At 39.4% G+C, this 72,089-nt stretch overlaps 1 protein-coding gene across 1 annotated transcript; it reads right to left on the bottom strand.

Annotated features, from left to right (window-relative positions):
- Nucleotides 1-379: 379 nt before the first annotated feature.
- On the bottom strand, nucleotides 380-59,936 carry LOC125914924 (beta-galactosidase-1-like protein 3). The gene is given in 21 exon segments (XM_049620627.1): nucleotides 380-753; nucleotides 891-1,007; nucleotides 14,498-14,609; nucleotides 14,896-14,983; nucleotides 15,417-15,495; nucleotides 16,128-16,199; nucleotides 16,526-16,666; nucleotides 17,517-17,623; nucleotides 18,294-18,374; nucleotides 18,983-19,120; nucleotides 20,681-20,765; nucleotides 38,586-38,650; nucleotides 40,033-40,114; nucleotides 41,552-41,644; nucleotides 51,076-51,184; nucleotides 52,367-52,462; nucleotides 53,034-53,102; nucleotides 58,428-58,643; nucleotides 58,790-58,921; nucleotides 59,733-59,763; nucleotides 59,766-59,936. Coding segments are annotated over 21 exon segments (2,013 nt in total). The 5' UTR covers nucleotides 59,800-59,936; the 3' UTR covers nucleotides 380-687.
- Between the last annotated feature and the right edge of the window lie 12,153 nt (nucleotides 59,937-72,089).

Below are 72,089 nucleotides of genomic sequence, written 5' to 3' on the forward strand. Positions count from 1 at the left end.
TGTTCACTATCAGTAAGAGGTTTGACTATATACATATAGCTGAGGAATAAAAAGACACAGAGTACTCAGTTCCAGGCTTTGCTGTCATACCCATCAGTACCCAGCAACCAAATTGCTATACCTTCTCTGGTTGGGTGTGATCTACCATATCACCTTGGAGACACACAGGGTGTAGGGAAATGCCTGAAGACATTGTTCCTGGTGCCTTGTATTCCTCCCACCTACATGCACACATGCACACACACACACACACACACACATCAGGAATTTGCCCATCAGCATATACAGTACTTTCTCTGACATAGAGCAGTAATCCTTATTCTCTCTTAGGCCAGAGACTCTTTTTTTTCCCTCCCACCTGAGTAGGAACAAACATAAATAAAATTTGGTGCTATTTTATTCATATATGCCTAAAAGCACACTTGATTAGAGAATAAGAATATGCTAAGGATTAGGCATCTAACTGGGTAAATCAGTCATTGAAGATGTTGAAGACTTGTTAAAGCCTAAAATAGGCATGACATGGATATAGTATAATACTTATAACAATTTCCCTGTTGAGTTTTTAGGTTCTTTTTACATTTCTGCTATTGTAGGCAACACTGATTTTCTCAACATAAATCTTCCTACAAAAAAACTGCTTGTAGATGAGTTCCAACAATCTAAGAAATGTGTCATAACACAGTATTACAGCTTGGGTTCATCTATAGTTTGGATGTATGAACCACTCTTCCTTTTCTCAAACAGGATGATCTATGAAGAAAAGAAATGTTGACAGTAAGAAAGGGTAAGCCTATTCAGTACAGAATGGAAAAAAACCCTGAATTGCATTCTGGGCATGAAGGCAGATTTTAATGTTTATAAAACATAGAAGGGATGGGAGGACTCACCTCATTGTCTCTTGGATGAAGCCAGGTACCAGGGAGGTAAAGTGTTTCCTGAGGTCCAATAATTGAATATCGCCCAAGGTTACGTCCATTGATGAACACAAACCCATAATTCCAGTTCTGAAAAGGATGGAATCTTGAGACATAGGAACAGATTCACACAGGCAAGGGAAAACCTAAGGCACTTTTGGGAGCGAGAGCAAGACTTAATGTTTTGTGGCACTGAAAGTGGAAGTGAGTTTAGACTGGGATATGTTCTACCAAGCTGTAACTAGTTTAGGGACGACAGAGAAAAACACGAACCAACCCTTTAATGCCCCATGATATATTTTGCTGCAGTTTTTTTTTTTAAGCTGTTGTTCTGTTTCCAGAGGTAACTACTAGGTCGTAAAGATGAATACTAATGCTAAGAACAGTTATAAAAGCTACACATTTTTTTTTAAAAATCGGCTTGCAATACAATGATGAATGACAGAACTAACATCTAGGAAAAGAAAACTGAGAGACAAGAAGATATTGAGACAATTTTTCCACTAGAGGCATCTGCTTATTTAGAAAGAGGTGGCTGAGAAGCTGAGCAGAACCTTTCACAGCCTCATAAGTTTAGGGGAACAAAAGCTAGATACCATGGAATCTTACTAAGTAATTTACACTCTGGGTTGTGATCCTGAGGGGCTACACCTGAGGAGAAGAATAAACAAGAAATAGTTCAGCCATTTGATGGAAGCCTTGATTCAAATCATTTCAGTCCTCATAATTGTAGTAAGGTGATTACTAGTGTAACTAATCAATACAGAGGTGGATGTAAACCCTCTAACATCATTTTAGGCTTTGAATTATTTTTAGCATTTTTCATATATAATTTCTGGAACTCAACAAAAAATAATCAAGCAGGTGATGTGGGGAAGACAACAAAATAAAATAAAATAAAATAAAATACTATAAATACAACACAATACAATACAAAAGAGGAACAAAAGACAATAAGAATAGATGCACAGGTGATGCAGATAATGGATTTACAAGTCACAGGCTTTAAAATAATTATGCTTATTAAATTAGTATTTTCATAGAGTTCAAAGAAACGACCTAGAATTTTGTAAAAAAAAAAAAAAAGGAAGCTATAAAAAACATCTAAAATTATATAATGAAAATTCTAGAACTAAAAATTATAATAATTAAAATTAAGGATTTAACAAACGTTTTGAATAGATTAGATACAATAAATAGACAATATAGCTAAATATAGAATTACTAAACTGAATAATAGGAGAGAAAGTTTTCAAAATTAAGCTGAGAGGAAAGAAGAATGAGAAGCACACAAGACAAGAAGAGACAAAAGGTATATGGCAAAATGGTCCAACATATAAAATTAGGGCCTCCGAAATGCTCCAGTTAAAAAAATTAAAATTTCTGGACTGCATGTTAAATAAAGCAGTTATATGATATTTATAAGAAAACAATCTATAAAGACATCAAACAAAATAAAAGAAAGAACATAAAAAGATAGAATAGATAAACCATAAGCAAAATGAAGTTGCTATGTCAGAAAATGTTGACGTTTAAGGTAAGGAGCACTACTAGAGGTAAAGTGAAACACCTCCTGATGATAAAAATCTTAATCTACTCTGAATGATAATGATATATTAAGAAAGTAAAAGTATAGATTCAGAATATATAAGCAAAATTGATGAAATAACAGGAGAAATAAAATTCACAACCATAGTCTAAAACATTCACACAATGTTTCAATAGCTAATAATAGGTAAAGTACACAGGAATCAATAAAGACACAATATTTAAAATAAGGTGATTAATAAAGTTGAACTAATTGACACATGTAGAAAATTGATCTAAAATACATGCAGAATATACCTGTTCTTTCAAGTATACATAATAATCTTTATAAATTTTACCCCATGGTGGACTAAACAAGTGTTGTATTTTAAAGTTCTCAGACCACAATGCAAAAAAAACAATTGATAACAAAAAATAGTATAAAGTAGCCAAATATTTGGAAATTATGAAACATGTACACTTCTAAGTAACCCAGAGGCCAAAGCAAAAATCATGAGGGAAATTAGAACATATTTGAATTCATTGGTGTTGAAAATAAAACATATAAAAACTTAAAGCATATATATCCAGAATAGACAAATCCATTGACACAAGGAGATTATTGTTTTTCAGGGGCTGAGGGGAGGGGAAGATGGGGAAGTAACTGCTTAATGGGTACAGGGTTTCCTTTTAGGGTTATAAAAGTGTTTTGGAACTAGATGAGGAATGGTTCCATTCATTGTAAATGTACTAAATGCCTCTGAATTGTTCACTTTAAAATGGTTAATTTTAGGGGCACCTGGTTGGCTCAGTTGGTTGTCTGACTCTTGATTTTGGCTCAGGTCATGATCTCATGGCTTGTGAGTTCAATCTCTGCATCAGGCTCTGCACTGACAGTGTGGAGCCTGCTTGGGATTCTCTCTAACCCTCTCTCCTTGCCCCTCCCCTGCTTACACACATGCACTCATTTATCTATCTCTGAAAATAAATAAACTTAAAATAACTTTTAAAATGGTTAATTTTATGTTAATGTGAATTTCACGTCAATAAATGTTTTAAACTTATGGGATACAGCCAAATTCATATTTAAATGAAAATATAATTTCAATTCATATGTTAAAAAAGAATAAAAAGAAAGAAGATAACTACTAAGATAAAAAGTAGAACAAACAAAACACTTTACACTTTCAGAATGGCTATTATCAAAAAATTTTAAAAACAAATAAACAATACATAGCAAGTGTTGCCAAGGATGTGGATAAAACAAAACCCTCATGCACTGTTGGCGGGAATGTAAATTGGTATAGCTACTCTGGAAATCAGTATGGAGTTTCCTCCAAAAATTTAAAATGGAGGGGCACCTGGGTGGCTCAGTGGGTTAAGCACACAGCTCTCGATATTTGCTCAGGTCATGATCTCACACTTTGTGGGTATAAGTCCCCTGTCTGGTTCAGTGCTGGCAGTATGGAACCTGCTTAGGATTCTCTCTCTTCCCTCTCTCTCTCTGCCCCTCTCCCACTTGCACTGTCTGTCTCTCTCAAAATAAATAAATAAACTTTTTAAAAAAAGATTTAAAATAGAATTACTATATGATCCAGTAATTGCACTACTAGGTATTTACCCAAAGAAAACAAAACATTAATTTTAAAAATATATATATATGCATCTCTATGTTTATTACAGCATTATTTATAATAGCCAAGATATGATAGCAACCCAAGTACCCATGGATAGGTGAATGGATAAGGAAGTTGAGTGAATGGAATATTACTCAGCCATAAAAAAGAATGAGATCTTACAATTTGCATCAACATGGATGCAATACCTAGAAGGTATTAATGCTAAGTGAAATAAGTCATACAGAAAGATACCATATGATGTCGTTCATATGTGAAATTTAAATAACAAAACAAATTAACAAAGAAAAATAGATACAAGTGAGAAAACAGACTCTTACATACAGAGAACAAACTAGTGGTTGCCAGAAGGAAGGTGAGTGGAGGAATGGGTGAAATAGGTGATGGGGACTGAGAGTACTCTCATCTTCATGAGCACTGAGAAATGTATCTAATTGGTGAATCATTATATTGAACATCTAAAACTAACATAACACTGGATGTTAATTATACTTGAATAAAAATCTTTAAAAAGCAAAACAATAGAACTAGGTGATGGGAAATTATTAGTATTTAGAATTTGGACCATTAAAGTAATATATGTTAGAAAAATATTTTAAATGCTTAATATTTTATTTTATTTTATTTTAAGGTTTATTTATTTTTATCATGTGAGTGGGGGAGAGGCAGAGTGAGAGGGGGACAGAGGATCCAAAGTGGGCTCTGTGTTGACAGCAGACATCCTGACATGGGGCTTGAACCCATGAACTGCAAGATCATGACATTAGCCGAAGTCAGATGCTTAACTGACTGAGCCACCTAGATGCCCCAATATATTTTTATTTTAAAATAGTTTCAGATTGGTTGCCTGGGTGGCTCCATCGGTTAAATGTCTGACTTTGGCTCAGGTCATGACCTCATGGTTCGTGAGTTTGAGCCCCACATTAGGCTCTGTGCTGACAGCTCAGAGCCTGAAGCCTGCTTCAGATTCTGTGTCTTCCTCTCTGCTCTTCCACCACTCATGCTCTGTCTGTCTCTCTCTCTCTCAAAAATAAATAAACATTAACAAAAATTAAAAAATTTTTAAAATTAAAAAATTAAATAGTTTCAGATCTACAAGAAATTTGCAAAGATAATACAGGATTTCACAAAAGAACAAAATAATAATAATAATAATAATAATAATAATGGCAATGGCAGAAATGAAACAGAAAAGAACTATATAATACAGTAAAAGTCACAGCCAACCATTGATTCTTTGAAAGATTAATAAATTGGTAATATTCCAGTGAAACATAAAAAGGAGCAATCAAACATAATACATTGAAAATTCAGATGAAATGGAAAAATTCCCAGAAAAACAAATTTTATGAAAGCCAACTTTTAAAGAAACAAAATCTGAATAGTACTTTAATCTTGAAGGATTTTAATTCACACTTACAAACCTTCCCACACACACACAAAAAAAAATGTTAGCCCTACATGGTTCAACTAAGGAAATCTACCAAACATGTAAGAAATAATACCAGGCTTACACAAACTTTACTTCCCAAATCATTTCTGGGGGTCTTAAAACTTGGTACCAAAATATGACTAAGATATTTCAGTCACGAATATAAACACAAAAGTAGTCTTAATATTTATAGTAGTCAGAGATAGAAGATGGAGGCATAGGAAGACGCTGGGCTCACCTCGTCCAGCTGATCACTTAGATTCCACCCACATCTGCCTAAATAACCCAGAAAATCACCAGAACACTAGCAGAACAGACTCCCCTGAGCCAAGAGGCCCACAGAAGAGGGTAGGAAGGGCAGAGAGGCAGTGTATGCTACACAGACTGGCAGTAGGGAACCAGGGCAGTGGAGGGGCAGCCCGCCCAGCAAGGCAGAGCCCCAAAGTCTGGCTCACAAAGGTGGAGGGGCTGGATTCTGTGGGTCTGACAGCCAGCGGGACTTAACATCTGGAATGTTAAAAGTCAATAGCTCTGCTCTCAGAGAGTGGGGAGGGCAAGAGGACACCAGGAGGGAAAGTTGTTGAGTCCTGGAAGACAGAGCTCAGTTTGGCAGGTGAACAAAGGCGCTGGCAAGTGCAATATCCCTCTCCCATCCCCCAGCCTAAATTCCAAAGGGAACCAGTTCCTATCACTGAACTTGCTTGCACTGCAAAAATGCCCAACACTGTGCTTCTGTGGATCCATCCCTCCGACCAGCCTGCCTCTCTCCCAATGCTGCAGGGCTCCTCATGCAGGGGACCACCAACAGCAAAGCCAGCTGTGCCTGCCCCTCCCACCCCTGTGCACCTTGCGGACCCACCCTGGCTAATACGCCAGATCCCATAGAAGCAGCACCACAAGCCTGGCAGTGGGCAAGTGGCTCAGACAGGAGCCACACCACTCCACAGTGAGTCCTTGCCCCTGGGAGAGGGGAAGATAAGGTACACACCAGTCTGACTGTGGACCCAGCGGTGGGCTGGGGGCAGACATCAGATCTGACTGTGCCCCACCCACCAACACAAGTTACTCTGGACAGCACAGGGGAAGTGCCCAGCAGTTCGGAGCCACAGCAGGGACTACCCCAAATAGTGAAATGGAAGAATTCTCCTAAAAAGAAACTCCAGGAAGTAGCGACAGCTAATGAATTGATAAAAAACGATTTAGGCAATATAACAGAACAAAAATTTAGAGTAATAGTCATAAAATTAATCGCTGGGTTTAAAAAAAGCACAGAGGACAGAAGAGAGTCTATTACTACAGAGATCAAGGGACTAAGAAATAGTCATGAGGAGCTAAAAATGCTATAAATGAGATGCAAAATGAAATAGAGGCGGCCATAGCACGGATTGAAGAGGCAGAGGAGAGAATAGGTGAATTAGAAGATAAAATTATGAAAAAGAGGAAGCTGAGAAAAAGATAAAAAAATCCAGAGTATGAGGGGAGAACTAGAGAAATAAGTGATGCAATCAAATGGAACAATATCCATATCATATGAATTCCAGAAGAAGAGAGACAGAAAGGGGCTTGAAGGTGTACTCGAAAAAATCATAGCTGAGAACTTCCCTATCTGGGGAAGGAAACAGGCATTGAAATCCAAGAGGCACAGAGAACATCCTTCAGACGTAACTTGAATCGATCTTCTGCATGACATATCATAGTGAAACTGGCAAAATACAAGGATAAAGAGAAAATTCTGAAAGCAGGTATGGGGGATCCTGGGAAGATGGCGGCGTAGGACTCTGGGCTCACTGCACGTCCTGCTTATCACTTAGATTCCACCTACACCTGCCTAAATAACCCAGAAAATCACCAGAAGACTAGCAGAATGGAATCTCCGGAGCCAGGCACAGACGAGAGGCCCACGGAAGAGGGTAGGAAGGGCGGGGAGGTGGTGCGTGCTCCACAGACTGGCGGGAGGGAGCCGGGGCGGAGGGGCGGCCCGCCGGCCAAGTAGAGCCCCCGAGTCTGGCTTGCAAAAGCACAGGGGCCAGACGGAGTGTGTTCCGACAGCAAGTAGGACTTGACATCTGGAAGGTTATAAGCTAACAGCTCTGCTCGGAGAACGGGAGGGCTGGAGGACAACAGGAGAGAGAGTTGTTGAGCCCCGGACGACAGAGCTCAGCTTGGCAGGGAACAAAGGTGCTCGCCAGCGCCATCTCCCTTGCCCATCCCCCAGCCAAAATCCCAAAGGGAACCAGTTCCTGCCAGGGAACTTGCTTGCACCGCACAAACACCCAACGCTGTGCTTCTGCAGACCCATCCCTCTGGCGGGTCTGACTCCCTCCCGGTGCCGCAGGACCCCTACCGAAGCGGATCTCCAAAGGAAAAGCGAGCTGAGCCTGCCCCTCCTGCCCCTGTGCACCATGCCGATCCACCCCAGCTAATACGCCAGATCCCCAGCATCACAAGCCTGGCAGTGTGCAAGTAGCCCAGATGGGCCATACCACCCCACAGTGAATCATGCCCCTAGGAGCGTCTGACTGTGGCCCCAGTGGTGGGCTGGGGGCAGACATCAGGTCTGACTGCGGCCCCGCCCACCATCACAAGTAATTCAAGACAGCACAGGGGAAGTGTCCCACAGTCCTGCACCACTCCAGGGACTATCCAAAATGACAAAACAGAAGAATTCCCCTCAGAAAAACGTCCAGGAAATAACAACAGCTAATGAACTGATCAAAAATGATTTAAACAATATAACAGAAAGTGAATTTAGAAAAATAGTCATAAAATTAATTGCTGGGCTTGAAAACAGTATAAAAGACAGCAGAGAATCTCTTGCTACAGAGATCAAGGGGCTAAGGAACAGCCAGGAGGAGCTAAAAAATGCTATCAATGAACTGCAAAATAAAATGGAGACAACTACGGCTCGGATTGAAGAAGCAGAGGAGAGAATAGGTGAACTAGAAGAAAAAATTATGGAAAAAGAAGAAGCTGAGAAAAAGAGAGAAAAAAAATCCAGGAGTATGAGAGGAAAATTAGAGAACTAAGTGATGCACTAAAGAGAAATAATCTACGCATAATTGGTATTCCAGAGGAGGAAGAGAGAGGGAAAGGTGCTGAAGGTGTACTTGAAGAAATAATAGCTGAGAACTTCCCGGATCTGGGGAAGGAAAAAGGCATTGAAATCCAAGAGGCACAGAGAACTCCCTTCAGATGTAACTGTAAATTGAAACGATCTTATGCACGACATATCATAGTGAAACTGGCAAAATACAAGGATAAAGAGAAAATTCTGAAAGCAGCTAGAGATAAACGTGCTCTAACATATAACAGGAGAACTATAAGACTCGTGACCGATCTCTCTACTGAAACTTGGCGGGCCAGAAAGGAATGGCAGGAGATCTTTAATGTGATGAACAGAAAAAATATGCAGCCGAGAATCCTTTATCCAGTAAATCTGTCATTTAGAATAGAAGGCGAGATAAAGGTCTTCCCAAACAAAAACTGAAGGAATTCGTCACCACTAAACTAGCCCTACAAGAGATCCTAAGGGGGATCCTGTGAGACAAAGTACCAGAGACATTGCAACAAGCATGAAACCTACGGACATCACAATGACTCTAAACCCATATCTTTCTATAATAACACTGAATGTAAATGGATTAAATGCGCCAACCAAAAGACATAGGGTATCAGAATGGATAAAAAAACAAGACCCATCTATTTGCTGTCTACAAGAGACTCATTTTAGACCTGAGGACACCTTCAGATTGAGAGTGAGGGGATGGAGAACTATTTATCATGTCACTGGAAGTCAAAAGAAAGCTGGAGTAGCCATACTTATATCAGACAAACTAGACATTAAATTAAAGGCTATAACAAGAGATGATTATATAATAATCACAGGGTCTATCCATGAGAAAGAGCTAACAATTATAAATGTCTATGCGCTGAATACAGGAGCCCCCAAATATATAAAACAATTACTCACAAACATAAGAAACCTTATTGATAAGAATGTGGTCATTGCAGGGGACTTTAACACTCCACTTACAGAAATGGATAGATCATCTAGACACACGGTCAATAAAGAAACAAGGGCCCTGAATGATACATTGGATCAGATGGACTTGACAGACATATTTAGAACTCTGCATCCCAAAGCAACAGAATATACTTTCCTCTCAAGTGCACATGGAACATTCTCCAAGATAGATCACCTATTGGGTCACAAAACAGCCCTTCATACGTATACAAGAATTGAAATCATACCATGCATACTTTCAGACCACAATGCTATGAAGCTTGAAATCAACCACAGGAAAAAGCCTGGAAAACCTCCAAAAGCATGGAGGTTAAAGATCACCCTACTAAAGAATGAATGGGTCAACCAGGCAATTAGAGAAGAAATTAAAAAATATATGGAAACAAATGAAAATTAAAATACAACAATCCAAATGCTTTGGGACGCAGTGAAGGCAGTCCTGAGAGGAAAATACGTTGCAATCCAGGCCTATCTCAAGAAACAAGAAAAATCCCAAATACAAAATCTAACAGCACACCTAAAGGAAATAGAAGCAGAACAGCAAAGGCAGCCTAAACCCAGCAGAAGAAGAGAAATAATAAAGATCAGAGCAGAAATAAACAATAAAGAATCTAAAAAAACTGTAGAGCAGATCAACGAAACCAAGAGTTGGTTTTTTGAAAAAATAAACGAAATTGACAAACCTCTAGTCAGGCTTCTCAAAAAGAAAAGGGAGATGACCCAAATAGATAAAATCATGAATGAAAATGGAATTATTACAACCAATCCCTCAGAGATACAAGCAATTATCAGGGAATACTATGAAAAATTATATGCCAACAAACTGGACAACCTGGAAGAAATGGACAAGTTCCTAAAAACCCACAAGCTTCCAAAACTCAATCAGGAGGAAATAGAAAGCTTGAACAGACCCATAACCAGCGAAGAAATTGAATCAGTCATCAAAAATCTCCCAACAAATAAGAGTCCAGGACCAGATGGCTTCCCAGGGGAGTCCTACCAGACATTTAAAGCAGAGATAATACCTATCCTTCTCAAGCTATTCAAAAAAATAGAAAGGGAAGGAAAACTTCCAGACTCATTCTATGAAGCCGGTATTACTTTGATTCCTAAACCAGAGAGAGAGAGACCCAGCAAAAAAAAGAGAACTACAGGCCAATATCCCTGATGAATATGGATGCAAAAATTCTCAATAAGATACTAGCAAATCCAATTCAACAGCATATAAAAAGAATTATTCACCATGATCAAGTGGGATTCATTCCTGGGATGCAGGGCTGGTTCAACATTCGCAAATCAATCAATGTGATACATCACATTAATAAAAGAAAAGATAAGAACCATATGATCCTGTCAATCGATGCAGAAAAGACCTTTGACAAAATTCAGCACCCTTTCTTAATAAAAACCCTCGAGGAAGTCAGGATAGAAGGAACATACTTAAACATCATAAAAGCCATTTATGAAAAGCCCACAGCTAACATCATTCTCAATGGGGAAAAACTGACAGCTTTTTCCCTAAGATCAGGAACACGACAGGGATGTCCACTCTCACCAATGTTGTTTAACATAGTGTTGGAAGTGCCAGCATCAGCAACCAGACAACAAAAGGAAATCAAAGGCATCAAAATTGGCAAAGATGAAGTTAAGCTTTCACTTTTTGCAGATGATATGATATTATACATGGAAAATCCGATAGACTCCACCAGAAGTCTGCTAGAACTGATACATGAATTTAGCAAAGTTGCAGGATACAAAATCAATGTACAAATCAATTGCATACGCTAATAATGAAGCAAAAGAAAGGCAAATAAAGAAACTGATCCCATTCACAGTTGCACCAAGAGGCATAAAATACCTAGGAAGAAACTTAACCAAAGATGTAAAAGCTCTGTATGCTGAAAACTATAGAAAGCTCATGAAGGAAATTGAAGAAGATATAAAGAAATGGAAAAACATTCCGTGCTCATATATTGGAAGAATAAATATTGTCAAAATGTCAATACTACCCAAAGCTATCTACACATTCAATGCAATCCCAATCAAAATTGCACCAGCATTCTTCTCGAAACTAGAACAAGCAATCCTAAAATTCGTATGGAACCACAAAAGACCCCGAATAGCCAAAGTGATTTTGAAGAAGAAGACCAAAGCAGGAGGCATCACAATCCCAGACATTAGCCTCTACTACAAAGTTGTAATCATCAAGACAGCATGGTATTGGCACAAAAACAGACACATCGACCAATGGAATAGAATAGAAACCCCAGAACTAGACCCACAAACGTATGCCCAACTCATCTTTGACAAAGCAAGAAAGAATATGCAATGGAAAAAAGACAGTCTCTCTAAAAAATGGTGCTGGGAGAACTGGACAGCAACATGCAGAAGAATGAAACTAGACCACTTTCTTACACATTCACAAATGTAAACTCAAAATGGATGAAGGACCTGAATGTGAGACAGGAAACCATCAAAACCCTAGAGGAGAAAGCAGGAAAAAACCTCTCTGACCTCAGCCGCAGAAATTTCTTACTTGACACATCTCCAAAGGCAAAAAATTAAAAGAAAAAATGAACTATTGGAACCTCATGAAGATAAAAATCTTCTGCACTGCAAAGGAAACAATCAAAAAAACTAAAAGGCAACCAACGGAATGGAAAAAGGTATTTGCAAATGACATATCGGACAAAGGGCTAGTATCCAAAATCTATAAAGAACTCACCAAACTCCACTCCTGAAAAACAAAGAATCCAGTGAAGAAATGGGCAGAAAACATGAATAGACACTTCTCTAAAGAAGACATCCAGAGGGCCAACAGGCACATGAAAAGATGCTCAACATCGCTCCTCATCAGGGAAATACAAATCAAAACCACACTCAGATACCACCTCATGCCAGTCAGGGTGGCCAAAATGAACAAATCAGGAGACTATAGATGCTGGAGAGGATGTGGAGAAACAGGAACCCTCTTGCACTGTTGGTGGGAATGCAAACTGGTGCAGCCACTCTGGAAAACAATGTGGAGGTTCCTCAAAAAATTAAAAACAGATCTACTCTGCCCCAGCAATAGCACTGCTAGGAATTTACCCAAGGGATACAGGAGTGCTGATGCATAGTGGCACTTGTACCCCAATGTTTATAGCAGCATTTTCAACAATAGCCAAATTATGGAAAGAGCCTAAATGTCCATCAACTGATGAATGGATAAAGAAGTTTTGGTTTATATACACAATGGAATACTACGTGGCCGTGAGAAAGAATGAAATATGGCCTTTTGTAGCAATGTGGATGGGACTGGAGAGTGTTATGCTAAGTGAAATAAGTCATACCGAGAAAGACAGTTACCTGATGTTTTCACTCTTATGTGGATCCTGAGAAACTTAACAGAAGACCATGGGGGAGTAGAAGGGGGAATAAAAAAAAGGACAGAGAGGGAAGGAGTCAAACCATAAGAGACCCTTAAAAACTGAGAACAAACTGAGGGTTGATGGGGGGTGGTGGGAGGGGAAAATGGGTGATGGGCATTGAGGAGAGAACCTGTTGGTTCTCTCCCAGGAGCACTCACCCAGGAGCACTGGGTGTTCTATGGGAACCAATTTGACAATAAATTTCATATTAAAAAGAAAATATATATATATAGTAGTCAAACACTAGAAATAATATAAATGTCTATCAACAGTAGAATGATGGTTGAAGATTAAATAAAGTATGATATTTTATAAAATGGAATCCTATACAACTATGAAAATGAATAAAGCCCCACAACATCATTTAATGGCTGAATCTCAGCCACAAAAAAAGCCACGCGGGGGGGGGGGGGAGGGGGGGAAAGGCAGTTCAACTTACATGAAGTCTAAAGAAGAAGCACTGAATTGGAGTGTTAGAAGTCAAGATAATAGTTAGAGAGGAGAGGCAGTGATTGGGAGGGGTGCTGACAATATTTTATTTTTTTATTTCAAATAAATTACATGGTGTTCGCTTTGTGATAATTTATTGAACTGTTCATTTATTTTGTGCATAATATTTCATGCATTTATGTCATTATGTGTATGTATATGTGTGTGTGTGTGTGTATATATATATATATATATATATATATATATACCAGGTAAAAATAGCTATACTAGGTAAAAATTACTGCACCCCCAAAGTTGCAGAATATAATTTAGGGAATGATCCCCTTCCTATTAATGGAATAATTGTGTATATGTTTTGGCAAAGTTATATATGAAATCGCACAAACTGTTGATATCACCAGCCTAATCCCCTGAACTCAGGAAATTTCTTATAGAAGTTTCTGTCTGTAAATATTACCTTTTAGGAACTAAACTCCTAGAAGCTTCTACCTAGCTGTCAATCTTACCTTTAGAAAGAAACTAAGGTACTGCTGGAATAGAAAAAGAAATATTTGAGGGCCACACCTGTGCAGAGGAACCAAAAATTGCTAGAAGTGACCTCAACCTCATGATAATGCTAAAACCCCTTCCGAATATCCATTCCAAGCCCTACTAAAAGGAGTCTGCTTTCCCATCTTTAAGGGGACAGGCTTTGTAAATTATTTTTCATGATCTCCTTGTAGGCAACTCCACTTGGTATAGTCTCTATCCATAACTCACCAAGGAGTGGCCCATTTTGGTCCAGTGACATGGGTAATGTTTAGTCCTGAGAAGTAGAAAGGAATTGGAACAGGGAATAGATTAGAAGGAGAAATGTCATCATTTTCATTCTATAGCTTCCTATTATTTCGAATTTTCCATTGTGTTCTGATTTATTATTTTTTTAATAATGATAAATCAGGAAGATTGAGAAATGTCGGAAGTCTTGTTCCAAATGAGAAAGAGAAAAACAAGTAGAATAGGGAGGTATTCCTTCCAGGAACACTATAGCTTTGCTTCAAAACTCTTTTGAAAAGAATAGGTGGTTGGGACACCAGAAGAGATTAGGTCAGCTCACTTACAAGTAGTCTCAGGAAAGTGTCCTTGGGTGAAGAACCAGCCTTCAAGGTACCAAGGTAGAAGGCAGGGCCTGAATAGTTTTTTTGGACAGGCTTCCAGGTGGCAGAGCGGAGCCTAGAGAAAGAGCAGAGCGTTGAAAAAGACCCCCTCCTCTTTCTAGTGCCAACGTTTCCCCACTCAGAGCCCATAATTCTGATATCAGGGAGATATATTAGAAGCATTAAATCAGGAGTCAGGAGACTAGTTCTGGGGTTCTAGTCCTGACCTTAAAGCACTCTATAATCAGGGGTAAATCATTTCACTTTTCTGAATCTTGGCTCGTCATCTGCAAAGTGAAGAGTTTGACATCTGTAAGCCCCTGATCCCTCCAAGTGTTTTTTGGGCATAAGTAGGAACATACCTTTCAAAGAAGCTCATGGTCATCTCCAGAGAGTAGATAATAAAACCGTTCAAGGGAATGTTATCAATAGTGACAGATCCAGTTAATCCTGCAAGTGGGGGGTAGGAAAGAATGTGGACAGGAACTAGACATTCTTCAGTGTCTGGAAAAGAAATGCAGACTGTATATGCCTGTGACAATGGCTCAGACAGGAGGGCAAACACTTGTCTGGCCTGCTATAACTGAAAGTTTCTTGTATGCTTCCATATTACCAAGAAAACGTCCCACTTAGTATCAGAACTTTCTCTGAAATTCCCAATGGGAGACTGGGCCTTGCTCCACAATAGGCCAAGACCCAACCTAACTGCTGTGTTTTCCTACCAGGAGAAGGCAGGACCAGGGAGAGGGAAGGAATTTGAGTCTTTGGTTCTGGGACCTAGGTATCCCACTGCTCAAGGGTTTCATTTTTTCCTCCCAAGTGCAATACTGCTTCAGTATAGGATCCAATTAACCATAAAGAGAGATTACAGCCTGTTTCCCACCTTTCCGCTGATCTTGAATTTTCCATGAAAAATTGACTCGTCCTTGATTCTCCACCAGGATTCTTAGAAGTTGACATTCCTAAGAAGAAGCAGAGGGACAGGGAGAGAGAAAGGAGAGGGTGAGGAGGCGGAGGGAAAAGGAGGAGGAGAAAGAGGAAGAGGAGAAGGAGGAGGAGAAGTAGTTGTTGACATTCCTGCTTGGGATAGACCAGTTCACAGAGACTACATGGCTACGTAGAGTTTTTACTCTAGAACCCATTCTATTCTCTGAGTCCCAGATGGAAGTACAAGTAAATGGGAGAAAATGGGCTCTGCTCTAGAGCCCAACAATCCTCCTCTCTCATGAGGACTCTTTGTGTTCCTGTTCCAAACTCAATCTTCCGTTTTCCCTGCTGACTTGCCTTGGGAAAGAATTTGCCTTGACTCAACTGTGTGCCTTTGATCAGAGACCTAACCAGGGGCAGATGATTGACTCGGGGCCTAATGGGGAAGTTCCATTCACACTGAAGCGTGTATGCTGCAGCTCTGCTAAACTTGGACCTAGGAGATACATTTATGCTTATAGCCCTAAATACTTGCTGCTGGAAACCCAAATGAGGAACAATACCAAAGGGCAGTGGCATAAGAAGGAGGTAGTCTATCTCAGGACCAGGCTATGACTACATTTGAGTCAGAGGTCTAAGGAAGCACCCAGACTCTTGAATCACATACCCTGATTTTAGGAATGTTCAACTTCTTAATACCATCACCCAGAAGTCCTATATTTTTCTCATTCAAAAACACCTGCAAAAGAAGAGTCAGCATCAGACTGGTAGGTGTACCTGAAGAAAGGAAAAGAGAGGCTCTGGTTTAGGGAACAGATCATTATGAAGTAAGGGGCTGGCCTTGGTGATCACAGATGGATAGAAGCTGACCAGGAGGCTTTAATACACTTAATTTGTGATAAAGCAGAAAGCAAGTTTCTTTGGTTTGACTTTATATTCCCAATGCCTCACAGATAGTAGGTGCTTGAAAATATTATCTAACAGTAAAGTGACCATTGACAATCCTTCCCAATAAGTCAGGCTAAATGTTCTGCTTACCTCCATAGACAGCCTGCTGACCCCTACCTGTGCTGTATCTTGAACATTAGCATGGAGAGAACCTCCACAGCAGATAAAAGTCTCATAAAGCACTAATCCATAGGACTGGCCATTCCCATTGTTTATAGGGAGGCTCTCCATGTTGACTGGTGTATGAGATATAACAGGCTGTGAGAGAAACATTGCAGAAACAGGAACCAGGATGATGAGAAGTTGGGATCCTTCTTCCACAGGTTCTTGTCATTTTTTGTTGTACCTCTTAATTGTCCCCAACAGATATTTGGATGAGAAATACTAAAACCAATGCAATGTGATAATGCTCTTTTGCATCATCTCCACGTCTTCACTGTCTGAAAAACTCAAGGGATGGTGGGAGCATGGTAGAGGGAAAAATTACTGCAATCATGCAATTAATGGAGTGAATAAGTTGTATTTCAACATAAACTAAGTAAAGAATTATGCACTAAAGCAAACATTTAGTTAGCATCTACAATGTGCCGATCATGACTTTTTATCTAAAATAGTGATAGCAGAGGTGAAACTAATATGAATTCAAGAGTTAAAATTTTTCAAATAATTTTAACCTTTTCTTCAAAATAGTCCAAGTAATATAATTTTAAAGGGAGAGTATGAACCCATAAAAGTTCAGTGATTTGGCCTATTTGATTGTAGAGTCAAACTCGGTGTCATGGGTTCCTGGCTCTTAGTCTTTCCCATAGGGATCATGTAGTCCCACACAAGAGCATCTATCAGATGGGTTCATCTGAGCTGGCAAAGAGGATCCTCCAATATCTTGCCTCTCCCCCACCCTCATTCATTCTTCAGGTTGAAGCCTCTTCACAGTCTACCCAGAAAGTTTGTGGTTCTTACCCCATAATTCTAAATATGGGCATCCAAAGGATTTATTTTCACCCTTCCCAATAAAAAGTTCTTAAAGGATTCTCTACTCTGTGGCCTAAGGCCTTGTCCCCATGCCCCCAATGGTCACCCCTCCATTCCAGTGCCAGGCAGTACTCACCTTATTTAAGTACTGTAGAACATCCCACAGTGGCAAATAAAGGGACGGTTTCACAGCGGGATACTCAGCCTTGGGAGAGAGCTTGGGTAAAGGGGGCAGATGCACTGCTGAAATGAAAATGAGTCATGGGGCAAGAAGTGCCTGAAATAACTACTGCCTTCTCCAAACTTCCTCAGCCCTACCCAAGAACTCTTGTACCCCAGAGCCAACAAGAGAAATGGGTCCTATCCTAGCATATGTGATACTTCTCCAAGAGTGATGAGAAACTGTAAATAACAGTTGGAACTATTTTGTATGCACGGATAGCTGATAGACACACACCTCTACAGGGTAATGTTGGTCATATAGACTAAGGGCTCTCAGGGAACAAGAACTGTACCTTATGCCTTCTGGCAATGCCAGTGCTCACTTACTTTCTAGAACATAGTAGATGATTGACTTTATTTAAACAAGTAAAATGAAGTAAGATAGCTTTTGCTATTTTATGTGAGGGTACTATGTCATCATATTAAGAGCTCTACAAATAGTAACTTAATTTTCACAGTCACTATAGGAGTCAAATATCATTGTCTTTATGTTTCAATGAGGAAACAGGTTTATGGGCTTAAAATACTCATGCAAAGCCACTTATCTTTTAAGTGGGAAAACTGGGATTTGAACTTAAGTTTGCCATAGGTCTTAAGTCTCCAAGTTTCTGCCCATGAGGGAACCTTCCCTTGCCTTACCCTTCCACTTCATCAGGAGAACCTCCCTCAAGTTAAAAATGTTGCTGAGTACCTACAACAGATCCAAAGAGTTTTCGAAGCTTGAAATATTTTTCTGTGTAATCCCCAGCCTCTGTCAGCACAGCATCATAGTCTGCAAGACACCAGGATATTTTCATTGGCAGCAAACCCTCCATAATAGACCCTGTTTTAGCACTTCTGTCATGAGACAGGTCAGGACTACCAGAGGGAGACAGAAGATACATCTTCCCCACCCCCTGGACCAGTCCATCCCAGGCTGGGGCGGGGTGGGAGGGTGCAAGTAATGCCACTTTGGGAGCATTCCACACAACACTTCCTGAGGATCTGAGGCTACCAAGACACTGGACTCATCTTTCTGTTTTACTTTCTAATGGACACTCCCTTCTTCCCTCAATCTGGATTGCCTTGGTGTGTCTATCAGTGCCCACACAGCAGTCACTATTTGTATTCTGTGTGTCTTAGAAGGTTCAAGTCAAGGGATCAGTATATATGATGAGTGAAGCAGGGCTCTACGTCTGAGGCACCGCATCTATTCAATTACAGCCTGTTGGGGGCATTATGAACATCACAAAATAAAGGAAATTAGACAGGAAAATCCTGAATCCTCAGCATAAATTATAGGTCAAGAATTCATTGATGCTCAGGGCATGCTTTTGGAACCTCCTCTGTAGAGCTCCAGTACCACTATGCCAAGAGGTGACCATACCAGTGAGCACTTGCCATAACTAGTGACAACACCTCTGTGTTTCCCAAAATATGTGGCCCCATTCATGAAACCAAAGTTGGTTCCACCATGGAACATATATACATTGAAGGAGATTTCAGATGTGATAAATTTGGACACAGTATCCTCAACATCTGTAAAGGAGGAAGATAAGAACACAGAGAAAATTAAAAATTAAGACAGAAGTCTCTGATAAAATCTTATCATTCTCAAACCCCTCCCCCACATAATCAACTTAATTATTTTGTTCTCCAACCTCCACTAAGATTCTAACCAGAAAATAGGTGGAATTTACCACAACTATTCCAGGAAACCAAGTCTTATCAATACCAAAAGACTTTTAAAAAATTATTTTTCTCAGAGTATGGACATAATTTGGCTGTATGTTATATATATTTAATAATAGCCCAAGAACCTTTATGTCACTTAAGTATCTAATGTTCATTAAATTTTTTGAAATTGTACAAATAAATTAATATAACCTCATTACTCCATTCCAGGATTACTATCTCTTGAGACACTTATTTAAAACCACTGCAATAGTCCACAAGTGGTTATTCCCAATATTTAGCCACAGAAACTCTTATTTTGTCACCATGATTTAAAAGGTATGATCATCTTTCTACTGGCCATCATGGGGAACATGTGGAATTCAATCCTGGCTGTGCTTTTTAATATTTGCATGAATTGGACAGCCTATTTTTCTCTCAGAGCCTCCTTCTTTATCTCCTAAATGAAGGTCCTAATTCCTACTACCTCATAGTATTGATGACAGAATATACATAAGAAACATGGCATAGTGCCTGACATGAAAGTGATCAGAAAACTTTGGTGGTGGTGGTGGGTTTTTTTGTTTTGTTTTGGTTTGTTTCGGTCCAAGTGGGCTTTCCTCAGTTACCTGGTATTTTTTGTTGGTTTGCTTTACTTCTGGTACAAGTGAGCTTGTTTTCATATCAACAGCAAAATATCTTTAGTAGCAAAATACTTTTATTAAGTCAACAATATCTGCCAGGCACTGTTCTGAGTGGTTTATCTAATTAAATCCTCACAACAAGCCTATGAGGTAGGTTATTTGATAATTCCTGTTTCAGGTGAGGGCACTGAGACTTAGCAGACAAGGAAAGCTGCCTTGGGTCACGCAGCTAGTTATGCAGACTAGCAGAGTTGAGACTGAAATCCTTATCTCTTTGGTTCCAGGATCCATGCTTTCAACTATCATCACATATTATCTTCTGATAATTACTACCAGGTAGTTGACAACACCATGGCAATGGCCTGTGCATTTACCAGAGACGATTAAGACTTTTAGCAAATGCATCCCCTTCTTCAGAGATGTTATCTTTCCAAGACCCTTTCCATGACCACCTCGCCTTACCTCTGCAGGCCTGTCCCTGTCTTTTCTATCACTGCACCTGTTTGTTTGCTTCAAAGCACTTTTAATATATGGAACTCTTGATCATTTCTTAACTGTCAATTATACTAAACTCTTAATTATCTTTCATCTCTACCCTGAGGGTAGGAACCAGGTCATTTTTGTTCATCAATGCACCCTCAAGCCTACCCAAATCCCTGTACCTAATAGGTATTGAATAATATTTGTGGTTGAATGAGCTAATTAATTAGCAAAGAAATGTGTAAATGATCCATGACTCAGGGCCACCTCTACTTGGGGTCAAACACTGCAAAACACTTACCTTCAGCATTTTTAATCATATGTTTACCTCCCCATGTGTCAAACCAGCCAACCCAGAATTCCATGACCATAATGGGTTTATTCCTCTAAAAACAAACAAAAGCAAATACCAAGCCTGAGAAGATGTAAAATGAATATCAGAAAAATTGAATACAAGATAAAAACTTTAAATAAAAAGTTAAAAATGAGTTGGAGGTAAAATTGAGGAAATTTCCTATAAATAGTAAAAGTAACAGGATATAAAATATGAGACAACTTAAATATCTTATAAGATCAATTTAGGATGCCCAACACCTTACTGATAAAAGTTATGAAAAGAGGACAAAGAACACAGAGGAAAGGAAATTACAAATAACTAACATGAAAACTTCCTTTAACTGAAGGATATGTATCTCTAGATTGAAAATGCCCCTCAAATGGTCAACACAATAAATGATAAAATTATTTCAAAGGTTTCTTTTGGTTCTCTGAGTATCCCTTTTTCTTAATATCTTACTCTTGTCTCATGTATAAATAATATTATCCGTATATTTATGAATATTAATAAGAATTTTTATATTATATTCTGTTTCCTGAATTAAATCCATATTACCTGGCTTCCATTTTCTTCCTTTTTGGTAGTTTAATTACTTTTTCATTGGAAACTTTTACTACACAAATGCCATTTGTATTAAAGAGGGAAGACTGATTTCTGGTATTAAAGTGGTACTGTGCTATTGGTGCATTTGATATTCTCCTCTTGGATATCCTCAAAACCAAAATAAAGAATGAGAAATGGAAACACAAACAACATCTTCCATGAACCTAGCAGACATCTGAAACTTCAAAATATAAATTAAAAAGAACAAGTGCCAAAGTACTGAAGTTCTATCACGTATTAAACAAATGAAGAAAGAAGATGCTTTTTGTTGATGATTTTAGGAAAGGGTGCCAGCACAAATTTCTCCCAAATATAAAGCATATCCTATAGTGAAATATCAACGTTTTTTTATTTTTAATTACAAAATGGGGCATATGAGCTGGCAAAAGGAGTACACTTTGCATAACAAAATGTATCAGAAGCTTGAAAGAAAGCAATTATCGCAGAATCACAGATAAAAACTATTAGTGGAAAGAAGTCTGCTTGTGAGGCATCTGAGAGCAGATTTCAACTGCTTCCCTTGGTCAGCCAAAAATGGGAAAAAGGAGGTAGGTAAAGAAAAGAATTCATCCCTACATAAAACAATGTGTCATTAAGATTGTTAGCCTGAGATACAGTCATGTACTCTATCTCATAGAACATCACTTAAGTTTTTTAACCAATAAAAACTGATCTTAACTAAAGAGTAATAATAAAAAAGGAATAAGAACACAATATGTTTTTTTAATTACCATAAAAACAGGGAGAAAAAAAGGAAAGAAATTACAAAGGATAAACATCAAACACTTGCCATGGGACAGTCAAAATTGTGGCCCAAAAATATTGCTGTGAAGTTAAGAATCTCAATGAAACAGTTACCTCTATAAACTCAGGCATTAAACACAACTAAAAGTGCTCAAGGAAGACAGAATAAGAAAACATAAGAAGCTAAAATATTAACCTGGTGCCTTTAAATAGATGCAGAAAAAGCATTTGACAAAATACAGCATCCTTTCTTGATAAAAACCCTCAAGAAAGTAGGGATAGAAGGAACATAGCTTAACATCATAAAAGCCATATATGAGAGGCCCACAGCTAATATCATACTCAATGGGGAAAAACTGAGAGCTTTCCCCCTAAGGTCAGAAACACAACAGGGATGTCTACTTTCACCACTGTTGTTCAACATAGTATTAGAAGTCCTAGCCTCAGCAATCAGACAACAAAAAGAAAAAAGGCATCCAAATCAGCAAGGAAGAAGTAAAACTCTTCTCAGATGACATGATACTCTATATGGAATACCTGAAAGATTTCACCAAAAAATTGCTAGAGATGACACATGAATTCAGCAAAGTTGCAAGATATAAAACCAATGCACAGAAATTGCCTGCATTTCTATACACCACTAATGAAGCAGCAGCAAGAGATATCAAGGAATCAATCCCATTTACAATTGCACCAAAACCCATAAAATACTAGGAATAAACCTAACCAAAAAGGTAAAAGATCTGTATGCTGAAAACTATAGAAATTTATGGAAGAAATTGAAGAAGACTCAAAGAAATGGGCAAACATTCCATGCTCATGGATTAGAAGAAAAAATATTGCTAAGATGTTGATACTACACAAAACAATCTACACATTCAATGCAATCCGTATCAAAATAACACCAGCATTCTTCACAGACCTAGAACAAACAATCCTAAAATTTGTATGGAACCACAAAAGACCCCTGAATAGCCAAAGTAATGTTGAAAAAGAAAACCAGAGACACCTGGGTAGTTAAATAAACACCATAATGTAATAACGTTAATAAATAAAAGTTTAAAAATTTGTAAAATAAAAGAAAAAGAAAAAGAAAACCAAAGCTGGAGGCATCACAATTCCAGACTTTAAACTGTATTACAAAGCTGTAATCATTAAGACAGTATGGTACTGGCACAAAAAGAGACACATAGATCAATGGAATAGAATACAGAACCCAGAAATGGAACCGCAAATATATAGTCAACTAATATTTTACAAAGCAGGAAGGAGTATACAATGCAATACAGTATTTTCAGCAAATGGTTCTAGGAAAAAAGGACAGCAAAATGCAGGATGAATCTGGGCCACTTTCTTATACCATACACAAAATATTTCAAAATGAATTAAAGGCCTGAACGTGAGACAGGAAAATATCAAAATCCTACAGAAGACAAGCAGCAACTTCTTTGACCTTGGTCACAGCAACTTCTTACTTGATATGTCTCAGAAGACAAAGGAAATAAAAGCAAAAATGAACTATTTGGACATCAAACTAAAAAGCTTCTGCACAGTGAAGGAAACAATCAACAAAACTAAAAGGCAACCAACAAAATGGGAGAAGATATTTGCACATAACATATCGAATAAAGGGTTAGTATCCAAAATCTATAAAGAACTTACCAAACTCAACACCCAAAAAAACAAATAATCCAGCGAAGAAATGGGTAGAAGACATGAATACAGACTTTTCCAAAGACATCCAGATGGCTAACAGACACATGAAAAGATGCTCAAAAAACCAAGAAAGATCTCAAATCAACAACCTAACATTATATCTCAAGGAACTAAAAAAAGAACAAATTAACCCAAAGTTAATAGAAGAAAGGCAATATTGGGGCCCCTGGGTGGCTCAGTCGGTTAAGCACCCGACTTTAGCTCAGATCATGATCTCACAGTTTGTGAGTTTGAGCCTCTCATCGGGCTCTGCACTGACAGCTCAGAGCCTGAAGCCTGCTTCAGATTTGATTCTCTTCTCTCTCTCTCTCTCTCTCTCTCTCTCTGTCTCTCTCTCTGTCTCTCTCAAAAATAAGATAAAAACATTTTAAACGTTTTTAAAAAGAAGAAAGAAAATATTAAAGATCAGAGTAGAAATAAATGAGAGACTAAAAACACAATAAAAAGATCAATGAAACTAAGAGCTGTTTTCTTTTTCAAGATTGACAAAATAGAAAAAGCTTTGGGTAAACTTACCAAGAAGATAGAGGACTCATATAAATAAAATCAGAAATGAAAGAGGACATACAATTGATAGCACAAATATACAAGGAAAACAAGAGACTGCAATGAACAATTATATGCTAAAAAATTGGACAACCAAGATGAAATACATAAGTGTCTAGAAACATACAACCTGCCAAGGCTGAATGATGAAGATATAGAGAATCTAATACATCCCAATAAACAAAAGTCCAGAACCAGATGGATTAACTGGTGAATACTTCCAAACATTTAAAGAATAACTAGTGCAAATCCTTTTCAAACTCTTCCAAAAAATATAAGGAGGGAATATTTTTAAAAACATTTTCCAAGGCCAACATTACCCTGATATCAAAACCAAGCATACTTCAAGAATAGAAAATAGTAAGCCAATATACTTGAAGAATGTATATCCAAAAATCTTCAACAAAATATTAGCAAACTGAGTTCAACAATACATTAAAAGAATCACTCACCATGATCAACTGGGATTTATCCCTACAATGCAAGAAGGTTTAACAACCACAAATCAAACAATGTAGAATAGAATTGAGAGCCCAGAAATAAATCCATGCATATATGGTCAATTAATTTATAACAAAGGAGCCAAGAATACAAAACGGGGAAAGAATATTCCCTTTGATAAACGGTGTTAGGAAAACAGGACACCCACATGTAGAAGAATGAAACTGGACCCCTATCTTATAACTTACACAAAGGCTAACTCAAAATAAATTAAATACTTGAATGTAAGACCCAAAACCATGGAATTCCTAAAAGAAAACATAGGCAGTAAGCTCCTTGACATTGGTCTTGGCAATGATTTTTGGATCTGACATCAAAAGCAAAGGCAACAAACAAAAAAATAAACAAGTGGTATCACATCAAACTAAACAGCTTCTGTTCAGCAAAGGAAACCATTAACAAAATGAAAAGGCAACCTACTTAATGGGATAAAATACTTGCAAATCATCTATCTGATAACCACTTAATATCCAAAATACCTAAAGAACTCATACAACTCAATAGCAAAAAAAAAAAAAAAAAAAAACCCAAATAGCTGATTAAAAACTGGGCAGAAGTTCTGAATAGACATTTTTCCAGAGAAGAAATATAGATAGGGAACAAATACATGGAAATATGCTCAACATCACTAATCATCCAGGGAAATGTGAATCAGAACCACAATGAGATATCATCTCGCACCGGTCAGAAAAACAAGAAATAAGTGTTGGTGATTATGTAGAGACAAGGGAACACAGTGTTGATGGGAATGTAATATCTGTGGAACCGCTATAGAAAACAATGCAGAGGTTCATCAAAACATCAATAATAGAAATACCATATGATCTAGCAATTCCACATCTGGGTATTTATCATAAAAAAATTAAAACACTAACTCAAAAAGATATACACACCCCCATGTTTATTGCAGCATTATGCAATAGCCAATGTATGAAAACAACCTAGGGGTCCATTGATGGATGAATGGATAAAGAAGATGTGCTATATATAAGAGAATTTAAATATTTCAGCCACAAAGAAAAATGAAATCTTGCCATTTGTGACAATATGGATGGACCTGAGCGCATTGCACAAAGTGAAGTAAGTCAAATAGAGAAAGACAAACACCACATGATCTCACTTATATGTAGAATATTTTTTTAAAAAGTTAAAAACCAACAACAAAAAACAAAGCTCAGAGATACAGAGAACATACTGTTGGTTGCCAGATTGTGGGGGGGGGGTATGTAGTTGGGGGGTTGGGTGAAATAGGTAAAGGGGGTCAAAAAGTATAAATTTCTAGTTACAAAACAAGTCATGGGGATGTAACACACAGCATGGTGACTATAATTGATAATACTGTATTCATATATGAACATTGCTGACAGTAGATCTTAAAAGTTCTCATCACAAGAAAAAAAATTGTTACTAAGTGTGGTATCGCATGTTAACTAGACTTATTATAGTGATTTTTTTCACAATATAGAAAAATATCAAATCATTATGTTATATACATGTAACTAATATAATATTATATGTCAATTATACCTCAGTAAAAAAAAGAAATCATAAAGGAAAAAAAACAACCAAAAAATAATAATGAACACTTAGAAAAAAAAGAGGGGGAGAAAAATCTATGAGCACCCCTAAATGGGTAAATCCTAAACTGATACAATGATAGTTTTATCCCGAGTATGGTTATTCTCTTATCTTCAGTCATTTCTCATTGTCTTTTTAAAGATGTTCAAAAGAACATAGGGAAACATATTGAGCTAGCATCCCTGGGGGCCTGTGTGGGGTGGATCTTACACCTTTTTTTGGTAATCTTTATTTATATTTGAGAGAGAGAGCACAGGTAGGGGAGGGGCAGAGAGAGAGAGAGAGGGAGACACAGAATCTGAAGCAAGCCCCTGGCTCTGAACTGTCAACACAGAGACTAATGTGGGGCTCCAACTCACAAACCATGAGATCATGACCTGAGCAGAAGTCGGACACTTAACCAACTGAGCCACCCAGGCACCCTGGTGGGTCTTAGGCCTTTATGAAGGTTTTACCTACACAAATTCCACCACATGTTCTGAGGGAAAATTGGGGAGAATCCTCAGTAACTTTCTGTTACAGGTGAATTGCCCTCCCCCAATTCATATATTGAGGTCCTAACTTCCAGGACCTCAGAATGTGACTATATTTGGAGACAGGATTTTTAAAGAAGTAATTAAGTGAAAAAGAGGTCAGTAGGGTAAGCCATAATCCAAAATGAGTGGTGTCTATAAAAAATGGAAATTTAAATACATACAAAAATAGAGGAAAGACCATGTGAAGACACAAGGAGGAGAAGATGACCATCTACAGGCCAAGGAGAGAATCTCAGATAGAAACAACTCTGTGGGCACCTTGATCTTTGACATCTAAGCCTCTAGAATTTTGAAAAGATACATGTCCATTGTTTAAGCACCTAGTCTGTCGTGTTCTATTATTGCAGGCCAAGGAAACTAGTACAGATTTTGGTACCAAGAAATGGGGTACTGCAGTGACTTGTTATTAGTTAACAAATACCTAAAGATATGGAAGTGGCTTTGGAACTGGGTAATGGGTAGAGGCTGGATGAACCTTGAAGTACATGCTTTAAAAAAAAAAAGCCTAGATTTCCTTGAAGGGAATGTAAATAGAAATACGGACTTAAAGGCAATTTTGGTGAGAGCTCAGAAAAATATGAGGAGAGCTGGAGAGAGAGCTTGTATCATCATAGAGAATAAAAATGTCATCATAAACAGATTGTTGTTAGAAATATGAATGTTAATGATGCTTCTGATGAGATCTCAGGTGGAAATTAGTAAATGTTATTAGAAAATGGAAAGGAAAGTCGATCCTTCTTATAAAATGGCAAATAACTTGGATAAATAGAGTTCTAATATTTTGTGGAAAGCAGAACTTGCAATTGATGAACCTCAATATTTAGATGAGGAGATTCCTAAGAAAATGTTGATGGGCATGGCCTGGTTTCTCCCTGTTCCTTATAGTGAAATATAAGAAGACAGAGATAAATTGAGGAAGGAATTTTTTTAATATGAAATTTATTGTCAAATTGGTTTCCATACAACACCCAGCGCTCATCCCAACAAATGCCCTCCTCAATACCCCTCACCCACACTCCCCTCCCTCCCACCCCCCATCAACCCTCAGTTTATTCTCAGTTTTTAAGAGTCTCTTATGTTTTGGCTCCCTCCCTCTCTAACCTTTTTTTTTTTTCTTCTCCTCCCCCATGGTCTTCTCTTAAGTTTCTCAGAATCCACATAGGAGTGAAAACGTATGCTATCTGTCTTTCTCTGTATGACTTATTTCACTTAGCATAACACTCTCCAGTTCCATCCACATTGTTACAAAAAGCCATATTTCATTCTTTCTCATTGTCAAGTAGAATTCCATTGTGTATATAAACCACAATTTCTTTATCCATTCATCAGTTGATGGACATTTGGGCTCTTTCCATAATTTGGCTATTGTTGAAAGTGCTGCTATAAACATTGGGGTACAAGTGCCCCTATGCATCAGCACTCCTGTATCCCTTGGGAAAATTCCTATCAGTGCTTTTGGTGGGTCATAGGGTAGATCTATTTTTAATTTTTTGAGGACTCCACACTTTTCCAGAGAGGCTGCACCAGTTTGCATTCCCACCAACAGTGCAAGAGGGTTCCCGTTTCTCCACATCCTTGCCAGCATCTATAGTCTCTGAATGAAACTAGACCACTTTCTTACACCATTCACAGAAATATACTCAAAATGGATAAAGGACCTGAATGTGAGACAGGAAACCATCAAAACCCTAGATGAGAAAGCAGGAAAAAACCTCTCTGACCTCAGCCGCAGCAACTTCTTACTTGACACATCCCCAAAGGCAAGGGAATTAAAAGCAAAAATGAACTATTGGGACCTCATGAAGATAAAAAGCTTACTCACTGCAAAGGAAACAATCAACAAAACTAAAGGCAACCAATGGAATGGGAAAAGATATTTGCAAATGACCTATCGGACAAAGGGCTAGTATCCAAAATCTATGAAGAACTTACCAAACCCAACACCCAAAAAACAAAGAATCCAGTGAAGAAATAGGAAGAAAACATGAATAGACGCTTCTCTAAAGAAGACATCCAGATGGCCAACAGGCACATGAAAAGATGCTCAATGTCACTCCTCATCAGGGAAATACAAACCAAAACCACACTCAGATACCACCTCACACCAGTCAAAGTGGCTAAGAGGAAGGAATTGTTAAGCAAAAAAGGAACATGGGGCACCTGGGTGGCTCAGTCAGTTAAGCTCAGGTCATGATCTCACAGTCCATGGATTCAAGCCTCACATCAGGCTCTGTGCTGACAGCTCAGAGCCTGGAGCCTCCTTCGGATTCTGTGTCTCCTTGTCTCTCTGCCTCTGCCCCACTCATGCTCAGTCTCTCTCTCTCTCCCTCTCTCTCTCAAAAATAAATAAACATTAATTTTTTTAAAGGAACCAGAACCTGAAGATTTGTAAAATTCTTGGCCTATGTATATTGTAAAACAATGAGAAAGTGTGATTACAGAATATCGAGGATGTGGCTGGACAATCATTTGCTACAGAGGTTGTTGGTGTATGGCTGATGGATCCATTCAGCCATATCAACAGAAGCCAGAAATAGAGATGGAGCTATCTAGGAAAGATGTAAGGATGACCCTCTTGTCTAATGGCTTGGACTCCCATGAATTGTACAGGAGGCCAACAGATTTTTAAAAATTTCATTCTAGCAGAAATGCTACTTGCTTGGACTGAAGGTGGCAGAGCTGAGACAAAATGAAGGAAAGATGTCAGACTTCTGAGATTCTACAGGATGTGTCAATAGAGCTTGTCACAGACTTTGAGTCTGGAGTTCTCTCTTGTCCAGCAAGAGAGCAGATGCAGAATTGAATACGAGAGAGGCTAATGTCTGGGAGGAGACAAGAGCCCCAAACTGGGGTTTTGTCTCTGTATTTATTGAGCTTTCAAGGTTTTACATTTGTGGTGAACATACAGAAGAAAACAAATAAGATAGTGACTATTAACTTGTGTGTGTAAGAAGCAAAGGGTTTTGGGGCGGGCGGGTGGTGAGTGGTGTTTGAAGTTGAGATTAAAGCACAATGATATATTGGCACCAGATGCCAGATGGACAGTTTCTCTGTGGGCGATACAGCCAAGTAGCTGTTATCTCTAAAGTTTAAGATTGCTGGAGCATGCTGCCTCAAGGTTAACAAGGCACCCTTTTCACTAGCTAATCTTGGGTGCTTTTGCCCCATAGCTTTCTACCTCTAATTTTTCTTGGACATTTTCATCCTGGGGAGGCGGCTTTTCACCCTAAGCCTTGTTTTGCTTGATGACTAACCTTGGGCGCTTTTGCCCTGTGGCAGTTTTCTGCTGTAAGCCTTGTTAACCCATTGGTGCAGGCATACAGAATTCTTAAACTTATTTCCCACAAGAGCTATGGGGCTACAAACATGCATTACCCTTCAAAAAAAAAAAAAAAAAAAGAGGAATGACCCTGAAGGTTGTTGAGAGGTCAGCAGGCCAGCATTACTACTGTGGGAACAGAGGGCATAGGCTCAGTGGATGAGGATGTCATGTCTTTTTCTTGGTTCCAGAGGAGTCAGGACCACTGCGCAGGGCTGAGGATGTGGGGCTGTCACCCAGGTGGACCTGAAAGGAGGCCCATCCTGGTAGACACAGAGAACAGAGAATTATTATTGTCTTAAAATCTAATTATTATTCTGAAGCCTTAAAATCTAATGTAATTGACCCTACAAGGTTTTGTACTTGTTTAGGAACCGTGACCCCTTTCTTCTTTTCAATTTCTCCCTTTTCAAATGAGATTGTCTGTCCTATGTCTGTCCTACATTGTATTTTGGAAGCAGATAACTTGCTACCTGGTTCCACAAGTTCACACTTGAAGAAGCACTTTACCTAGGATGAATAATATCTGGAGTATCATCTCTACCTGACTTAGATGATATTTAGATGAGATTTTGGACTCAGAACTGATGCTGAAATGAAAAAAAATTGGACGTTGGGTCTCCTGGGATGAGGTTAATATATTTTGCATGCAGAAGGACCTGAATCTGGGTGAGGGCAGAAAGTTATGGGCTGAATTGTGCCACCACCTCCCCCCATTTATACTGAAATTCTAATCCCTAGTACCTCGGAAAATGACTATATTTGGGAAAAGTGTATTTAAACAGGAAAATGTTTAATTTTAGGTTAAATGTTTTGGAAAATGTTTAGTTAAGATTAAATGAAATTATTAGGGTGGGCCCTAATCCAATACCACTAGTATCCTTATAAGAAGAGATTAGCATTCAGACATACACAGAGGGACAACTTTGTGGCGATGCAGGGTGAAGTCAGCCACTTACAGGCCAAGGAGAACAGCCTCAGAAGAAACAAATCCTTCTGACACCTTGATCTCAGATTCTAGCCTCCAGAACTGTGAGAAGATAAATGTTGTTTAAGCCACCAAGTCTGCAGTACTTTGATTTCATTCCTGGTACTGGTTGGGGAAGGGGAGCAGCAGCCACTACCAAATCTCCCACAGCCCTCATTTCTAGGGAACAAAAGCCTTAATCTGCAGAGACAAGAGCAAGAAAAGCTGTCATCTTAGGGCACTGGTGAAAACCTGCTTCCTGGAAACAGAAGCAGGAAAAAAAACTACAAAACAAACCACTAGTGTTGGGAGAAGAGTAAGAAACTATGCGGGGCCTGGAACTACAGCTCAGGGAGAAACAGGAGCATTTGCAAAGGTCAGCCCCTCAGACCCAGGCACATGGTGACTAAGACCAAGGCTCAACCAGAACATCAGGGAATGCATTCCTTCCCTCACCATCAGGCTAACCAGTGTAGAGAATAGATAACATGCAGTAGAGCTAGCAGTGCTGAGAAGAACAGACTCTCTCTGGGGTACAATGCAAAGGGAAGAACCAAAGCCAAGGGGAGCTCAGACATAGAGATGGTACTAGAGGAATTTGAAGCCTATGATGCAAGGAGGATAAACTTAGAAATAACAAACTTCAAATTTAACCCAATTCCCTACTAAATTAACACAAAAGCCCCACATTAAAAGCCTAGCAGGGGGCACCTGGGTGGCTCAGGCGGACTCTTGATTTTGGCACAGGTCATGATATCATGGCCCATCAGTTCAAGCTCTGTGTTCGGCTCTGTGCTGACAGTGCACAGCCTGCTTGGGATTCTCTCTCTCCTTCTCTCTCTGCCCCTCCTCCATGCATTCTCACTCTCTTTCTCTCTCTCTCCCTCTCTCTCAAAATAAATAAATAAACTTAAAATAAAAAGCCTAGCAGAAAGACATGCTTATGTCGAAGACAATATCTATGTCCCACACAAGATGTTCCATTTTCATTAAAAAACTATGAGTCATACGAAAAGGCAAGGAAAAAAACATACTTTGAAGAGACAAAGCAATAATCAAGAACAGTCTCAGATAGGACACAGATGTTGTAATTAAACAGTGAATTTAAAATAGGCATTTATCCACGGGAGATGGGTGTGCTGGTTCGAAGGGACACATACACCCCCATGTTTATAGCAGCACTATCAACAATAGCCAAAGTATGGAAAGAGCCCAAATGTCCATCAATGGAAGAATGGATAAAGAAAATGTGGTATATATATATAATGGAGTATTACTCGGCAATCAAAAAGAATGAAATCTTGCCATTTGCAACTATGTGGATGGAACTGGAGGGTATTAGGCTAAGTGAAATTAGTCAGAGAAAGACAAAAATCATATGACTTCACTCATATGAGGACTTTAGGAGGCAAAACAGATGAACATAAGGGAAGGGAAACAAAAATAATATAAAAACAGGGAAGGGGGCAAAACAGAAGAGACTCATAAATATGGAGAACAAACTGAGGGTTACTAAAGGGGTTGTGGGAGGGGGGGATGGGCTAAATGGGTAAGAGGCACTAAGGAATCTACTCCTGAAATCAATGTTGCACTATATGGTAACTAATTTGGATATAAATTTAAACAAATTTTAAAAATGTTAAAAAAAATAAAATAATGATGATTAATATGATAAAGGTTGCAATAGAAACAGGTAGATACCATGCAAAATAATATGGGTAATTTTAGCTGAGAGATGGAAGCTATAGGAATGGAATTGAAAAACTAGAAATCAAAAACACAGTAACAGAAATGAGGAAGTCCTTCAGTGAGCTCACTGGTGAAGTCAACAAAGGAGAAGAATGAATCAGTGTACTTAAAGAGAAGCTAATAGAAATCAACCAAACTGAACTTAAAAATAAAGAGAAAAAGAGTAGGGGGAAAAACAGCATCCAAGCAGTTTGAGACAATATTAAATGATCTAATGTACACATAATTGGACCTGCAGAAGAAGAAAGAGAGAAGAGAGGAAATATTTGAATAAGTAATGGTTGACAATTTTCTAAAATTAATTACAGACACCAAACCACAGATCCATTCTGTGAGAATATCAAGCAGGATAAACTCTAAGAAGCAAACCACACCTAAGTATATTATACTCAAGCTTCTAAAAGCTACAGACAATGAGAAAATTCTGAAGGCAGTCAGAGAATAAAAGACAAATTACCTGCAAAAGCCACAGATAAGAATTAATATCAGAAACCATGAAAACAAAAACAAAAACAAAACAAACAAACAAAAAAAACCCACAATAGAATGTCATCTTTAAAATGAGTATTTAGGAATATATTATTGTAAGATATTATTACTACATGTGAAGCAGTTCACTATTTGAAAGTACTTTCAGATTAATTTAACATGTATATTTCAAATCCTTGGGCAACAGCTAAAACTTAAAACCTGAGAAAAGAAATTAGTCCATAGAGGAGATAAAATTTAATCATAAAAACTGCTCAATTAACTGAAGGGGGATAAAAAAGGAACATAACAAATGGGACAAATAGAAAAGAATTAGCAAGATGATAGATTTTAATCCAACTATATCAATAATCACTTTAAACGTGAATTATCTAACCATATCAGTTAAGAGACAAAAACTGTCAGGTTGAATCTTTGAAAATGTAATACAGGGGCGCCTGGGTGGCTCAGTCGGTTAAGCATCCAACTTCGGCTCAGGTCATGATCTCGCAGTTCGTGAGTTCGAGACCCGCGTCAGGCTCTGTGCTGACAGCTCGGAGCCTGGAGCCTGCTTCACATTCTGCGTCTCCCTCTCTCTCTGCCCCTTCTCTGCTCATGCTCTGTCTCTCTCTGTCTCAAAAATAAATAAACATTAAAAAAAATTTTTTTAATGTAATACATAATTATATGCTATCTACAAGAAATCCACTTTAAATACAAATACTTAAAAAAAGGTAAAAAGTAAAAAGATAAAGAAAGATACAGAATGCAAACACTAACCAAAAGAAAGGTAGAATAGCTATATTTATATCAGCCAAAGCAGACCTCAAAACAAGGAACAGAGGGACGCCTGGGTGGCTCAGTCAGTTAAGACTCCAACTCTTGATTTCAGTTCAGGTCATGATCTCATGGTTCATGAGATTGAGGCCTGTGTCAAGCTTTGCACTGACAGCACGGAGTCTGCTTGGGGTTCTCTCTGTCCCCCTCTCACTCTGCCCCTCCCTCACTCACTCTCTCTCAAAATAAATAAATAAACATTTTTTTAAAAACAACATTAAAGGAATTCACCCAAGAGATACACAAGTGCTGATCCATAGGGGCACTTGCACCCCAATGTTTACAGCAGCACTTTCAACAATAGCCAAATTATGGAAAGAGCCTAAATGTCCATCAACTGACAATGGATAAAGAAGATGTGGTTTATATATACAATGGAATACTCCTTGGCAATGAGAAAGAATGAAATCAGGCCATTTGCAGCAATGTGGATGGAACTGGAGGGTATTATGCTAAGTGAATCAGGCAGAGAAAGACAGATACCATATGTTTTCACTCTTATGTGGATCCTGAGAAACTTAACAGAGAACCATGGGAGAGGTCAAGAGGGGGAAAATGTTACAGAGAGGGAGGGAGGCAAACCATAAGAAACTCTTAAATACTGAGAATAAACTGAAGGCTGATGGGGGGTGGGAGGGAGGGGAAAGTGGGTAATGGGCATTGAGGAGGGCACCTGTTGGGATGAGCACTGGGTGTTGTATGGAAACCAATTTGACAATAAAATATAAATAAATAAATAAATGAATGAATAAATAAATAAATTTACAAAAAAAAAAAAAAAAACCACAAGGAAGGCGCGCACCTGGGTGGCTCAGTTGGTAAGCAGCTGTCTTCGGCTCAGGTCATGATCTCATAGTTTGTGAGTTCGAACCCCAATTTGGACCTCTGCTGTCAGCACAGAGCCCTCTTCAGATCATCTGTCCCCTCTCTCTCTACCCCTCCCCTGTTTGTGCTCTCTCGGTTTCTCTCTCCTAAAAATATACATTTTTTAAAAACTAAAGGTAGCCATTAAATAATAATAAAGGGGTGAATTCTCCAAGAAAATATAATTCTAAATGTGCATACACCTAAAAACAGAGCTTCAAAATATAGAAGACAAAAATGGATAGATCTGAAAGGGCGAATAAACAAATCTACAATAATATTTAGAGATATCAACACTCTTCTCTTAATAGTTAATAAAAAAGTGGGTAGAAAATCAATAAGAATAGCAATTACCTGAACAGTAAAATCAATCAACTTGAGTCAATGGAAATTTACGAACAAATGCAAAATACACATTCTTCTCAAATATACATGGAACATTCACCAAAACGACCATATTATGAGCCATAAAACAAACTTTAAGAAACGTAAAAAGAACAGAAATCATATAAAGTATACTCTCAGATTTTAACACTATTAAAGTATAAATCAATAACAGAATAATACCTGGAAAATCCTCCAGGATTCAAAAATTAAGCAACATACTTCTGATACATACAATGAAGATTAAGCCTCAGGGGAAATTTTTAAATGTTTTGAAAATTTTTTGAAACATTTTTGAATATGAAAATACAGCATATCAAAATTGGTGGGATATAGCAAAAATAGTGCATTCAGGGAAATTTATAGCCATAAGTGCTCATATTGGAAAAGAAAAAGTCTCAAATCAGCAATCTAAGCTTCCACTAAACAAACAAACAAACAAACAAACAACACCTAGAAACAGTAAAGCCAATTCAGTCCAAAGGATGCAAAACAGAAAATGTGAAAGATGAGAGAAATCAATGAACCAGAAAACAGGAAAAAATGAAGCGAAAATTAAAAAAGCCAAAAAACTAGTTCTCTGAAGAGACTAATAAAACTGGTAAACTTCTAGTTACACGACCGAGATAAAAAGATGAAAAGAGAAGACACGAAGTTACTAATATGGGGAATGAAAGAAGGGCCACCACTACCAACAACAAAGACATACAAGGATATCAACAGAATATCACAAACAATTCTGTGACCATTAATTCATAAACTTAGATGAAATAGAATAGAATAAATCCTTGAAAGACATAAACTACTAAAACTCGCTCAAGAAGAAATAATCTAAATTGTGCTACATCTATTAGAGAAAAGAAATTTCTAGTTAAAAGTCTTTTAAAAAAGAAAACTTCAGAGGCGCCTGGGTGGCTCAGTTGGTTAAGCATCTGACTTTGGCGTAGGTCATGATCTTACTGTTTCGTGGGTTCAAGCCCCGCATCCAGCTCTGTGCTGACATCTCAGAGCCTGGAGCCTGCTTCAAATTCTGTGTATTCCTCTCTTTCTTCCCATCCTGACTCACTCTCTCTCGCTCTCTCAGATAAATAAACATTTAAAAAAATTTTTTTAAAAAAAGGAAACTTCCGGTCCAGACGGTTTCACTGGTGGATTTTACCAAACATTAAATAAGAAATGCTATCAATTCTGTACAATTTCTTCCAGAAAATAGGAAAGGAAGCCATTACTCTGACTCTAAAATAAAGACATTTCAATAAAAGAAAACCAAAGACCAATATTCCTCGTGAACATGGAAGCAAAACTTCTCAATAAGACATGAACAAATTGAATCCAGCAGTATATAAAATGAAAATACAGGGGCACCTGGGTGGCTCAGTCGGTTAAGCGGCCGACTTCAGCTCAGGTCATGATCTCACGGTCAGTGAGTTCGAGCCCCGCGTCGGGCTCTGTGCTGACAGCTCGGAGCCTGGAGCCTGTTTCAGATTCTGTGTCTCCCTCTCTCTGACCCTCCCCCGTTCATGCTCTGTCTCTCTCTGTCTCAAAAATAAATAAACGTTAAAAAAAATTTTTTTTAAATGATAATACAATTGAGTAGGATTATTCCCAGGAATACAAGACTGAATCAAACTTTAAAATTAATGTTAGCCATATTAGTTACAAAGAAGGACATATGAGAAAAACTGCATGAACTTTGGCTTTGTCTATGACCTTAGACATAGGATACAAGAGCATGATCCACTTGGCTATCAAAAGGAATCAGGTACTGATTCATGCTACAGTACAGATGAAAATTAAAAACATCAAGCAAGAAGCCAGATGCAAAAGACTAGTAACTGTATGATTCCATTTATATTATATGTCTAGAAAAGACAAATTTATAGAGATGAAAAGCAGACCAGTGTTTGCCTAGGGCTGGAGATGGCAACAGGGGATTTACCATAAATGAAGATGAGAAAATTCTTTAGATTGTGGGAATGGTTATAAAAATCTATATTGAATTGTATATTTATAATGGGTGAATTTAATGGTGTATAAATTATATTTCAACAAAGCTACTTTTAAAAAAAGTGACAAGAGAAAAAGAACCAACAGCAAAAAAGAGACTTATTACAGCAATTAAAAACTAGATAACCATAGATCCAGCTCTGGCAGAGTCCCTTCTTTTTACTAGGTCAAAAGCTGTGTAGAAATTAGTGAGAAGAGGAAATAAGATCAATTTGTTCTTTAATTAAAACTTGTGTAGGAGGGTATAGGGCACTGGAGGAAGCACCATGGGGCCAAGTGCCATACTCTGCAGGACTGAAGAAGGATTTCCTGTATAAGTGAGAAGAGCAGAGAGGGCTGGGCCTGGAAAGGAAGATTGCATCAGGTCACACCAGGCTTTGCAGGCTATGGCATGGGTTTTGGATTATGCTGGGAACAAAAGGAGACCCAGGAAAGTGTGTTAAGCAGAGGAAACTATAATCACGTTTGGTCTGTAAGAGCTCGATCCAGCTGTTATGTGGAGAAAGGATATAATCCTCAAAGGCATGGACTATGGTTTGTCCATCCTTGAAACTATTACAGGGGACCACCCACTGAGAGGAAACTGGAGCTACTAAATCCATGGTTGTTAATGAATTCATGTACAATAGTCATTCATTCCCATAATTTGCAGAGTCTGGCTGAAAAAGGCTGACTCTGACAAAGCTATGTATGAGCCCTCTGTCAGCAATGTATTTAGCCCATTTCTGAGGTCTGTCTTTGGAGAAGAAAAAGAACATCATCTCCCTCTGACTTATGTCACATAATCCCCTCTTCCTCCCTCTGATCATCTCCATAAGGTGCTTCACTAACAGTGGTGATAGAAGCAGGACTTACTCCTCATTCCCCATGACAAAAGGCATAAGCTCCCCAAATTGCTTTGGAACCCAACTGAGGCTCTGGGGAGATGGGGAGCAGGGAAGCAGAAGTCTTTTTTTAAGCCTGCTGTTCTCACTCAGTACCAGGTGCACAGGCTAAGGAGATTTGGGCAGGCAAAGGAGCAAAGACTCTTCATCTTTAAGACAGCCTTACCTGCACCTGGGAAAGCTGCTTGAAATCATTCATCTGAAATGTGTTCATATTGATGGTGGCCAGAACTAAAGAGAGAAGAGACAGGTGCTGAATGAGGTACTGTGACAGTGCCACCAGGGAATGGTTGGAGGCCCACACCTTGTACACAGAAGGAATTTGGGCCAAGTAACAAGGATGAGACACTACTTTTATTCCACTTTGCAAAGTACAAAAGGCTGCCACACATGTCCTGATATCACTGGACACTTGTAAGGACAATGCAAGATAAGAAGGGTAGGTAAGGGGTGCCTGGGTGGCTCAGTCAGTTAAGCGTCCAACTTTAGTTCAGGTCATGATCTCACAGTTTGTGGATTTGAGCCCCAACTTGGGATCCATGCTGACAGTGCAGAGCCTGCTTAGGAGTCTCTGATTGTCCCTCTCCCACCTGCACTTTCTCTCTCAAAATAAATAAATACACTTAATTTTTTTTAAAGGCAGTTAAAATTAACCATATTTTTTGTAGAAAACTAGAACAGGACAAGATCATATAACTTGATTAGACCTAGGAACTGAACACAGGTTTGCTGACCCAAGTTCAGCACACTTCCCAGTGTACTATAATAATGTGGAGAAGAGGGGCTCAGTTGGTTAAGTGTGCAACTCTTGATTTGGGCTCAGGTCAACTCAATTCTGTGAGTTGGAGCCCACATCGGGCTCTGTGCTGACAGTGCAGAGCTTACTTGGGATTCTCCCTCTTTGCCCTTCCCCTGCTTGCACTCTCTGTCTAAGAATAAATATATAAACTTAAAAAATAAATTCCTAGAAAAATAATGTGAGGAAGAGCCACCAAAAAGGAGGGGAGAAAAGTGGTATAAAGAAGTAGCTAGTCTTGAGCTAAGGACTACCTGACAGATACTCCCCTGTGCTCATCTGGCTGTTTATAATACCTTGGTCACTTCCCTCACTATCATCATCTTATGATTCTGGTCTGAACTGTTCTGTTACTTGACTCTCTACGATGAACTCTACTCCAAGTCCACAGTGAGTGGACTTCAAGATCCCAGACTGGGGCTTGGCCTAGGCAGCCTTCCTGACACACATCTATCTTCTGTTTCTCCATGTGGCTCTCCATGTTAGTGGAGAAGACCTGGATTCTAAGCCATGCCCAATACCAATATGAATTCTTAGCCCACAGAAAAATTATGAAAGACAAAAAAGTGTATTGAGGCCAGAAGAGCTTGTCTGTTTTAAAGACAAGAAGGGCAAGGGAGAGAGTTGGGGTTGGTAAGTGGACTCTTCACATGGACCTTGAGTCCTCATTCATTGTAATACCAAATTTCTGGAGTCCACTTCAATGAACATGGGAGAGACATCAGAGATATAGTTGGTTCTTTCTGAGGCTTGTTGAATATTCAAGCTGGCTGGCGAAGAGCCTCAATTCTTACTCAAAATGAGTCTAAATTTATACCTCCTTCTATGTAGCCTTTTAGCACGTGTTTTGCATCATCCGAGGTCATGAGCAGTTCCACAATCCCTCTTTCCAGCAGGGCCTGTTGGGAAAACTGACAAAATGAATCTACTTCCTTTGCTCCCATGGGAAGAAGGAAACATAAGGAAATTAGGAAACAAATACAGCTTGGGCTTGCTTGGACAGCATGTGAGCTAGAGAGAGGTTTGAGTTTAGAGTCTGACCATCTGCAATTCAGTAAATTGGGGGAATGTTGTTTGGTCTCTGTCTCAGCCTGTGTTGATCCCGGGAACCACAAGAGCAGCTAAGTATGGGTTCTGACATCCATGGCCACTGCCTCGAGGGGAAAAGCAAAAGGCTGAGTTTTATGAGGAAACACTTGAGGGAAACTCTAAATCCAAGAGAAAAAGAGAAGGCTTTCTCTTGAAGGGGAGAGTCCAAGGCTGTAGGGATCGCAGATAAATTTTGTAAAGTTTGGGTCCTACCCAGACACTAAAAGGAAGCAAGGAAGCCTGCCATGGCTTCAAAGAAGGGGGAATCTAATTTGCAAATTATATCTACTAAAGGCAGAGGAGCAGACACGTGGCCAGAGGGCAAAAGGACTTTGTGTTTTCTTTGTTAACTTCATGCCTGGCCCTGGGAGAAAAGTCAAGTGGCAAATTCTGAAAATCAAGAAAAAGCAATGCTAGCTGAATGAGATTACTTTGGGGAGATCTGATGTGATGCCCCTGAGAAAAATTAGGGAGGGGAATCCCTCACAGAACTTGTCCAGTACCAGAGGCTACAGCTGCAGGGCCAGAGCCAGGATGTATGGGAAGCCCAACCCTGCCTTCCTTCCTCTCTGGTCACCTTCTTGTTCTTTCTTTCCCATCTGGCAACTCCTCCCCACTGCTTTCCAGACCATCCCACCCAGGGGGTTCTGTGTGGACACAGCCAACATGCAACCCCAAGTTCTGCTCACCAACCTGGAGAGGAGGTCCAGTTTATATAAAACTCATCAGCTTCTTCACTGTGGGAAGTTAGGGACAGGAAGGGGCCCGAACCATCAGAAAGGCAACCAGGCAGGACTGCAGTTATTCCCTGGCCTGAGACATTCCCCCCATGGAGAAGCAAGGGCAAGCATGCATTTATGAGGAAAGAGTGTTAGCACTACAGGTCAGGAAGCCACAAGATGAGAGCCATGTTATTAAGTTCATGAAGCATTATTTATTTACTATGGATGTAAATTCACAAGCGCCCAGATTTAAGGAGAATTGTGGGTCATAGAGATAGCAACAGGAAAGAATCAACTTTCCACATCAATTTTTATCTCCTAATGAAGTTATTTGAGGAGACCCTGACAGCTGTGGCAATACTGAAGATTCACAGAGACACTGAACTTGATCTCACATATTCTCATCACCCACAGCACCTACCACAGGATCACCCATGCAACAGGGTCTCAGAAATGCATGCTTGTAAAAGTGTCAGAGTGAGGAAGAAAGCATGTAAATATGGGGACAAATCAAATGTTTCTTACCTTCTGAATATAAGGCATGTAATCTTTATCCTCGGCAAATGAACCATATTCATTCTCCACCTGCACTGCAATGATGGGGCCTCTCTTGCGATACTGAGAGACAAGCAGATCAAGGAAGAGTGTGAAGCTACTGGTGGAAAAAGCCTGGAGTCTCTGGGTTTCCTGCTAAGATCACATATCTGGTGCAGTAAGCTTTGATCCAAGTAGTTACCTCATGTTCCCTCGGTACTCCCTCTCCTCCAGGGCCCAGAGTCAGTCACCTCCAGTTGCCTCAGCTGTTGCACAGAGTTCCACCTTCCCTAGTCTTTGGATTTAAGCAACTCCTACAGTTTTCCCTCTTTTTCTCATACTGATTATCTTTTTTTCATACTAATTATCTGCTTAAATATGAATCCCAAACCTACAAACTCCCCTGCTTCCATGCCCACCCTATCTACTTTCCCCAGAATATGGAAGGGGCATCCCTCCCTCCTCCTGTCTTAGGATAATGCCACCACTCATGTATGGAGTCCCACTGCCTCCTACCACCTGCTTGGGAGCTTGGCTCTCTGCCCTGTTCCCTCTACCTTCTCTACTTTCAACCTTTCCTTCCAAACCAACTGCCCTCCATCATCATGGAAATTTATTCTGAACCATCACACTAGAGAGAGGGAGAGTAAACATGGACCCCAATCCTGTTCCCCCACCCACAGTTCTCTTGCTTTCTCATTTTAAAGAACCCTGTTTCTTGAAAGAATTACCAGTTGTCTACACTCACTGTCTCTGCTTTCTCACTTTGACTCCACTTCTCAAACCACAATGGTAAGTGTTCCAACGCCATCTTGCCACCTGTCATCAAGACTGACCTAGTGCTACTGAAATTATAAGTTTGCAATGTTTAACTTAATCTTTCAATGTTCTTCCACACTCAAGTGCAGAAGTCTCTCTTGATACTGAAGGCAGAGTGAGCTCTTGACAGCCTGACCACTTCACCCACCACATGGCTCCTTATTGCCTATGGAGTAAATGCCAATTTTAGAGTGATATTCCCTTTTGTACAATGGGACCCTAGCCCCTGAGTTGGAACAGAAGAGAATGAGTATGTGTAGTGGGTTTTCCTCTACAGCTTCACCTTTTGCCTCTTTCCCACCTCAGATTCTATGCTCCACACCAACTGCACTTCCTCCAGCTCTTCAGACTCTTCATTCTATCTCTTGTCCTCTGGTCTTCACCCATGATGGAGACTCCTGACCATTGCTAATGCCTGCCCACCCTTCAGGTCACTGTTTAAGTTACTTTTTCTGGAGAGCATGCCCTGAACCTTCCTTTCTCCTTGGCTGCTTACCCCTATGAGGGGTGTCCTGCACTTCTTCCACTGAAGCAACTATTCCTCAATTTGTAAGTGGTCATTGCCTCCATGGGACAGGGACAATGTCTGTCCTTCTCTCCATTGGAAGCTAAGCTCCTACACAGCAGCTGGCACATAGCAAGTGCTCAATAATTACTTGTTGAGTGAACCTAAGTATTCCTCATTGATGAAGTGAGAACAGTTGTTTGTATTATTGAACCATATCTTCTCCCCAACATGAAGGGTGAGATTTCTAAAATCCCCGTCACAGGAGAATTCACAGCTGACCTTACAAAACAAACAGGTTGAGAAGAATGAAAGTCCCAAGTAAAAGAGTAAATACACTATAAAAATTATTTAAATACAGTACTTAAAACAATGAAGGTAACCTAACAGAAAACATTAAAATACTAACAATTTAGTAATAATAGGTCTTTTAAATTTCATTTGCACTTATAATTCCTTGCTTCTTAAAAATTTCCTAAGATTTCTCACCTCATGATTTCAGTGGGATATTTATATATTTGCTTTGCTTGCTGCATCTGCACTAATGCTACATGGCATTTGTACTTGTGCTTGAACTTCTAGCCAAACATTCAAAGTCTTTCTAATTTTAAGGCTCAGAGATTTTTGCTCCTACATCAGGCCCCATCTAAATGCCAGAAACATATGGCTTTCAGCCTTTCTTGACTCTGCATAACAGACCCAGAGTTTAATTCTAAAGATGATGTCTTCTTCCCTGCAGCATTGCTCATCTCTCCTAAAGCTATACTACAGAGACATTATTCTTAATCTGTCTTTCCCTTTATTTCTATTCCTAATCTCCTGTTTCTTTTCTCAATAATTATTCCAATAGTAACTCACAATTCACAATTGAGAAGTAGTTATAAAGGGCTAGGTCCGTATCATATTTCCCCCAAAAAGAAGACTCTAATAAGCTCTTTATTGGTATTTATAAAAACATAATAACTGGTTTTTATCCCCACTCAAGTTATATCAAGAGATACACTCTTAAAATAAGATATATTTTTATTTAAATAATAACCATGTGTCTCCTCTTGTTTATAAGAAAGTTGTATTTAAAAAAAAACATAATGACCAAATAATTCCTGCCTTATAAACTTCAGGGTATAATATTTGTCCTTTATTGTTTTTATAGACTGGTCTTTGGGCTGTGGGTACCTTGCATAAGATGAGGAGACTCCATGAAGAAAGGAAAATGCATGGTATCTGTACTCTTTACATTTATGAAACTTAAACAAACTGGAATGTGAGCAAGAGAAAATATATCCACACAGGTACAAACTGATATGTGAACCAAGTTATGCATTATAGCATAAATTTAAAAAATCAAATGTCGACAGGAGAGAGGGAAGATGGCGGCGTAGGAGGACGCTGGGCTCACCTTGCATCCTGCTGACCACTTAGATTCCACCTACACCTGCCTAAACCCAGAAAACCGCCAGAGGATTAGCAGAACGGAGTCTCGGGAGCCAAGCGCAGACGAGAGGCCCATGGAAGAGGGTAGGAAGGGCAGCGAGGCCGTGCGCGCTCCACGGACTGGTGGGAGGGAGCCGGGGCAGAGGGGCGGCTCGCCGGCCAAGCAGAGCCCCCGAGTCTGGCTGGCAAAAGCGGAAGGGCCTGACGGACTGTATTCCGACAGCAAGCGCGACTTAGCATTTGGGAGGTCATAAGTTAACAGCTCTGCTCAGAAAGCAGGAAGGCTGGAGGACAAAGAGAGGGAGAGCTGCTGAGCCCCCCGACGACAGAGCTCAGTTTGGCGGGGAACAAAGGCGCTCGCCAGCGCCATCTCCCCCGCCCATCCCCCAGCCAAAATCCCAAAGGGAACCAGTTCCTGCCAGGGAACTTGCTCGCTCCGCGCAAACACCCAACTCTGTGCTCCTGCGGAGCCAAACCTCTGGCAGCGGATCTGACTCCCTCGCTGCCACAGGGCCCCTCCTGAAGTGGATCACCTAAGGAGAAGCGAGCTAAGCCTGCCCCTCCTGCCCCCGTGCACCTTGCCTGCCCACCCCAGCTAATATGCCAGATCCCCAGCACCACAAGCCTGGCAGTGTGCAAGTAGCCCAGATGGGCCACGCCACCCCACAGTGAATCCTAGGAGAGGGGAAGAGAAGGCACACACCAGTCTGACTGTGGCCCCAGCGGTGGGCTGGGGGCAGACATCAGGTCGGACTGCGGCCCTGCCCACCAACTCCAGTTATACACCACAGCACAGGGGAAGTGCCCTGCAGTTCCTCACCACTCCAGGGACTATCCAAAATGACCAAACAGAAGAATTCCCCTCAGAAGAATCTCCAGGAAATAACAACAGCTAATGAAATGATCAAAAAGGATTTAAATAATATAACAAAAACTGAATTTAGAATAATAGTCATAAAATTAATCGCTGGGCTTGAAAACAATATAGAGGACAGCAGAGAATCTCTTGGTACAGAGATCAAGGGACTAAGGAACAGTCACGAGGAGCTGAAAAGCGCTTTAAACGAAATGCAAAACAAAATGGAAACGACGACAGCTCGGATTGAAGAGGCAGAGGAGAGAATAGGTGAACTAGAAGATAAAGTTATGGAAAAAGAGGAAGCTGAGAGAAAGAGAGATAAAAAAATCCAGGAGTATGAGGGGAAAATTAGAGAACTAAGTGATACACTAAAAAGAAATAATATATGCATAATTGGTATCCCAGAGGAGGAAGAGAGAGGGAAAGGTGCTGAAGGGGTTCTTGAAGAAATAATAGCTGAGAACTTCCCTGAACTGGGGAAGGAAAAAGGCATTGAAGTCCAAGAGGCACAGAGAACTCCCTTCAGACGTAACTTGAATCCATCTTCTGCACGACATATCATAGTGAAACTGGCAAAATACAAGGATAAAGAGAAAATTCTGAAAGCAGCAAGGGATAAACGTGCCCTCACATATAAAGGGAGACCTATAAGACTCGTGACTGATCTCTCCTTTGAAACTTGGAAGGCCAGAAAGGCTTGGCACGATATCTTCAGTGTGCTAAACAGAAAAAATATGCAGCCGAGAATCCTTTACCCAGTAAGTCTGTCATTTAGAATAGAAGGAGAGATAAAGGTCTTCCCAAACAAACAAAAACTGAAGGAATTCGTCACCACTAAACCAGCCCTACAAGAGATCCTAAGGGGGATCCTGTGAGACAAAGTACCAGAGACATCACTACAAGCATAAAACATAGAGACATCACAATGATTCTAAACCCGTATCTTTCTATAATAACACTGAATGTAAATGGATTCAATGCGCCAACCAAAAGACACAGGGTATCAGAATGGATAAAAAAACAAGACCCATCTATTTGCTGTCTACAAGAGACTCATTTTAGATCTGAGGACACCTTTAGATTGAGAGTGAGGGGATGGAGAACTATTTATCATGCTACTGGAAGCCAAAAGAAAGCTGGAGTAGCCATACTTATATCAGACAAACTAGACATTAAATTAAAGGCTGTAACAAGAGATGAAGAAGCGCATTATATAACAATTACAGGGTCTATCCATCAGGAAGAGCTAACAATTATAAATGTCTATGCGCCGAATACCGGAGCCCCCAAATATATAAAACAATTACTCATAAACATAAGCAACCTTATTGATAAGAATGTGGTAATTGCAGGGGACTTTAACACTCCACTTACAGAAATGGATAGATCATCTAGACACATGGTCAATAAAGAAACAAGGGCCCTGGGGCGCCTGGGTGGCTCAGTCGGTTAAGCGTCCGGCTTCAGCTCAGGTCATGATCTCGCGGCTTGTGAGTTCGAGCCCCGCGTCGGGCTCTGTGCTGACAGCTCAGAGCCTGGAGCCTGTTTCCGATTCTGTGTCTCCCTCTCTCTCTGACCCTCCCCTGTTCATGCTGTCTCTCTGTCTCAAAAATAAATAAATGTTAAAAAAAAATTAAAAAAAAAAAAAAAGAAACAAGGGCCCTGAATGATACATTGGATCAGATGGACTTGACAGATATATTGAGAACTCTGCATCCCAAAGCAACACAATATACTTTCTTCTCGAGTGCACATGGAACATTCTCCAAGATAGCTCATATACTGGGTCACAAAACAGCCCTTCATAAGTTTACAAGAATTGAAATTATACCATGCATACTTTCAGACCACAATGCTATGAAGCTTGAAATCAACCACAGGAAAAAGTCTGGAAAACCTCCAAAAGCATGGAGGTTAAAGAACACCCTACTAACGAATGAGTGGGTCAACCAGGCAATTAGAGAAGAAATTAAAAAATATATGGAAACAAACAAAAATGAAAATACAACAATCCAAACGCTTTGGGACGCAGCAAAGGCAGTCTTGAGAGGAAAATACATTGCAATCCAGGCCTATCTCAAGAAACAAGAAAAATCCCAAATACAAAATCTAACAGCACACCTAAAGGAAATAGAAGCAGAACAGCAAAGGCAGCCTAAACCCAGCAGAAGAAGAGAAATAATAAAGATCAGAGCAGAAATAAACAATATAGAATCTAAAAAAACTGTAGAGCAGATCAACGAAACCAAGAGTTGGTTTTTTGATAAAATAAACAAAATTGACAAACCTCTAGCCAGGCTTCTCAAAAAGAAAAGGGAGAGGACCCAAATAGATAAAATCATGAATGAAAATGGAATTATTACAACCAATCCCTCAGAGATACAAACAATTATCAGGGAATACTATGAAAAATTATATGCCAACAAATTGGACAACCTGGAAGAAATGGACAATTTCCTAAACACCCACACTCTTCCAAAACTCAATCAGGAGGAAATAGAAAGCTTGAACAGACCCATAACCAGCGAAGAAATTGAATCGGTTATCAAAAGTCTCCCAACAAATAAGAGTCCAGGACCAGATGGCTTCCCAGGGGAGTTCTACCAGACGTTTAAAGCAGAGATAATACCTATCCTTCTCAAGCTATTCCAAGAAATAGAAAGGGAAGGAAAACTTCCAGACTCATTCTATGAAGCCAGTATTACTTTGATTCCTAAACCAGACAGAGACCCAGTAAAAAAAAGAGAACTACAGGCCAATATCCCTGATGAATATGGATGCAAAAATTCTCAATAAGATACTAGCAAATCGAATTCAACGGCATATAAAAAGAATTATACACCATGATCAAGTGGGATTCATTCCTGGGCTGCAGGGCTGGTTCAACATTCGCAAATCAATCAACGTGATACATCACATTAACAAAAAAAAAAGGGAAGAACCATATGTTCCTGTCAATTGATGCAGAAAAGGCCTTTGACAAAATCCAGCACCCTTTCTTAATAAAAACCCTTGAGAAAGTCGGGATAGAAGGAACATACTTAAAGATCATAAAAGCCATTTATGAAAAGCCCACAGGTAACATCATCCTCAACGGGGAAAAACTGAGAGCTTTTTCCCTGAGATCAGGAACACGACAGGGATGCCCACTCTCACCGCTGTTGTTTAACATAGTGCTGGAAGTTCTAGCATCAGCAATCAGACAACAAAAGGAAATCAAAGGCATCAAAATTGGCAAAGATGAAGTCAACCTTTCGCTTTTTGCAGATGACATGATATTATACATGGAAAATCCGATAGACTCCACCGGAAGTCTGCTAGAACTGATACATGAATTCAGCAAAGTTGCAGGATACAAAACTAATGTACATAAATCAGTTGCATTCTTATACACTAACAATGAAGCAACAGAAAGACAAATAAAGAAACTGATCCCATTCACAATTGCACCAAGAAGCATAAAATACCTAGGAAAAAACCTAACCAAAGATGTAAAAGATCTGTATGCTGAAAACTATAGAAAGCTTATGAAGGTAATTGAAGAAGATTTAAAGAAATGGAAAGACATTCCCTGCTCATGGATTGGAAGAATAAATATTGTCAAAATGTCAATACTACCCAAAGCTATCTACACATTCAATGCAATCCCAATCAAAATTGCACCAGCATTCTTCTCGAAACTAGAACAAGCAATCCTAAAATTCATATGGAACCACAAAAGGCCCCGAATAGCCAAAGTAATCTTGAAGAAGAAGACCAAAGCAGGAGGCATCCCAATCCCAGACTTTAGCCTCTACTACAAAACTGTCATCATCAAGACAGCCTGGTATTGGCACAAAAACAGACACATAGACCAATGGAATAGAATAGAAACCCCAGAACTAGACCCACAAAAGTATGGCCAACTCATCTTTGACAGAGCAGGAAAGAACATCCAATGGAAAAAAGACAGTTTCTTTAACAAATGGTGCTGGGAGAACTGGACAGCAACATGCAGAAGGTTGAAACTAGACCACTTTCTTACACCATTCACAAAAATAAACTCAAAATGGATAAAGGACCTGAATGTGATACAGGAAACCATCAAAACCTTAGAGCAGAAAGCAGGAAAAGACCTCTCTGACCTCAGCCGTAGCAATCTCTTACTCGACACATCCCCAAAGGCAAGGGAATTAAAAGCAAAAGTGAATTACTGGGACCTTATGAAGATAAAAAGCTTCTGCACAGCAAAGGAAACAACCAACAAAACTAAAAGGCAACCAACAGAATGGGAAAAGATATTTGCAAATGACATATCGGACAAAGGGCTAGTATCTAAAATCTATAAAGAGCTCACCAAACTCCACACCCGAAAAATTAAATAACCCAGTGAAGAAATGGGCAGAAAACATGAATAGACACTTCTCTAAAGAAGACATCCAGAGGGCCAACAGGCACATGAAAAGATGTTCAATGTCGCTCCTTATCAGGGAAATACAAATCAAAACCACACTCAGATATCACCTCACGCCAGTCAGAGTGGCCAAAATGAACAAATCAGGAGACTATAGATGCTGGAGAGGATGTGGAGAAACGGGAACCCTCTTGCACTGTTGGGGGGAATGCAAATTGGTGCAGCCGCTCTGGAAAGCAGTGTGGAGGTTCCTCAGAAAATTAAAAATAGACCTACCCTATGACCCAGCAATAGCACTGCTAGGAATTTATCCAAGCGATATAGGAGTACTGATGCATAGGGGCACTTGTACCCCAATGTTTATAGCAGCACTCTCAACAATAGCCAAATTATGGAAAGAGCCTAAATGTCCATCAACTGATGAATGGATAAAGAAGTTGTGGTTTATATACACAATGGAATACTACGTGGCCACGAGAAAGAATGAAATATGGCCTTTTGTAGCAACGTGTATGGAACTGGAGAGTGTGATGCTATGTGAAATAAGCCATACAGAGAAAGACAGATACCATATGGTTTCACTCTTATGTGGATCCTGAGAAACTTAACAGAAACCCATGGGGAGGGGAAGAAAAAAAAAAAAAAAGAGGTTAGAGTGGGAGAGAACCAAAGCATAAGAGACTGTTAAAAACTGAGAACAAACTGAGGGTTGATGGGGGGTGGGAGGGAGGGGAGGGTGGGTGATGGGTATTGAGGAGGGCACCTTTTGGGATGAGCACTGGGTGTTGTATGGAAACCAATTTGACAATAAATTTCATATATTAAAAAAAAAAATCAAATGTCCATGACAAGGTACTAGTTAAATGAATTATGATATATCCATTTGTGGAATGCTATGCAGTCCTTAAAAAGAATGGGTTCCAAAAATATATTTTTAAGTTAACAAGAAAATTTTCAGTGGAAATTGCATATTTTTTATTAAAAAGTAAGCATACATACACATGTGTAAGTGTGTGTATAAATAATTTGTTTCTATATGTGTAGAAATCCTCTGGAAAGACACAAAAATCTAGCAAAATTGTCTCCTGAAAAGACAATGAATGGCTTTCGTTCAGGGTAAGAGGGGAGACTTATTTCACCATAAACTCTTTTGTACTCTGTTGAGCTTTATCACCAAGAGCTTGTATTAACTATTTAAAACAATAAAGATAATTTAAGGGTAAAAATAAGCAGTATGAATATCAGTGAGTTTAATGAATATCGAGTACATTCAGAACAATGACAACCACAAATGAACACCCTTCATCAGTCCCTTGTAAGATGTGTGTCTTTCTAGAAACCTTGAGGTAAAGGCTGCACTTAAGACAAAGGTCTAGAATTGAAAATTGCAAGAATATCAGTTTAAATTCTCACAGAGACTAGGCATGACCTATTCTGTGAACAAGCCAGAAAAATTATTTTCCTAGAGCAAAGATAAGAAAGAAGGAAAGAGGAATTTGCTTTACCTGGAGAGGAACAACTCTGGAAATGAGGTGGTCAAAATACTTATTAACTGCTTCAACAAAGCCCTTGTAGGTTGTTCTTAATATCATCTTAGGGTCTTGCAGCAACCAGCTGGGGGTGAAAGAGGACAAGCTCAGTTCTGAGTTGGGAATGCAGAGGTGCGGGGGCTGGGCCAGGCATGACAGTCTGCCCCTTTCCAGATCTCTCTTGGGCAGTTTTACATCCTCTGATCATGTCCATGATCCTGGAGAACTCAGGGGTCCTGAAGGGATGTGTCCATGTCAGCTTTTTGGACCATCCCACAGATTTAGAAGAAAAGATACCACCTCCATCGACATGACACTTTACAACTTACCATCAAGATTTGTACACCCACATCTTAATACCCTCCTCCATTCTTATTCAGTTTATTTAAAACATTTTTCTTGAACACAGTGTACGTACTTTAGGCAAATGGTTACATTTCCTCCAAGACCTAAGATTTCCAGCACAGAGGAGGAGCTTACAAGTAAGTAAGCTTGTCCCCAGGTCAACTTGTAAGGTGCTGGGCATGGCTTCCAGCTAACTGCACCATGAATTGCTGCTTCTCGAAAGCTCCCTCTTCTTGCAAGGGTCAGGCATTTTCTGCTCCAGAGCTGGAAAGCGAAAACTAGCTCACCTTGGACAAAAGAAATGCCTTTACATGACAAAGGGGAGTAAAAGTACTCACCTGGGGGCAAAGCCATGAACTAAATGGGCAGTCCTGTCAGCTTGTGGAGATAACAGAAGAGCATTCTTAAATTCTCACCCTGAACCTTAGTTGTTTGGATTAAAAGCATGCATCACAGATGAGAGAAAAAGGCAAAGAAAAATGAGAGGGAGGGGAGGGAATCTGAAGGCGCTTAGTACAAGAGAACTTGGTCTTCCACTGACAAAATAAAAGAACAATCAGACATCATCAGAACAAGCCCACCCATCACTGTCTAAAGCTTCTGTTCCCATTCTTCCCACTACTGACAGAGTTGGGCATAGCTCTCTCCAGTGGGGCAAGAAGACTATGATCATCCCAATGCTTCCTCTTCCCCTGCACACTCTTGGCCACATGCCTAGAGCACTAGGAAGATGTGTCATCTGTAAAATAAGGATTACAAGAGCACCTATACCTCACCCTATTACTGCAACCATTGTCTGAGACAATGTGTGTAAAGCACATAACAGTGCAAGACACAGCGGATGTGCTCATTTGTTATTAGACTGAAGTTTTATGTTTAGTAAAGCCAACAACTTTACTATACTGGACTCAGCACTGCTCACCTGGGCAAGCCCCCGAGGTCCATCTCACTGCAGATGTAGGGGCCTGGACGCAGAATCACCCACAACCCGATCTCCGCAGCCATCAGCACAAAGGCCCTAGGGAGGTCAGTGTCAGCAGCTCTCAAGACATCAGAGGGGGAGGGTGGGGATGAGCCTGGCACACATCACAAGGTGGTGGATCTACCTGGATCCTCCCCTCCCTGCTTTCAGACGCCCTGCGAGCTGGATTCTCCCCTGCTCCCAGCCCAGTACCTTCTGCATACCTCCACTGGGGGCAAGAGGACCAAGGGCATCAGACAGGATACAGGGAGGGGTGGAAGTGGGGTCCTAACAGTGAACCTGACCCCAAGTGCCTTACTACCCTAGAGAGGCAAGCCTTGTCCCAGACCAGATGGCTGGACCACACTGCAAAGCAAGGCAGACACTGGGGATTAGGCACCTCCGAGCTGCAGTGAAAAGGTCTGAGCTCAGATGAGGTAAACCCAGACCCCTGAGAGTAACAAGTTCATGGCTAGAGAGCATTTCGGTCTTGAGAACAAGGTTCCAGGTCCCAGCCTCTCTCTGGTTCTAAATGCAGAACCAAGATGGCCTAATCAAATCCAAGGGGCCACGTCTCTGTCTCCCCACCCTGGACCAGGCCGCAGAAGCAGTGACAGCATTTACTTACTCCAGGTCCAGGTTTCCAGAGAAGTCAAATTTGCCTCTTTGCGGCTCATGGAGGTTCCATGGAACATAGCTGTAATAGGGAAGGGGGAAGTACAATAAGCATCTTTCGATTTCTTTCTTCTAAATTTCTAGATCAGTCCCAAATCCATGCTAACACCTGGGATAGTTCTATTTGGGAATAAGCTGAAGTTTCCAATGGCAATTAAATCTGTATTACATGAACAATGACTATTGTCAATAGCTCTTTTCTTTATTAACCAGTTGTGATCCACGCTGCCAATAATCCTATGATTCTAGGTTCCTTGGATTTATATACATTAATTATCCCACTCACCACCCCATTCTCTGTACTAGCCAGTAAGAAAATAAAGAAAATTACAAACCCCACAAATGTCTATATAGGCCCAATAAATTTTTGCTAAGAATTAATCAAAATAAGAATAGAGGAGGATTTTCTATAAGGATAATGGAGATAGAATAAAGAAAAATAGCACATTTAGATTTAGCAAGAAGGACCCATTCAGGCCCCTCCCCTATAGGGCTGAGTCTATAGGGCCAACGGGACATGTGTAAAATTTTTGTTAGGTGCTATTTTTATTAGTGACTATCTTTTTTGTGTGCATCACCAACAAATTTCTTGAGTGTTGTGCCCCTAACCTCATGTTTGCCATTAGCCCTGTAGTTCTTGTTACACAATTGTACACAATGCAGATTTGTAAGAATGCATATGTTGCATTATGGCAGAACTGACTGTATTTCAAGATCTTCTGTTGTAAGGAGGAATGAAGAGTTGGTTTGCTAAAAACTTAAATATGCATGATAAAGTTTATAGCTGTACACTGAAAGAGCAGAATGAAAACATTTTGCTAAATGAGGCTTACAAGTGACTTACTTCAAAAAATATTGCTGGATAAAGTTGAAAACAAAAAGATGGAAAAAGATATATATGAGGCAAAATTATTCTAGCAAATTTTAAATAGGAGGCAAGATGGATTTTAAGGCAAAAAAATCCCTCACAAATAGATGTTGAGAGGCATCAAATAATAAAAAAGGAAATGATCCATCAAGAAGATATAGTAATCATGGCCTTACGTGCTCCATAAACATGGCTTCAAGTAAGGGAGGAGTTTACTGACTCAGAGAAGGGGACAAATCCATAGCCATAGAGGGAAGATTTAAAATACTTCCCTAAATTTATCCAAGGGATACAGGAGTACTGATGCATAGGGGCCCCTTTACCCCAATGTTTATAGCGGCACTCTCAACAATAGCCAAATTATGGAAAGAGCCTAAATGTCCATCAACTGATGAATGGATAAAGAAATTGTGGTTTATATACACAATGGAATACTACGTGGCAATGAGAAAAAATGAAATATGGCCTTTTGTAGCAACATGGATGGAACTGGAGAGTGTGATGCTAAGTGAAATAAGCCATACAGAGAAAGACAGATACCATATGGTTTCACTCTTATGTGGATCCTGAGAAACATAACAGAAACCCATGGGGGAGGGGAAGGGAAAAAAAAAAAAAAAAGAGGTTAGAGTGGGAGAGAGCCAAAGCATAAGAGACTGTTAAAAACTGAGAACAAATTGAGGGTTGATGGGGGGTGGGAGGGAGGGCAGGGTGGGTGATGGGTATTGAGGAGGGCACCTTTTGGGATGAGCACTGGGTGTTGTATGGAAACCAATTTGACAGTAAATTTCATATATTAAAAAATAAAAAAAAAATAAAAAAAAATAATAAAATAAAATAAAATACTTCCCTAAGAAATTAAGATAATAGCAAAAAGTTGTAAGGATATATATTTGAATAACACAAATGAAAGGCCCAATCTAAGAAATACATAGAAACCTCAGTAGCCAACATGTGGAGTACATACATTCTTAAAAAACACATGCAACAGTTGTAAAATACAAAATAAATCTCAACAAATTTCAAAAATGTCCGTGATCCCAAGGCAATTGCTACACTAGAAAATTATGCTTGAAAATGATAAAAAGTTAAATAAATAAATAAATAAATCAGAAAGCATATTCCCAAATAGCTGAAATGTTTGAAAACAAATGACATTCAAAGTATTATACAGCAAAATGTATGGGATATGTAACCAAAGCAATAATTAGAGGTACACTCATATCTCTGAATAAATATATTAGAAAAAGCAAAATCCTGGAAAGAAAGTGAGCTCAACTATTCAACTCAGGAGACAAGAAGAAAATAAGAGAAAGAGAAGGAGAAGGAGGAAAAGAGGAGGTGGAGAAGGAAGAGAAGAGGAGAGGAGGAAAAATGCTAAACCAAATAAGGTAGAAGAAAGGAAATTATACATAATTCAGGAACTATCAAATAGAAAACAAAAAGATACAGAGAATATTAATAAAGTTACAAGCTAGTTCTTTGAAAAGACTAAACATTTAAAGATTAAAGGGGGAAAAAAGGCTGATACACCATATGATGTGCAAGAAAGAATTTTTAAAAGTCCCAGTCAATCCACAAGAAGAAGAAAGAAAAAGAAAAAAACGATATATAGAATAAAAATAGTATATACACTAGGAGAAAAAGCAATAACCATTCAACAAAGTTATACTACCCCAAAAAACTTCACCTCACAACCACAAAAGACAGTAATCACAGAGGTTTTATAGGTGAATTTTAAGAAACATTCACGGTAAAGATAATTCTTTTGCAAGATAGTTTCAGAGAAGAGAAATATATACATATATAGTCACTTGGTGAGTTTATTATAAGATTGATATCAAAAGTGGGCAAGATACTAACAGAAATACAATTTTAAATCCATTTCAGTTATAATCATAAACACACATATCTGAAATAAAACATGAATATGTCAAGTCTAGCAATCTATGTGTGTGTGTGTGTGTGTTTGCACATTCACATGTTCATGTCTCCTAATCAAATAGAACCTATTGCAGAGCCGTGGATTGGTTGAATATCAGAAAAAGATGTCCATATAATTTACTATTTCAATAGATGAGTGAAGAAAAACCATATAATTTCTTCAATAGATGCAGAAAAGCCTCTAAATAAAACTCGATTATTTATTATTAAATCCTTTGTATATTAGATAAGCCAATTATTAATTTAGTGCCTCCCAGCTTCATATTCACTCTTTAGTATCAGCTTTGCAATAATGGAGCCAGCCCTTGAAGCATTTTCTCCTTTATACTGAGTACCACCTTTAGCTTTGCCACAAGAGGGCGGTGGAGGGACATTCAGGAGGAAAGGGGCTTCTGTGATCTCCAGTGCAGTTTTTGTATTACTATGGTCCTGCTATATATCTGGTCAGTGGTGTAGGTGTGTGAGGACATCTGGTGGTTCTTTCTTTTTAAAAAAATCAATGCATCGTAAGTATACTTTGTAACAACCAATGTAGAATTAACCCAGAAAGGGAAGGGAACTCAACTATTATGGAATTAACATAATTAATATAGCTACAGATGTAAAACATTAAATTACATAGCCCATAGCATTTTGCTAACACTTTTCTGCTCTTTCCCTTCATATAATTTAATTTTAAGCCTTTCAGAACTGCCTTTACTTTTTCCTGATGTTAACTAATAAAACCCCACAGCTTGACCATGAAGACAATAGACCCTTCTAATCGCTGGTGACAAACCAAACGTCTCATCAAAAAACAGAAAAATACATTCTGCATCATAAAATGATAAAATGCCCTGTAAAGGGGACTTAGACTTTACAAGAGTTTACAAGCAGGGTTGCAAAGCTCTGTGAATGTCTTCCTCAATCTCCAAGTAAAGTCCACAATTATGAAAGACAGTTGAATTGCTTAGCAGCTGGAACCAGGTGCTGGGCTGAACTCAAAGCATAGCTCCACAATTACTAACACTGTGTCTTCAAGAAAGTGCCTTAACCTCTCTCTGCCTGAGTTTTCTCACCTACAAAAGATAGTGATAATACTATTCACCACATAGTATTGCTATAGTGATGAAGTGAGTTAATATCTTCCAGGGTTTAGAACATGCCCAACTGAATGCAAATACTATATACATGTTCTCTGAATAACTAAAACTGGTTGACTTACTTTATAGCGTAGATATATTTAAGTCACAATTTCCATCCTCTATCAAAGGTGGTATCCTTACACTAAGGGTGGGCGTTCCCGCCTTTTCTCTGACTTCAGAAACACCATTCCCATACACCTGTCACAGTTCTGCCTTCCACGGAATTGTTTCTTTTGGCTCACCCTTCAACACACCTTTCTTGACTCCCAATTTTTTGAATCTCAAGACTTTTCTGTAAATAGGTCTGTTATGAAAGGATCTCCACTGTTCCTAATTCAAATGTGATTTTTATTTTGGGCTAGTTTTTATGTGACTGGCCATCTGTGCACAGGCAGGAGTCTATGCCTAGGTATGACTTTGGTGACATCCTCATTCACAACTGCATGGTCACACCTTGAGGCAATTGTGGGAGGAGACTCACCCTGAGCAAGCTAGTTAAGCCCTCTATTCTTCTGTTATTGTCCCTCACACAGTAAGAATGACACTATCCGGTCCACAGGACAGCTAGTTGGAGGATTAAATGATTTTGTGAAAATGATTACAAATGCCCAGCCATCAATACACCCTAAATACATGTTACGTTTTGTCACTATACACCTAATCATGTTAAAGATCACGCTAAATTTATCATGTTAAATGTACATTTAATCATTTTACATTTATGTTTAAATTCTTCTGATTGACTAAACTAGGTTTGTATTTCTTTTTGCCATCATAATGAGTACAGGCATTGTGATAGGCATTTTTCACATACGTAAGGTAAGCGTTTTATCTCATTTAATCATCAAGACAAACTTGAAGCAATTTTTATTTTGTTTACTTATGGATGAAGAGGACATCAGGGCTCTGGGAGGCAATGGTTTGAGGCAGAGCTGGGACTGAAGACAGGTCTTTCTGAATCTCTATGCTTTTAATTATTAATGACATTAAACTTCACTTGAGTGATACTGGTATTTCCTTACATGTTCATTTTATTCATGCTATTATTCCTTTACAAGCTCACTTTAAATGCATAAAAATTGTTTTTAAAATACCACATATTTATCTGTAAATATACTTTAAGCATTTGTCATTAAGCTGAGTGCTCCTAACGGACCCAGTGACTCTCCTATTAGAGACATTACTGTGGAAATCACTTATTCCTTCTGTTTCTCTCATTAACCCTTATCCAAGGCTGTGACCACAGCAAACTGTGAGATGTGACACTTAAAGGGCACATGCTAGAAATGACTATCAGAAGGTAAATTCTCAGACAGGCAATCCCAAAACCAGAGGCTCGGAGCCTGGATGCAGACATCAGGAGTCCCTGTGGGGTAGAAAGGTCACAGAGAGCTAGGGGACCAGCACTCACGTGGTAAGGGTGTTGAAGCCACAGGCCTTCAGCTTCAGCAAGCGGTCCCTCCAGTACTCCCTGGGCACCCGGAAATAGTGGATGGAGCCCCCGAAAATCAGGAACTTGTGACCCCCGAGGGTGAAGTACGGCTTACTTCCAACTCTGCTTTCAGTCTGAAGTCCCACAGATCTGTCCATCAGCTTGAGGGGGGTCAGGTGAGACCAATTAAACATGCTGAGAGACAGAGAAAGAGAGGAGAGGCTGCCATAGCCTTGCCAGAGAAGGAAGTTCTTGTAGCAGGAGTTGCTGTGGGCATGCTTCTGATATAATTCTCTCCAAAAAAGGAGAAAAGGCTCCCCTCCCTCCCCACTCAGGCAAACCTGTACTGGGCTGGCTGTAGCTGTGCATTTGCAAATATAAGATCCTCTTTGTCTTTCACTCGAGGAGCAAAACCTGATAAGATAACTGGCAGGAAAAAGATGCACACGATTCTTTTCCAGGAGAAACACAGGCTGAAAGAGAAAAAATGACAATGAAAAGGGGAAAACACTGGACTCATCAAGCTGTAAGGACCAAAATGCCACTCTAGAGGCAAGTTAGAGGAAAAAGCCACAGATGCTCACATCAAGGCAGGTCTCTGAGGTTAGCCTAATGTGCAGGGAGGCTGGGGCTTTATCTGAGTCCACTGAGGTCCCCTGCACCACCAGGGCTGTCCCAGAGCCCACCTCAGTACATCTAGAAAGCTGAGGATAGACTGAGTCCTAGAAGCCTGCAGCCAGGAACAGGACAGGACAGGCATGGCACCTGGGCAAGGGGATCCTGGGAAAAGCTGGAAGAAAAGTAAGGGAGGAAGGGTAAGGAAAAGATCAGGGACAGGGGGAAGCATTCCATCCACCAAGTTCAGAAAGGCTGCAGGGCCTGATCACTGGAGCACTATGTCACCATCCACACGCTGATTCTTTTCTCTCTTGGGCAATGGATAGACTCTCACCAGGACTGGCTTATCTAAGGTGTGGGCAGAAGAAAGAACTGGAAGAGAGAAGGTATGAAAGAGGAGTCGATGAGGAGAGGCTCAAGCAGATAGGAGGACCCACGGGGGCGTCCCAGTCCAAAGGGGCCTTTGCTCCACGTATTGCCCCCAGTGCCCAGCGAAATAAATGCCTGTGGATGACTGGCTGACTAACAGAACGAAGAGGGAGGTCCAGGAGGCCTCCCGGGTTGTGCGGTCAGGGCATCCGGCAGGCGAGCTGGGCGCAAAATCCCCGGCTCCTGGAACGGCAGGCGGGACTGTGGGCTGGCCAGGGCAATGGTGCCGAAGGTCACCTGAAGCGCTGCAGGGAGCCCATCACGCGCCGCTCGAGAGCCTAGTCCAGCGCTGTTCCCGCCGCATCTCCGCGGACCCAGACGCCGCGCACCGGGGCCAGGGAGCCTGCCAGGCAGTGCCCAGTAAGTCTCAGGCTCTGGGTGGCGGGAAGGGCAGAGCTCCGCATCGGACCCAGTGAGTCCGAACTGCCTGTGGGAGCAGATGCCTTTCAGCCTGTGCAAGTAACGTGGGAGGGTCTTGAGTTATCGCTATGACCTTGGTTTTCCTATACTGTGCGTCACCAGACTGACGGGACGGAAAGGCAGAGGTAAGTGGGAGGAAAAGAGGACAAGTTAGCCTACGCGTGTTCCACGGGCTCAGGGACTGTGGTGAGTGTCCCTGTGGCTGCAGACAGCGCGTTCAGAGCAATGGGTGGGGTGTGAGCACAGAGGAATAGTTTCAAAATGATGGGCAAATACCAAAATACAGGTTCACCCGGGTACTTGTCTAGGTGAGGGACACCAGCTACGCTGGAGTATAGTTTAACCAAACCGAATCTGTAAAATGAGAGTATTATCAGAGCAAAGAAGGGAGTGCTGTTCCTACCAGTGGGTCAGCTTGAAAGTGTCTACATAGGATATGCAAGAACTACAGCTTGGAATTCCTTGGTTACAAACCAGCAGGAGACAGGGCTGGAGAGATCAGATTGGGAGGAAGCAGGCCAGGAAGGGCAGTGGAAGCAAATGCTAAGCAGCTCAATCTCTTCTCAGAAACTAAGTCAGATATTAATTTTCTTGAGATTAGGTGATTGCAAGATGTAGGCTAGATGGGAAACAGACAAGTCACCCACATAGACCTGGTGATCACAGGATAAGAGCTGGGGATGTTCTCATGGTGGTAAGCAAGAGGATGGAGTTGATTTAAGAAAATTTGGGGAAGTAAAACTGGTAGGTTTTATTAAGTGATTGAATGAGGCAGATGATACATAGAGGAGTCTGGGTTGACACTGTGTGTCAGCCTAAGTGACAGCCTAAGGGTAGGTGGTGGTGACATGTATTGAGATGAGAAACACAGGAAGTGGCAAAAGTTTGAGTTGATTAACCCAATTTGAAACCTGCCAGATTTGAAGTTCCTGTAATGAAGAGAAGTCTTCTGAGTTTTCTCTTTGAAGCTGTTACTTTTTCTCTCCCATTTGAAAGAACAAAACCTGTGGCATTAGGTTGAAATCAGACTATAGTTTTCAGAGACTATTATGGGTTTCCCTCTCTTGTCTCACTCTTTACAAGGTATAATTTGTCAGCAACTTTGTAGATTATCCATTTTTTCTCATTCTTAGGTTGGAAGCAATGGACTCTTGGGACTTCCTACATCTTACACAGAAGCATGATATTCAACTTCTTTGAAGATATCCTGTTTTATAAATGTGGTTTTAACAGCTACAAACCTTTATTCTTCTTTGCCAAGATCTTTTTTAAGCTACATTAATTTATTTTTTATATCATTTATTGACAAGTTAGCTAACATACAGTGTATACAGTGTGTTTTGGGCTTTGGGAGTAGATTCCCGTGATTCATCCCTTACATAACTATTCTAAGGCTTGTGCCTTTCCATATAAAATGTAGGAAAAGCTTGTCTATTTCTACAAAAAGCCATGCTAAAACACAGATAGGAATTGCAATCGACCTACAGATCCAGTTATGGAGATTTGGCATCTTTACAATGTTTAGCCTTCAAATCCTTGAACGTGGTATGTGTCTCCATCTCTTTTGGTCTTCTTTCGCTTTTTTAAGTAAGAATTTTGTGATTTTTTTTTTTTTTACACACAGATCCTCTGCATCTTTTGTCAGGTTTATACCTCAGTGTAGCAACTTATTTTGAGTGATTTTAAACGGTATTATATTTTTAACTTTGGTTTCAACATGTTTATTCTTAGCATCTAGACATTCTATTAGGTTTCTTGTATTGATGTTGGATTCTGTGACCTTGGTAAACTCACTTACTAATTCTAACAGGCAGTTTGAGGAATTGATCCAATTCATTGGGATCTTCTGCAGACGCAATCATGCCATCTGCAAATACAGAAAGTTTTATTTCTTTCTTTCCAATCTGTATGTCTATTTCTTTTTCTTATCTTATTGTGGCAGCTAGAATTTCTAGTACTATGTTGAATCGTACTTTGTTCCCAGACTTGGGCAAAAAATGTCCAGTCTTTCACCATTAAAAATGATGTTAGATGTGGGGTTTGTGTATATGTTGTTTATCAAGTTGAAGTAGTTCTCTCTATTCCTAATTTGCCGAGAGTATTTATTATGAATGGTATTGGATTTTGTGAATTACTTGGATCCTGTCTTCACTTTCTATAACATTACTATCTTAATTTTCTCCTAAAACATACTTTTGCCAGATATAGAATTTGCAGATGTGTGATATTATATGATATAATGAGAAACATATGTTTGGTCTTCATTCCCAGTTCCTGCCACAAAACTCCTAAACACTTAGAATTTCCTGAGTGAAAAAGATAAGAAGAGCAATTTTTGTTACTCATAGCAAGCCTTTTTCAAACATGTCTGAATTTGTGTTAATGAAGCAACTTTTGGAAAGCCCCTAAGGATGAGGAACTGGTTACCAGCAGACCAAACCATCTGATTAGAGAGTTGGGAATTTCAGAATCCCCCCACCCACCCAACTCTAACCTCTGAGGAAAAGGTAGGGGAGGAGGCAAAGGTTGACTTAACTACCAATAGCCAATGATTTAATCAACCATGCCCATATAATGAAGCCTGCATAGAAACCTTAACTGAAGGGGTTCAGAGAGCTTCCACATTGATGAACACATCGAGGTGCTGGAAGGGTGGTAGCCTCAGAAAAAGCATGGAAGCTTGAGCTTCCTTCCCCATATCTAGCCCTATGCATCTTTTCCACCTGGCTGTTTTTGAAGTGTATCCTTTATAATAAACTGGTAAACCTAAGTGTTTCCTGAAGTTCTGTGAGTTGTTCTAGCAAATTAACAAGCATAGAAGAAAGTCATGAAGAATTCTGATTTATAGCCAATCAGAAGAACAAGTGACATCCTGGGACTGGCATCTGAAATGGGGTGAGTGGAGGACAATCATGTGAGACTGAGCCCTTAACTTGTGGAGTATATTCCTTGGATTGTATAAACATTATTGTTTCAAAAACTCTTTCAACCCAACTTTCTTTTTCAAGTTTATTTATTTTGAGAGATAGAGAGAGAGCACAAGCAGGGGAGAGGCAGAGAGAGAGGGAGAGAGAGTATCCCAAGCAGGCTCTGCACTGTCAGGACAGAACCCCATGCAGGGCTTGATCTCATAAACCATGAGATAATGACCTGAGCCAAAACAAAGAGTCAGACACTTATCTAACTGAGCCACCAGGTTCCCCAACAGTCCAACTTTATTTTTCCTCTCCTTCTGGGACTCCAAATGATATAAATGTTAGATGTTTTTTATTACTTGTTTCCCACAGGCCCCTGAGTTTCTGTGTTTTATTTGGTTTTGTTTTTGTTATTTAACTTATTTGCTCTCTGCTGTTAATATTGGGTGAAATCTTTTATTCTCAGGTTCTTGGATCTTTCCCTCTGTCCCCTGTTGTGATTATATTCCTGCATGCCTTGGTGTCTTTGGTGTCCTTGAACAGAAGAGGAGTGTCTCAGGACTGCAAAGAGAGAGAGACTCCCCAAAGTGGCCCCTGCGATTGGAAGCTGTTGCTATTGTGCCTGTCTTGGTGTCACTGGGTGAGGAAAGGGAGTCCATGTTCTAAATGACAGCTTGGTATTTTATTTGGAGTATTAGTATTGAAACCTAAACCTAAAAGAAATGTGTATACAACCTGTCACACTTTCAATTTTGAAAGAACTATCCTGCACATAGAAATTAAAAAGTAATAGGGTACCTGGTTAACCATCCAACTTTGGCTCAAGTTATGATCTCATGGTTGTGAGTTCAAGCCCTGCATAGGGCTCTGTACTGACAGCTCAGAGCCTGGAGCCTCCTTCAGATTCTGTGTCTCCCTCTCTCTCTGCCCCTCCCCTACTCACACTCTGTCTGTCTCTCACTCTCAAAAATAAACATTAGAAGAAAAAATAAATTAAAAAGTAGTTACACCAAGATATAAGCAAGGATAATAAAAATATTTAAAACCATAACTTCTAGAACAGATTATATCATCTGGTGATGTCTCAAAAGTAAAACTCATGTATTTGGTTGCAGAAAGGAAAGTAGATTTTTAGCTTATTCAGGTTGTATTCAGGAGGAAAAGATAGATAGAAGGAATAAAACGCTAAAATAATCTTAAGAAATAAGAAATGGAAATAATCTGTAATAGAAAATGTGCCAGATGCCTTTGTATTGGTGGGAAAATATTAGAGTAGAATACCTATAATGAATCTAGGACATAGTTTCTCTCACTATGCTACTAATACCTGCAAGAAAAAATTTAAATACAATAAAAGATCTACGGTATTTGTTTTTCTGGATAAAAATACATTAGTACCTGAAGCATCAAAATCATAACTAACAAATTATATTATATTGCATTATATATATTATATTGACTATGCTGATCATACAACTTTTATTTAACGTTATTACTTAACATTCTAGAAAAATTCAGGCTTTTTGCCTGGTTCTTATATTTATATATTTTTTTTCCAATTTCTGAAAACTTCTTATAAATTAATGCAGCACTCTTAATTATCTCTACTATAGCAAAAAATATATTATTCAGTTTTTCATACATATCCTTCAGTAAATTTGGGAATTTAAGTAAAATAAAAATTAGTTTCCATAATCTTAAAATCTAAATAGAGGACTTTATCCAACAAGACGTAACATGTAATGGAACAGACTTACCCTCTTGCCTTAAAAATCTAGAAAACCAGACCAGACAAAAATATTTCAGTGTTTTTCAGATTTGGACAGAAAGCAGCACAGGATGTGATCCTTGAGATAAGGGAAGCCAAAAAGATAAGCCCTATGACTGCATGAGCTTACTGCCTAAAATCAGTTTCCAGGGTATAGCACAGTGAGAGCAATACAAATAGAGCCCAGTATCCTTGCTAAGTTGAAGAGATAGAGATCCAAATTCAGGAGGGCCAAGGCAGCTAAATTGTACTAAGGCAAATACTTTATAGAACAAAGTACTGAAGAGAAATCTGCAACAGGGTGTTCCAGAGAGCTACAGAAATGATCCCATGGGTCTTTGACTGAGTTCTGAACTGGGAATATATATGCAAAAACTACCAAGGCCATGGAAAGAACCACTAAAAAGGATTAAGCAGGAAAAAAAAATCCTTGGGTTTGCATAGGGCTAGGAATAGTTCACATTTCACCAACCAGTGTGGGAAGACAGTCTCTTAATGCCTGGAGAACCTGGTAAAGTCCTAATAAAGATATTGCAATATATACTTCCTCTAACAAAGCTTATAAACAATCCTTGAAAGGATTGAATTAATCCCAAGTAACATAGTGGTATCCCATAACAAAATCCAAAAATATCTAAAGAATTACAGCAAATCCAGCAAACAACATGAAATTGACAATGTCCAGCATACAATAAAAAATTACCAGCCATACAAGAATAAGGAAAGTATGATGAATAACCAGGAGAACATCTAATCAGTAGAAATATACTTACATGTGACATAGATAAAGGAGCTAGCAGAAAAGGATGTTAAAATAGCTAATACAGTTATACTCCATGTAGTCAAGATGGTTGAGGAAAACATGAGCATGATAAAGAGATAAAATTTTGAATAAATCTAAATGTAATGTCCAGCAATAAAAATACAATATATGAAATTAAAAATACACTGGGTAAATGAACAACACTACAGAATATACCAGTGAACCTGAATAGCAAGAGAAATTATCCAAAATGAAGGACACAGAAAAAAAAAAAAAAACTGAACAAAACATTAGTATCCTTTGGGACAATACCAAGTGGTCCAGTATATGTGTAATTGGAGTCCCAGAAGAAGGGAAACAGAAAAATATTTTACTTGAAGAAATAATGGGAAAATATTTCATATTTGGCATAAGGTGTTTACCTCAGATTCAAGATGTTTAATAACCTCTAAGGAAAAAAAAAATCATAAAGAAAACTGCATCAAGATCAAATTGCCTAGGGGCATCTGGGTGGCTCTGTTGGTTAAGAGTCCAACTTCATCCCAGGTCATGATCTCATAGTTTGTGAGTTTAAGCCCTACATTGGGCTCTCTGCTGTCATCACAGAGCCCACTCCAGATGTCTCTCTCTCTCTCTTTCTCTCTCTGTCCCTGCCCTGCACTCTCTCTCTCTCAAAAATAAATAAACATTAACAAAAAAAGATCAGTTTGCCTAAATCACTGATAAAAATTTGTTCTTGTTTGTTCAGAGCAGTTTAAATGTTTGTTTGTTTGTGTGTTTGTCTTAAGGAGAGAGAAGGAAGCATGATCAGGGGAGGGGTAGAGAGAGAGGGAGAGAGAGAGAATCCCAAGCTGGGTCTGAACTGTCAGCACAGAGTCCAATGCAGGGCTCAATCTACAACTGTGCGATCATGACCAGAACCAAAATCAAGACTGCAATGCTTAAGTGAGTTGCCCAGGTGGACCTGTTCAGAGCAGTTTAATAAATAATAGCCAAATAACAGGAAACAAACTGAAAACCTATTAGCTGGTGAATGGGTAAACAAATTGTGGTAGCTTCAGATAATAGAATTCTATGTAACAATAAAAGTTTTTAAATTACTTGATATATATATATATATATATATATATATATATATCAGAATATATATCGGAATACTACTCATCCATAAAAAAATGAATGAAATCTTGCCATTTGCAATGATGTGGATGGAGCTACAGAGTATTATGCTAAGCTTAAAAATAACTCAGTCAGAGAAAAACAAATACCATATGATTTCACTCCTATATGGAAGTTAAGAAATAAAAAAAATGAACATGGGGGGAAAAAAAGAGAGGCAGATCAAGAAACACACTGCCAAGTATATAGAACAAATTGATGGCTACCAGAGGGGAGGTAGTTGGGGGGATGGGTTAAACAGGTGATGGGTATTAAGGAGGGCACTGATTGTGAAGTACACTGGGTATTGTATGTAAGTGATGAATCACTAAATTCTACACCTGAAACTAATATTGCATTGTATGTTAACCAGCTGAAATTGAAATAAAAACTTAGAAAAAAGATTAAAATTTACTGATATACATAATATGAATACATCTCAAGGCACTTTGTTAAATGAAAAAATTCAAATGTATAAGAAAATATATTGTATCATTCTGTGTATATACATTCTAGAAAATGCAAAACTATAGTAACAGACAGAAAATCAATGGATTCCATGGCCAGAACAAAAGGAACTATAATCAGGTATGAATATGTTCAGTTAAATGCAAAAAGAAATGTCTGCTGTGATTCCCTTAAAATAAAGGGAGGAACACTGTGATAAGTGACAGCACATCCAGGCCATACTTAGCCCCTGCTGAACCCTAGCAACCTGGTGGCTATCCCAGAGTTCCAGGGGACTCCCTGCTAGGCTCTTGTTCTGCCCCTTGCTCTGTAACTCCATGGCTTTTGCCTGGAGATAGGTTGGAGATAGGTTTTGGAACTCTGGTATTCTGTTTCAGAATCCATGTTTTTAATTACTATGCCAGAGATTTAACTATATTTGAAAATTTAGACACTTACGATAAAAATAACTATTACTAATTAATAAACTTACTGATCATTTGTTATTGGACATTTTGATGAGTGCTTCATATGAATTTGCTAATTTTAACCTCACAACTATATGAGGTAGCTATTAATATCATCCCAACTTTACATGAAGAAATGGAAACATAGAAAGGAAAAGTAACTTACCTTAAGTCACACAGCCTATAGGGAGCCCAACTTGGGACCCAAACCCAAGTATATCTAACAACAAAGTCCATGTTCTTAAACACCAAAATGTCTTTCCTTTGAAAGAAGTGTGGTAGAAAATGGCCTATTCAAGAAATGTTACTAAGACTTGATCCCAAACTCATTCCTTACAACATCATAAGTTTCACATATATCACAGATTCATGAGTAAAAAACAAAATCATAGAAATACTATAAGAAAAAAATGCAACAAAAACTGAAAGATGATAGTAAATTCACAAAAGAAGAAATAAAAGGGTTCAAAATATGTGAAGAAGTTAGCCTCACCAGTAACAAAGAAATAAAAATTAAATATCATTTACATGAAAAGTTTCTACATGCTGACAACATTTTTTTGAGAATATGAATTAATTGTCATATGCTCTTTTTGATTCATCTCTCTGTAGAAATTTACTTTAAAATGTTAGTCACATAAATGTGAAAAGACATTAATATCCAAGGATAATCATCAAAGTATTGCTTATCATAATACAACTTTGGAGATGATCCAAATGATGATCAGTGTGCCCACAGTTAAGAATACATATATACAGGGGCACCTGGGTGACTCAGTCAGTTGAGCGACCAACTTCAGCACAAGTCATGATCTCACAGCTCATGAGTTTGAGCCTCGCACTGGGCTTTGTGCTGACAGCTTAGAGCCTGGAAGCTGCTTCAGATTCTGCACTTCCCCTTCTCTCTGCCCCTCCCTGCTCACACTCTCTGTCTCTCTCTTTCAAAAATAAATAAACATTAAAAAATTTAAAAACAAGAACACATATATACAATAAAATATGATGCAAGTGTTTAAAAGGTGGTAGATCTATATTGATTGACATGAAGTTTATCAACCTCTCATTTTCCTGTGGAAATTAGGCATTAAAGAATAGATAAAGAGAAATAATCCAATTATATAAAATAGAATATGTGTGGGATACTGATTACCACTATTTTAAGAATGCTTTTCTCTGGATGGTGGAATTTTGAATGATTTACTTCTTTCTTATGTTTTTGTATGTGGTTTAAATTTTGTTAAATAGTTTTAAAACACAAAAAAAAAAAAACCAAGAGAGAATTACACTATTCTTTTCCATCTTTGTATCTTTCATAGACAATATTGGTGAGGTTGGCTTCTACCTGAGCTGAACACTGAGTATCACAGCCACTTATCTGATGTCTGCATCCACAGACACCTGTAATGTTGATGTGCCTTTCGTAAAGAAATAACCAATATGCCAGCACCCAGGATTTTCTGTGGAGTCAGATGAGAGATTTTCCAAGAGTGGAGGGCTCATAAACTGAGTTATTAGTTCATTTTAAGAAGGACTGATCCCTGGGGCACCTGGGTGGCTCAGTCGGTTGAGCGGCCGACTTCGGCTCAGGTCAGGATCTCGCAGTTTGTGAGTTAGAGCCCCGCGTTGGGCTCTGTGCTGAAAGTTCAGAGCCTGGAGCCTGTTTCAGATTCTGTGTCTCCCTCTCTCTGCCCCCTCCCCGCTTATGCTCTGTCTCTCTCTGTCTCTCAAAAATGAATAAACATTTAAAAAATTTTAAAAAAAAGGACTGATCCCGAGCTGTGAGCTGACCCGCAGAGTGCCCTGCTGCAGGTGCAGCTGCACCTGACCATGGCCGCCTTGCCTTGAAAGCACGTCCTAGCAGATTTGTAAGAAGTTGTTCAGCATTGGAAGAGGGGCCAACATGGCAGAGAAATAGGGGGATCCAAAGTTCTCTCATCTCACAAAGCAGTGTTGAAACTAAAGGACTTTGAACTCTGAGAGTCTTGGAAGAAAAGAGACAGTAGCGCTTCCAGGGACCCACTGGGACAACCTGACAGGCATTATTGCAAACTGGGAGAGATAAAATGAGAACTGGGAGAAATAAAATGAAAGGAGGGGAGGGATACCCTTCTGCAGAGAGACAAAAGGAAGAGAAAGAGATACTGGGGAAACATAGGACTGTATCTGGACAAGAGAAAAGCCACGGATAGGGTCAGAGAAAGAGCCAATCTCTAACTGAGGGGCTTTCTCCAGACTGAGGCCAGCTGCCTGGATCGCGCACCTGAGGAGGAGGGGAGCTCAGTAACTGGGTCAGGGGTGTAGTCTGCAGTAGGAGACAGTGATTCCCTCCCTATGGTGCTGTGGGACATGACAAAGCCTGCCTATGCCTGCCAGCCAGGGAACACATATTGGGCAGTGCAAGGCGGTGCTTCCCCAGTACAGGGGCACAAAAGAGCAAGAGTTTGAATCCCAGCCAAGCACCAGGGCATGGAAGTCAGCAGAGCAGGACAAACCGCCTTGTTTGCACCTGTGGCAGAGTGAGGACAGCTCGAACAAAGTGGTTTGAGATGCCTTGTCCATGGAGGAGAGACTGGGGTGTCGCCATTTTTCTCCCCATCACCAACAAGGAGTGACAACGGGGCCCACAGTGGAGGCAGCACCCACCTACACCAAAACAAGTCCCTCCTCACCTGGTAACTGTGTATCTACTAAAGCAGGATTGATGCTGATGAACCAGATGGCCTCTCCTCCAGACCAGCGCTGTTGCATTGCCTGATTTAATCCTCAGACAGTTATTATATAGATATATTCTTCCTTCCTTTTCTCCTTCTTATCTCTTCCCTCCTCTAGTCTGGTTACTCTGGTTGTTAGTTTGTTTAAGCAGACATATTTAATCCATACTCTTGATGCGTGTTCCACACCACCTTCTTTATCCTCCTTTCTCTCTGGATTAAGCCATATAGTTTCTCTGTCTAGATAACTTTCTTTCTTTTTCTTTTTCCCCACCTTTTTATATTCCTTTCTCTCTCTCTGGATTAAGCTGTATAGTTTCTCTGGTCAATTTTTATTCTTCCCCACCCCCCCCACGCTGTAATTTCTGTCTTTATGGGATAATGCCTCTTCCATCATCACCACCTCCACCCTGTTGTTTACTTGTAGCTGGTGTTTCTGGTTGTGTGTGTGTGTGTGTGTTTGAGTGTTTTTGTTTTCTGTTTCTTTTTTGTTGTTTTGTTTGTTTGTTTTCCTTTTCAGGGCTACTTAAAGGAACAAATGAAAGCACACCTAGTAGAGGGTTCAAAATATCGAGTAGGGAGATAAAGTAACCGAACTCACAAAAACAGAGAACAAGTAACACTTTCCAAAAAAAAAAAACCAAAACCCTCCTAAAGGGCCAGACCCAGGACAGTGTATGACCCCTCTTTAATATAGTGGTGCTCGCAGGTGAAGGGCACATAACAAGCTTTTCAAACACATAAGGGACAGAAAGCTAGCCAAAATGATGAAATGGAAGAATTCTCCTCAAAAGAAATTCCAGGAAGAAATGGCAAATGTTTTATATAAAAACATATAAAAATATAACTGAACAAGAATTTAGAATAATAGTCGTAATGTTAATTGCTGGACTTGAAAAAAGCATAGAAGACAGCAGAGAATCTATTGTTACAGAGATCAAGGAGCTAAAAAAGAGTAATGGTGAATTAAAAATGCTATAAATGAGGTGCAAAATAAACTAGAGGTGGTGAGAGCCAGAACTGAAGAGGCAGAGGGGAGAATAGGAAGTAGAAAATAAAAATATGGAAAAGATGAAGCTAAGAAAAAGAGAGAAAAAAATTCTGGATCATAAGGGGAGAATTAGAGAACTATGTGACTCAATGAAATGAAACAATATCCATATCATAGGAGTTACAGAAGTAGAAGAGAGAGAGAAAAGGGCTGAAGGTTTGCTTGAACAAATCATAGCTGAGAACTTCCCCAATCTGGGGAAGGAAACAGACATTGAAATCCAAGAGGCACAGAGAACTCCCTTCAGATGTAACATGAATTGATCTTCTGCATGACATATCATAGTGAAACTGGCAAAATACAAAGATAAAGAGAATTCTGAAAGCAGCCAGAAATAAATGGGCCTTAACCTACAGGAGTAGACACATAAGGGAAATAACAGGCCTATCTACTGAAACTTGGCAGGCCAGAAAGGAGTGGCAGGACATTTTCAATGTAATGAATAGAAAAATACACAACCAAGAATCCTTTATACAGCAAGCTTGTCATTCAGAATAGAAGGAGAGATAAAGATTTTCCCAAACAAACAAAAATTGAGGGAATTTATCACCACTAAATCAGCCCTACAAGAGAACCTAAGGGGGACTCTGTGAGTATTGTAAACACTATAAAGGACCAGAGACACCACTACAAGCATGAAACCTACAGGTAATACAATGACTCTAAACACATATCTTTCAATAATAACACTGAATGTAAATGGACTAAATTCTCCAATCAAAAGATTCAGGGTATCAGAATGGATAAAAAAAAAAACAAACAAGACCCATCTATTTGCTGTCTACAAGAGACCAATTTTAGACGTGAGAACACCTTCAGATTGAAAGTGAAGGGATGGAGAACCATCTATCATGCTACTGGAAGTCAAAAGAAAGCTGGAGTAGCCATACATAT

The sequence above is a fragment of the Panthera uncia genome, chromosome D1 (genome assembly GCF_023721935.1).
Source record: "Panthera uncia isolate 11264 chromosome D1, Puncia_PCG_1.0, whole genome shotgun sequence".
NCBI lineage: Eukaryota > Metazoa > Chordata > Mammalia > Carnivora > Felidae > Panthera > Panthera uncia.